The 65,426-nt window shown below is 43.2% G+C and overlaps 1 protein-coding gene across 1 annotated transcript; it reads left to right on the top strand.

Moving 5' to 3' along the window:
• Nucleotides 1–11,520: 11,520 nt before the first annotated feature.
• On the top strand, nucleotides 11,521–60,720 carry bcam (basal cell adhesion molecule (Lutheran blood group)). The gene is made up of 16 exons (XM_070835555.1): nucleotides 11,521–11,772; nucleotides 43,901–44,028; nucleotides 44,251–44,467; nucleotides 46,335–46,408; nucleotides 46,509–46,605; nucleotides 46,723–46,905; nucleotides 47,903–48,024; nucleotides 48,112–48,253; nucleotides 48,799–48,914; nucleotides 50,099–50,240; nucleotides 51,233–51,357; nucleotides 52,115–52,256; nucleotides 52,488–52,511; nucleotides 55,091–55,232; nucleotides 56,342–56,441; nucleotides 58,516–60,720. The coding sequence occupies exons 1-16, from the start codon at nucleotides 11,709–11,711 to the stop codon at nucleotides 58,516–58,518; spliced, it is 1,821 nt and encodes a 606-aa protein (XP_070691656.1). The 5' UTR covers nucleotides 11,521–11,708; the 3' UTR covers nucleotides 58,519–60,720.
• Nucleotides 60,721–65,426: the final 4,706 nt, after the last annotated feature.

Genomic DNA, 65,426 nt, shown 5'->3' with positions numbered 1-65,426 from the left:
TCGCTGACAGAGAGAAATCATCCAATTCAACTTCATTGTCATCAAAGTACAACAGAAAAGCAAAGAAGAGCAACAAAGGTTAGGCTGGTCATGTGTTAGTTATGAGAGCAATCTGGATAGTGTATTTTTATAGTAAGTTAAAGTAACACTGTGATCACTTCACCAATATAGACTCTTAGGACGGATACTTTGAGGTACAAATACCACATGTATGAAAGTACTTCATCAAACCACAAAGATGAAGGACAGTTTTGATGGAGCTCTCTCAGTGATTTAAGCTGTTTTCGTGCTTAAGAAATATTTAAATATGACCTTGTGTGAAGTGAAAATTCGCTTGTGGTTTAGCTTTGATTTAAAACATAAGAATAATATGTTGCAGGGGGAAAAAAGTACCGAGGACATTTTTAACCTCATGTTCTTCTTAATTCAAAGTGCTCAGAGGCTCAAAATCTTCAACATGAGTTCTCTTAAATATTTAATGCTGTACAGAATTACACAATGATGATTCGCTCCCTGAGCAACCAAGTCAAGAAACCAAAGAAAACCAACGGCCAAAGATTAATTTCCGTGCGCTCACTGCTCACGTGCCTTATGACACATTTTAATAAGGGAGCTCTCTTCATCCCAGCCCAAGGTCAAGAGCTTCGTCAGCCTCAGATCCTGACAGTGATGACAAATGACCACGAGGTCATCAGTGAGCATGCGGCTTAACAATCAGGCCCATGTTGATGACATCAGAGTTCTGAGAAGCTGAGTCATATTGGACTGACCATCGGTGAATATGGAGGATTGTTTTGGACTTCGGGCAGTCATATGATCTGTCAGCAGCATCCATTATAAGGATTGCAGATACAAACACACTCACAAATATACAGCTTAATTGATGTTATTGTTGTGGGACGGGGCCCCTAATGCACCCTGCTCAAGTGCTGTGTAGCTGGCCACTCGAGTTTCAGTTGAATCCCATTTATGGCAAAAACCATCTGCTTCCAATTGATTCCAAAAACAGATATCGATTTGAACAGGCAGGCTCAGCAGCAGAAGTAATTTACTCATGAGGAGGCAATGGGGTGTGACAAAAAGTGCTGACCACTTAATATGGCTATTTAATCTTTAATGCCATTGTCACTCTGTACTCCTTGAATCACATGTTTCGGTGTTTTCTCTTAAAATTAAAAAGGCATGCTCCCCGTCTATGCGGGTGAATCTGCTAGTAATTAATGTAATTGAAAGCTCTCCTCCTCCTCCACATTAGGCTGGCTCCTCTTCCTCTGCCACAGCATTGTGATAAATGGCCTTCGCTACCCATCTAGCTGCCATTGGCAGCCCACTACAGAGCTGCATTAAATCTTCTAATGCAAGTGGTCTGCGCAGGCAAGCTAGACAAACTGCGGGGCCGAGCAGAGGGGGTCCCCTGGCCTGCAAAAGCTCACGGTTTTTATTGACAGAAATCTTCTCTCTTCCGTACTCCTTCCCCTCTTCCTCTCCACCTCTCGCCCTGGGTCTGGGTTTGCTGCAGTCTGAAGCACATCAGCCTCTCCCACTCTTTCCCTTCACTCCTTTTGATCCTGGCTGTACTCACATTCTCACTTCTGTCTTTCATTCTCTTTCAAACCCCTAAAACATCTGAGCAGCCCACATCTCCTCTCCTGTTCTTCCTGCTCCTTTTGCACTAATTGACTCTAAGCCAGCCACTGCTGACTTTCCTCCACAAACTCTTTTATTCTTTGCCCCTTCCAAACCCCATTTTCCCTTCTTCTCTTCTCCACTCTCCATGCAAATTCCCCCCCTGTGGAGTCACAGAAGTCCGTATTGATGGCAACACTTGGCCATGGTGCGTGAGCGTGTGTCACGGTTCCTCTGCCCCCACTGCACAGTCATTGTGGCTATAATGCCATAATTACCCCCCATTATGGGCAAGAGAGGGGGTGAGGGAGGTAGTTTAAAAGAGAGAGAGACAAGGAGGAGGAAGGGATGAGGGGGGAAGACCAGTTGGACGGAGAGGTGATTGAGGGAGAAGATGCCGGACTGACAAATAGAGTTTAGAAAATATGATGAGGATTAGTATGCTGGTCAGTAGATCAATCGCACTGGTGTCTTGTTTGTGTGTGTGTGTGTGTGTGAGACAGACGGAAAGAGACAGCCTGGTACTCTGCGTCTCAAGGGGACGGCCTGCTCTTGGCCCCTGTTGTGGGGGGCCACATCAGTAGAGATATAATGGTTCAGGCTCCATTGAACACACGCAGATGGGTCCCTTACTTAGGCCACAGCAGACACACACAGGCAGAGAAACAGATCAGGCAGCACTATGAGGCATGAAGGCAAATATAAATGGTGCTCAGATAGGACAGCAGGTATCCTCTAATACTGAGCATCTCATTTTGGATAGAAGCTCCTCATTCTGCTCTTATAAGGTGCAAACTGCGCAATGTGTGTTTGATTGATTAGTGGTTGCACACACATATGTGTCTATTTGAGAGTGTACACAGCAAAAGGGCTTTTAAATAACAGGATAACATTGCTTTAGGTCACACCAAGAAAACCCACCAGGATAGCGTAAACATGCAAATAAGAATGTGCTCGCACACATAACGACACCGTTTAAGTTTGACAGAGGTGGTAACATTTCATATTCCTATCATAACCGGGGGGCTCACACAGCGAAAAATGCAATTGCCTGCAATTCATTCAGTAGCAAAGGATGATTAATATTCTATAAAATGGTTTATGTATTCATTCAAAGCCTGCGGGTTCTAGTAAAAAGACGACTCCAATGTTGAGTTGGTGTAGGCGCGATAAAGTCCAAGCAGCCCAGCAGGCATGGAGGATTGTGTGTGTGTGTGTGTGTTTTATGTTTGTAAGCAACAGAAACTGCAGTGCAGAGACGTTAGAGACTTTGAAGGCAAAGAGCTGATTCCTAATTAATTTTTCCACTGAAAGCTACATTTACATGTATTACAGAAAAAGATGTCTGAAGAAAAGCCAGCTGCGGCTCAAATGCATAAAAGAGTAACAATATGAAAATACATTAATTCAGAGTTTGCAGGGAAGTCATGTTCGTATGGTCTTGCTCTTGAAATGCATTAAATTCATTAAACTGTTCACCTTGTTCCCTTTTAAAGCCCGCATCTTTTTACTCAAGTAATCTTCCATTTGTAATTCTATAACAGATCGTGACCGGAAAAGTTTACTGAATGATTTAGAGAACACTAATAAATAAGGGATTTAACAATAAGAAGATCAAAGAAGATCAAGTTTAATTTCTACAGCTGACATGGCATTAAATTAAACAATAATAAACTGGGGTTTACGAATGAATTTGAAATAGCCACTAAAGTTAAAAACCATGCATATGATGGTCTGCTTTTACTGATACTCAATTTTCTCTTTTGGATGTCTCCCTTAAATTGAGTTTACAAATCACAGCATGATGCAGCATGGCATCATTCTATTTGTGATGCCACGTGGCAACATAGTTCCTCTGTTGAGTCAGTGTGACACGAGCCGCGACCAACTACAGAACGGAAAATAAGTCAGTTGTAGACATAGAATAAAAAGAATCCATTTTCACTGCCATCACCATGTAATGATGAGTTAACTGTGACCGAAATTTTAAAGTTGATATATTTACTGGTTTGGATTAACTTCCTGAGAAAATATTATCACAAATTGATTTTCATAGTGCTTTAATATAGATAGGAAAATATTTGACACTGAAAAACAAACAAACTAAAAAAAAACCCAATGATTTGTCGGAATGAAACGTGCAGAACAGTGGGTTAGTCTTTGAGGAAAAGCAAGACAAATTTCAGTGGATTATAGCTGTTTTCCACATGGGCCTGAAAGTGCAAATAATATTGAACAAATCTGAATAGAATTATTAAACACATTATTTGCGCTGTGCTGAAAATGATATTCTGCAAGGCTTGGGAACATCTCTGTGACACTGAATTTGTTAGTGAATTGAGGGGATCAGGCTATTTTTGGTTACGATATTAGGCTACATGAGTTTTATTTGAATGCAGGTCATACAGCCGTGAATCAAAAAATGTCCCCATATCCCAGTTTAATGATCTCGGCTTTTTCATCGCGTCTATGGAGCAGCTCTAGGATTTTGCTATAGATTACATCATCATCACAATCCGCCTCTCTTTTCTTTTCAGTTTGAGAAGCGACTAAAGCGACAAATTAAAACAGAACTGTAGAAAATGATATAATACGCTGTTTTTTTTAGCTGGATTCCCCCTTTAAAAGCATGAAATCCGAAGTGGATGAATATCAGTGTTTCCTGAGGATAAGTATGAACTGGGATGAGTAGTTGTTGTAAACTCAGCTGCCAGCAGTTGACCACATGGGTGACCTTTATGATGCAGTGACTCTATAGGCACAGAGGCGGGCTCTGTAACTCCTGTATTGTTCAGCACCATTTCCTGTAGCTTGCCCTGTCTACAGTTAGCACGACATATTTCCCTCCCACAGATTCACTGTCAGAGTGGGTGATATTGTGCCTGGCAACCAGTCAGGCAGAATCTACTATGATAGACACAAACACACATTAAAAGACACAGTCCCTGTGAAACTCTTCGGCAGACATAAACAGCAGCAGCTCATTTGATCTTGTTATAACCAACATTACAAATGCACATGGTTTTGTAGCAGCTGTTGTTGGCCCCACTGAACAAACCAGCCTGTTACATCAAAGGCAGGTAAAACCAATGGGATGGAAGACAGAAAGTGATCTTCTGATGAATCATAGTGATTTGATTTTGGTGACTTCACTGGTGGGGCTATTGATCGTCAGAGCCAGTTGGCAGCAAACGAAAGTTATCTACATAACATACAGTGGTGTTGAATTCCCAGGGAATAGCTGCATCACAGCACAAATCCTGCACTGTGACTCACGCTCTAATAAGTATCAATGCCTGGAAAACAGCTGTGTGATCATCTGTAGCTCGTCCAAGAGGAAAGTGGCCAAGGAAGAGAGGGAGAGACAGAATGGGAGCTGGAGCAGAGTGGGGGGGGTAATAATGATATATGGAGAGATTAAAGTGGATGGAGATGGAGGGCAGCACATAGAAAGAGAGACCAAAAGAGTGAAACAAAGGGGATAGATCAAAGGCTCATGTGAAGGATGGAGCTCCAGCACATCTTTCATTCATTCTTCCCAGCAATGCCAGACACGAGAATTCATGCAAGATTACAGCTACCTTCACTTTCCATTTTTCCCACTCTTTTTTCTCTCTGCCTATACTTTTCTTCTTTTTTTTCCCTAGGGCTATATGTTACCCATCCCCTGACTTTGGAGTTAAAGTGCTCCCCTCCTCCTCCACTTCTAATCTGTTCTCTTCATTATTCTTTCATTACACATCTCTGCTCCCTTTGTAGTGCCTCCGTGTGTCTGTTTCTCTTTATCCCCTTGCTTTAGGCTGACGTGTCAAATATTCTCTCTGTCAGGTAGCCTAATTTTTGACATTGGGTGGGGGTGGTAAATCACATAAAACAAAGGACTATAAAGTGGTCTGTCTGATTTACGTTTTGCAAGGTGTGACAATTCGAACCTTCAATGGGTGTCACACAACTGCATGATTTTATTTCTCTCGAAGTCTAAATGTGCTGACGGGTCTCAGTGCTGGGAGACAGATTTTGCTTGCATGTTATGACTTAAATTTTAACAATCATAGAGTTACCATGAAAGGTATATATAGAAAAAGAGGCTCTAGGGATGGCAATGTTGGTCTGCTGGTCAGTTCACCTGACTGAAATGTTGGAACTAGCGGATGGATGCATGAAATGTGATAATCCCTTGACCTCTAATTTAGCACCACCAGGAGGTTACCATTTTTGGTTTTCAGTGAAATACGCCAACAACTGTTTGATTGATTGATGTGACATACATGTATTCATGGACCAAATGGATAAGCACATGTTGTAGATACATTGTACAGATATTCCCAGACAATGTATTGCAACGACTTTTATGATCACCTGACTGTCCCTCTAGAACCGCTGAGAAATTTTGAGTGAAGTGCCTCGACAGCTGTTACTTGAATTGGCATGAAATTTGGACACACAGTTATGTCTCCCGTGGGATTTACTGTTACAACCTTGGTGATCCCTTAAAGAGGTAGTCCACTGATTGAACATATCAAAGTTTGTTTACAAGTCTTGGGGAATACAACAACATACACGAAGGAAGTAATAAATCCTTTTGAGGGTCAAGAGGAACTTGCTTGAAATCTGATTAGTTGCCTCAAGTGACGTGACTTGTGTATCTTTTAAATTTTCATTTAGTGCCATTATCAGGTCAAACGCAGACTAATTTGTCAAATACAACATATGAACAAACAACTGTTACATTTAAGCTCTCAGAAAACACAGTGCTGATTAAGCCTATCACAAGCTGGTAAATCTCTCTGTATTTCGCAGTAAAGTGGAGTTTTTAAATCTGTTTGTCTGTGGTGACATTCCTGCACTGGCACACCCATAGTGATGTGTTTTACATCAACCAGCAATGATTGGTTTGCCAGAGCTGCGGGGTGAGATCCTCTGTAGCGACAGAGTAGACTATAGCAACTAGGAATATAGCCGAGCCTAAGGCGGAAAAGACATGTCCAAGAAAAGTTTTTGATGCTCCAGATAAAAGAGAAATCCAGCATTCAGAGGAAGGAGCTGTGAAAAAAAGAAAGTGATCAATGGTGAGGACAAGTACAGATAACCATTGGTGTAGCTTTTCCTAATTAGAGAGCGCTGAAAGAAGAGTAGGGACTGAGAGCAGACATAGATATGTTATTGCTCTTGGACAGGCTGGTATTTGTAAAATAATTGGAGTAGGCTATGTAACTATTACATTTACTCCTCAATAAATGATTATTGACTTGGAACATTGGAAGTTTCTGTCTATAATGGCATATGTCATAAGCTCACATCAACAGTGTTTGTGTTGCACTCAGTGCCAGAAGGAAATCAAAGTTCCACACTGCATGTTTGATTTAATACCAAAAACCTGCAAAATTAAGGGCTTTCGCGCCAGCTTCAGCTGTATGTTGTGTCAAATGAATTAGCAAATGTTAGCCTACCAACACATTGAACAAGGATGGTGAACACCTGGCTAAAAACTTTGCAAGCTTTCCTTTGTTTCTATACAATATATATCAGGCTTGATAGTCCTTGACTCTTGAAGCAGTAGACACGTTGGTATTGGGAGGCAGGAAGGACTGTGGCCTCTGTGGTTGTGGAAGCAAAAACATGTCAAGTTTAGGAAGACCAAATTGAAAGAGATTGGTTGTTCACTACTTGCCATCTACCAAATTATCTGTGGACTGGCAAATAGAGACTGCGGTTCCCGTTTTAAAAAATTAGGGACCAGAAGACAAGCATTAATTATAAGGGTATCACACTCTTCTACTCCCCCACGAAAGCGTACTCCAGGGTGCTGGAGCTGATTGTCAGACTTCAGACTGAGGAGGAACAAAAGGGATTCCATCGTGGTTATGGATGAGTGGACCAGCTTTGTATTCTTGCAAGGATACTGAGGGTTCATGGAAGTTCAACCGTGGACTTGGAGAGGGCTTATGACTGTGTCCCCCTGGCTTTCTTGTGGTTGGCAACTGTGGGAATATGGAATGTCTAGGGACGGGGCCGTTGGTACGAGCAATGCAGCGTCCACACTCTGGTCAATCTAGGCACTCTCTACGGTCAGGGATGTGCCTCATCACTAATGCTGTTAATGAAAAGAATCTCTAGGCGAGGAGTGGGGAGTGTCCTGATTTGGCGATCTCAGCATTGCTTCCCTGGTATTTGCTGGTGATGCAGTTCTTACAGTTTATATCGGACAGTGACCTTTGGGATGCAAACAAGTGATTTGCAGTCTTGTGTGAAAGAGTTGTGATAAGCTCCAAAGCCCCTGGTACTCTGCTGGAAAATGGTGGATTGCCCGCAGCAGGTTGGAAGCCAAGCCAGTTTCTGTGAAGGAGTTGAAGTGTCTTAGTGCGATGCAGTGTACTGACAGTAGGATGTGCAGTGGAGTGGGATCATCAGGTAGATCAGCGAGGTGTCTACAGTGATAAAGGCTTTCTGCCAGAATGCTGTGGTAAAGAGAAAGATGAGTCGAATGAAGGCGATGCTTCTGATTTATCAGTCAGTTGACACGCTAACCCTTTTCTAGTTCATGAACTCTGGATAGTGACTGACAGAATGAGCTTAATGATTCAACGGGCTGCCATTAGTTTCCTTTGCATGGCTCGGAGCTTGGACGTCCAGTAGGTGCTTGGAGTAAAGTACAGTTTTAGCGGTGTAAAGATTCACCGGTACGAACTGGAAATCAGCTTTAGCTTCAAAGATATGACTTCATCGACTGGCAGACTTCTGAATCAATCTAAACGTAACATGAACCGGTTGGTTGCTGGTTCTAAAGTGAGAAACCGGTTGACAGGGTCCTTGCTGATGAATATGGCCACAATTTGGCAAGATTTCCACAGTGACGTCATTCCAGAGGTGACAACAACAACATAGTTTACAGTGCAAAAGCAAATCTAAAATCTAAAGTTCGGAAGACATTTGGGTTTTTGAAGAAGGCAGAAAATGGGACAAAGGTCAAAGTGTGTAGAGCGGCGATTAAGCACAACAGTAGCACGACAAATCTGAACACTCACCTGTTGAGACAGCATGGTGACAGCTATGCAGTCGATGAGGAATCTGTGTCTAATAGTGCTAGCATAAGCAAAACCACGCAAGGCAAAGAAAGTAGATTCAGATTACATCAAATCGCTTCGTATTGTATTAAAAGGTATTGTCCTTGAATTGTATCGTAGCCAATGTATCTAGATCCATATCGGATCAGCACATAATGGAGAGATGCCCCCTAGTAGTTGTTCTGTCATGTCAAAAGGAGGTAATTGCAATGGTTCAAGGGAGGATGCCTTCTGGATTTCTCCCTGTGAATGTATTCTGGGCAGACTCAGAATATACTAGAGGGATTATACCAAGTATACCAAGGTCCTTGTGAAAAGCTTCAGGACATGGCTGGTTGGACAGACATACGGACTGCTTGGCTTACTTTGTTTCAATTGCAACCTGGACTCCAATGAGCTGCATAAAATGGAGGCAAACTGCAATAGTCTTATGCTCCTAAAATACAGGGAATTCAGCAATGGCATGTGTATGAAGAAAGTGTGGCTTGTTGGGGTTCTTTGTTTGAGTAATATGCACCTTAGTATAATAACAGTACATTACCATTGTTTACACAAAGCGTAAGAGGCATAATGTTTATGCCAAGTATGGGGCCATGGTTCTGGAATAATAGCATTTGAATACTGCTCTTCATGTGGATTATGTCGAAGAACACAAAACACAGTCTATCTGAAAAGGGATGACAACCCTGTCATTTTGAAATTGCTCTTGTCTGACACCACTTAGACACCATTTTTACAAATCAGGTACAGGGCTACCTCCTCGTGATGCTCAAGCCCACCTTTGCTCAACCTATGGTGACTAAACCATCAGGGCGCTGAGACAATGACAATGAGGAGTTTATGTCCACAAATGACTGGAAGGATTTATCATCACGGCCTCTTTCTCTTTATTCTGCTTCTCTTCCTGCCTCTCATCCGCTACTATATTAATCCCTTTCCTGTCAGTCTCTACACTTATTCCCTTCATTTCTCTTTTCCCATTGCTTTTACTCTCCTCTCCTCTCCTCTCCTGCAGCACCATTAGGTAATGAGCCAATACAGTAAATCACAGCTACTGTATGAGTTAAAGGCCTTACGTAAGAATGCCTCGTACTCGGCTACATCAGCATAAGCCACAGCTATGCGGCATGATATAGGTCTTATGTAAGGCAGTGCGAGTGATACCCCGCGCTGAGTCCTTCACCACAGGACAGAAGACTTGTTAGTGGATCATGGAGAGATGATTATGACTGGGTCGATATCAGGGATGAGTGGCTGTATTGATGTGAGACAGTCAGTGGGAAGACTGTTTCTCTTCCTGTTGGCAATAGACGGATAGAAACAGAGATTCGGAGCATTAAACGGTTTGAGGGTAAACCAGCCGCCTCAGTCCTGTCAAACTCACAGTAGCCTGTACAAACTCCTGCCACTATCTTTGTTACATGTGGAGCAGCTGTGTGTGTGTGTGTGTGTGTGTGTGCAGCTCAACTATCAGATCCTATACATGGGGCGACAGTTCTGTGTGTATGCTGCAGTGGAGTCTCTCAAACGGGGCTCAGAAAATATTAACCAGCTGTACTGGACCAACTATGTTTGGAATGTGTGTCTTTGAATGCAACTGCTCTGCAAGCGACTATTATTACCTGCAGGGTGTGTTGATTATTTAGCCTTGCTCCACAGTCAAGCAGTCGCCAGTCAAAAGAAACTACAGGGAGATAGATGTTTTGTGCACTAACATGGGCAGTGGTGCCATTAAGCCATCTTATAGGGGACTGACATGTGTTTGTGCGTTTCTACTCCTAGCTTATGGGATTTGGCCTAAAGCAAATTTATGGGTCACACAATACCCACTCCAAGTACTCAGACTGGTATTATAGCATTGTGAATAAGCCACTTAGCCCCTCATGATAACTGTATATCTGAACTGTAAATACCCAAATAGCCTGTACCATGCCCAGTAAATACACAAACAGAATCAGAGGGGTTTACATGTCTAGGAATGAATGGTATGTCTGCTGATGACAGACAGCTTAGCCCACTCCCAAGAAACGACCTCCAGGTGCTTCGAAATGAAAATCATTATTCGAGACATATGCAAGTTGGGGACGGTCCATGTTTAACGTCTTACACAGGGCAGGAAATTTGACTGTGGAACAAAGTGGCTAAAAAAAGCGTTTTTTTGCCCCAAGCGATTAGTTTAGATCAAGACCTCTGAAGGATGATTAGCAACCTGCCAGATTCATTTAGTTGCGTTAGTGGATGAAAATAATTTTCTGCGTCTACAATTGCAAAATTACACCTCACTTAATCAGTAGTTAAGTGTTCTACAGCCTATTTAATCAAGCCTAATATGAGTTTTGTTTTTCAATGTCATTCCATTGTTGCCATAATTTCCAAGTAATAATATGAATTAATTTGGAAAAACTATTAAAGCCTAATAAGTGTTATATTCTGGGCTAATAGGGACAAAACACTAAAAGTGCAATATTAAATTCACTGTGAGCTTATACATTTCTGTGCTTCCAGTTTTTCCTATGAATTTTGTATGTCATCCTGATAAAACTTTGATTTTTTGTCTGAGGGGTACGGTTTTGGAGTTGTTGTGAGTCAGAGAGCCTCATGATAAAATCACTTTTAACTCCCTTTAAAGAAATCCTGCGGGCCCCAGATTAGTCAAGCAGGTCTTTTCACTGCAAGCGAGGTGGAGAGAGAGAGAGAGAGAGAGAGAGGGAGAGAGAGAGAGGAGGGGGTTGCATTGGGAGGAGGAGGAGGAGGAGGAGGAGAGGGTCACCTTTTGTGCAAATATATCAACCAAGAAGACTACCACCAGCATCAGATTTCTGTCTGTGTGTGTGAGAGAGAGAGAGGGAGAGAGGCACTCCTTTTGCAGAGAGAGAAGGAGAGAGAGAGAGGGAGAGAAGTCCAGAGAGCTTTGGAGCACTGAAACAAGAAAGAATACTTGCTGCTGCCACATTTCCACACTCCTCAAGCCAAAAACAAAGTGAATACTTTTCCTGTAAAAAGTTAGAAAAGGCGGCCATGGACGGGATAACGTTTGGACGCGCGTCGCTCTTGTGCACCTTGCTCCTCTGGGCATTTCAAGGTAAGTCTCTTTGATAGTTTCCGCTACAATGTTTTAATGAACCCCCCTCTTAGTAACTTTATAATGCTTTGGACACGGCCCCCGGTGAGTTTTTGTGGCTTCAGGCTGTAGATTTCTACTTTCCTCTTTCGCGGACTCCGCCTGAACAGGCTTACAGGACAAACCTGTCTGCGGGCTACATGCTGCAGCCAGACGCGGCGCACGGAGCTGTTATTTAAAAAGAAAAAAACACTTTGTAGTTTCTTTTTTAATGTTTTCTATAAATTGTTGATCCACCAGTTACAAGCTGCGCAGATAAGCCGGAACACGCAGAAGGAAAACCGGATTTATCCTGAGGTCACATATATCGAACAAGTCCTTCAACAGTCACCTAAGTGGTACAAAAAATAAATAAAACCAGAGTTAGCCGCCAGGTTGCGCACCCATGACGCGCGGGTTATCTCCACTGATGGGACGTTTTAAAGGTTAATGCCGTCTCTCTGTAGTTCCCCGGTAACTCTCAGCTCCGCACCTGAGTGCACTTCTTGGCGCACAGGACTGCGGCACGCCGGTATTCCTCTCCGGACACCGCTTCCAATCCAACACAGCCTCATAGCAAACATTACCTCTGCCATGCACCCACAGTGAAACACGTCAAAATAAAACACAGATCGACAAATCACAATATTCGGGTGAAGATAAAGTCTAGATTTGATGATGAAAATGCAAAAGAGGCTCATAGAATATTTTGGACTTTCCAAATATTTCAGTGGGAAATGTTAGGCTAAGCTTTTATTTTGAAGACCATGTTGCCCGTCTCGTTCAGCCTCATTCACGCTGCTGTGTCTGGCTGCTGGGTGCAGTTTCCAACGCTTTGATGTTTGATGTGCGGGATTTGCGTCTCCTTTGCTGGCAGTGTGCCTCGCCCTCAGCACCCCTGGGTGCTGCCAGAGAGACTAAGCCAATTTAAATGCAACTTGACTCTGGCCTTATATGATCTTAGCCAAGGAAAAGTTTTTGAGTACAGCCAAAAACCAAGTATATAATCATTTTAAGGAGTTGGTGTGGTGCTCTAAAAGTTTTTTATTGACCTCATAGGTTTACCACTGCTTTCCCTCTTACGGGCCCACGGGAGATTTACAGCAGCACCAGTGACATTATGGTCCCGCTGTAGCCTACTTTGTGATGTTTTCAAATCTGCTTTAGAATCATCTTTATATTTCTTTTAGCATCCTTGTAAAATGTGTAATTGATCACTTGTTTGATGTTGATATGTCTGTTTTCACGTTTGACTCGAAGATATGTCTTACAGCCTTCAGTGGGTCATAATGGACTGAGTGTGTGTGTGTGTGTGTGTGTGTGTGTGTGTGTGTGTGTGTGTGTGTGTGTGTGTGTGTGTGTCAAGATCAAATTTGCTAGAATGCTTTGTGGGCATTTTGTTAAAGTTATTTCTAATTCCTTGCCCGTGCAGGCGGCTTGGGGTGGTTTGAAGCAGGATGAGCCAAAGGGCGGGGCTGGAGTGCTGGGCTACACCCCACCCTGTTCTCTAGCCCCTCTTTTCTCTCTCACAGCACTCACTGCATCATTGTACATTTCTCGCCGATTTTGCAGCCCCTCAAAGTTTCTTCTCAATTTATACAAACAGGGCTTTCCGTATATATGAGTCAACCGCCTCCAGGTTTGTCAGGTTTAGCTCTTCTCTCCTCTTTGCACCCCCTCTTTTCCCCCAGGTCTGCTTTTACAACTGTCCCCTCCCTCCTCTGTGGCCTCAGGGACAGTTGTTGCGCTTTGCTGTCTGTCTGCCCTTCATGGAGCCTTTTAACAGGTGCCTACGAAAAAGTGCCTTGTAATTGATGGATGCAATGAAGATCACACGTCCCTCTGTACAGCTGTGGTGCATTGATTTAAAGGCTCAGCTCCAGGTGCTGAGCGCACCGTGTTCCCCCACATACTGCTCTGAAGACTGAGGAAAGGAAAGTCAATATTCCACTTTGGTGCTACAAATGTTGAGTTCTTCTTAGAAAAAGTTTGCCAAATCCCTTAGTGAGCTCTCTTTCTCTCTCTCTCTCTCTCTCTCTCTCTCTCTCTCTTGCATAGTTTTGTCTAATAATAGTGTCTCTTGTTGGGTCTCATTGGGGTTCGGTCACACAGACCCACATTCTCACAATTGCTGGTCACACGCTTGCAGCTCCCAACTATGTCCGTTCTGAGTATGGAAATGCGCTAAATACAACCAGGGGACATGTAACACCCAGATGTGTGTCATCTCCTGGAAGTGTGACTACGTATTTTTGGCATGTTTGCCTTTATTTTTGTATCAAGTTGTGACGCTTGGATATGTGGTGCATGACAGCAAGGGGTGCCCCGAGGTGCTCTGCATGCCTGCGCCCAGGACCCTTTGACCTGCTTACCCAGACATGTTGGTAAATGGCTCCTGCTCTACGCTCCTGAGATGCCATGGCCTTTTTCTGTTGCAGCAAAGGCATCAACAGCGGAAACATGCTGACGTATAACTTCATTGTAGGTGTCTAAAGTTTGTGACAGCACAGATAGTCAGTCTAAATAAGAAACACAGATGTAAAAAACAACAAGGCCGTTACAGTGTTGCAAAGTTAGATAAAATACAACATTGTTTGGGAGTATTTTACAGAAGCAATAACCACATACTAACTGTATCATTGCCTTAGTTTCTCCCCTCCTCTGGATTTTTGCAGGATAAAAAGAACAAAGTGACATTAAGGCAAAGAGACAAAAGATGAGTCAAATGGTCAGATGAGTTTGAGCTAAACTGTAGAGACTCCAAAGTGGTCAGTAGCAGGTGGAAAGAATCGTAGTGACAAGCATCAGCTGAGCTCAAGGTGTTAAAGTCTAACACGCAGCGTCAGCCTCTTTGTCTATCGCCGCCTTAATTCCCGCAGTCATTTCCTCACTTTTAATTTCTGTCCCCCCTGCCAGCGCAGCATCAAAAGTGCACCCCCTGCCGCCATGTGTAATTATTATGGTATTAGGCCAGAAAAAGAGCCATTTAGCCATGAGGAGATAAAAGCCAGGGGACCTCTTTTACATCTGTCCCGGGCCATTCGGGTTTTAGTCTTTTGGGAGCACACACACTTGTGTATTCTTCAATATGTGAATGCAAAAATATGAATAGGCATGCATTCCCGATCCAGTAAGGGTGCAGTCACACAACCGCAACTTAACACATAGATGCATGCATAATGTGTACCGTACATGGAGGCCCCTGACTGCAGCGTTCTGGGTGTTACACAACACGAGAACCTCAGCTCGTATAGCAGTGAGTGACAGATTGATGGTGACTGCTTTGGGAGAGCAAGTCCATGTTTGCCTGCTTGTCTTTAGGTCTGCGGGGGGGAAGTGGGCTTTGGTATGGTGGGGCTGTAATTATTGAGGTGAATCATCCCCCCCTGTGTGTTTGTGGATATGTGCGTGTGAGACGGTGAAGAAGTAGAGCGCCGAGATAGAGTGAGTGGCATTCCTCCGGACACGTTGGAGCTCGCTCTGTCATGTGCGAGTTGGTTTGTCATCACTTCAAATTCTATGGTAAAGGGCTCCCTTTCTCGCTTTAAAACCCCCTCTCACCACAAGTCGCGGGCAGTAATCCACCTACAAACAAGCAGCCACAATGCGGCATCCACCTCACCATCGAGAGGCGGTGTTTCAGGTGCAAAGCTGGAGTCTGTTTACAGCCAGGGTGCATTCTTGTGGTTTGACAGGGTTTCACTGAGCCAAATAACCAGTGGGCACCAGTTAAACAATTGGGCTGACTTGTGTTAGAAGTCCATTTAGTAATCACTGAGCTCTGAAAGGTTGATATGAGCTCATCAGCCTTTCACAAACCCACTAGTGTTTATTATTTACAGCAATTGACACATTAAAGTCAATTACGGCAGGTTCATAGAACACTAATGTTGGCTGGTGAGCTGGCAGTCAGCGCCAGCAATCGGGCATCCGCAGATGGTAGGTTGCATGCACGTGGTTAATCCTGGTTTGAAGTCAGTTAGCAAGAATGATGTGGTTCACAGCGGAGACAGAAAAGTTTATCCCCACGCTTTTTCATCTTCGTATCCCCTCAAGAGCTTCAAAAGAGCTGCAGCCAAAACTGTGATTATACACACACACACACACTTCCACAGGTACTCATACATAAACAAAAGGCGTATTTCTCCAGATTAGCTTTGTCTGCGTTCCCATCTCTTTCATTCTTATCTTTTGTCTGTCTGCCCATTGCTCTGTCTCGGTGCATCTGTCTTTCACACAAACATCTCTCTTTTCTGCCTTTTACAATGACACTCTAAAGTTGTCTCTTGTAGTTGTGTTTGTGCGTGCGTTTGCCGTCTTTGATTTACCATGTTGTCTGTGCCCGCGTCAACCGCTGTGCTTTTGTGCGTGGCTCACAGTTAATAACCCTGCATAGCATCAGGAAGACTGCCTGCTGTGTTTTAGTGGGAGAGGGCTCTGTTTGCTTTTACACCCATTCTTACAGCCGTACCTCAGCAGATTTATGGCCACTATTGATGATTTTAAAATAGGAATGACCGTCCTCCCCCACTTGGCATGTTCACTGTTTCTCACTTTCCAAATAACACATTCCAGTATGGTGTCTGTCTCTGCTACCTTCTCCGTTTGAGTCTTGAATTAAACTTGTTGTTATAAATGTGAAAAATTCTACACACATTGTCAGGAAAATTAAGAAGAGAAATGGGAAAGGGAAGCTGGCTAGAAGTTGCTTTGGTTTGGCCTGTTGCTTTGAGGATTTGTCATTAGTGGGAGTTACAGGGAGGAAAGGAAGGAAGCAGAGGGGAAGGAATGGACAGAGATACATCAAAGGATGAGATGAGAGATGATTACAGCTGACTATTGTGTTGCCACTGTGCAGTCTTCTTGCTCTCGTCTCAGGGGAGGAAGATGATGCTGATGGGTAATTTCAAATGCAGCCTTGGAAAGAGGCTCCATTCCTCTGTCGTATGTGCGTCCTTGCTTCTACATCTGTGTATGTGATGGCGGTAGTGGGGGAGGCATTTCAGGGTTGGAGCAAAATTGAAAATTCACAAAGCTCTTTCAAGAGCTTAGGTTAAGTGCTCCCAATCCATTTAGCAGGAGAGTGCTGTAGTAAGATGCGTGTATCAGTGTGTTTGATGCAGGAATACACAAAGCGGCATGATTTTAGCCGCACGCTGTACAAATCTGTGTCATAAAACAGCAAGGGGAAAAATGATGGCCTATATGTTTCGTGCCAGAGAAAATAGCTCGTATAAAACTCATCTTGTGTCCAGTTGTTCTGATCAATCAAACAGCGGGCGACGGGGAGGATAACACGAACAAAAGCGATAAAAGCAGAGATAGCAGCAGTGAGGATCAGACGGTCGAACTACGTCAAGATTTAGGAATACCAATTAGGAATGGGGAATGTCATGGAAAAGCCTGGATCTGTGGCCAAGGAGATCATTTTCCTGGCAGTAGAGACGAAACCCTAACCCCTGCGCCCCACCAACCCTAAACCCTCCATCTGACTGTTGGCTGGCAGGCCGTCCTCTGGGAGCCATGCAAGCTGTTGCTTTTCAGACATCAACAGTTGCCTCAGCAGCAGTTGTTGAATGCACCCCTCCAAAAAAGCCCTACCATGCCCCCCCCCTTCCTTCCTTCACACACACACACACACACACACTTGGGTTCCATTACCACCTTGTATCTTTCCACACCACTGGCCTGGCCTGGTGTGGGGGAAGGAGAGAGTAAAACTGCACGTTGGCAGTGAATGCACCCCTAATGTAACTTGCTCTTCCATTAATTTTGTGAGTATTTATTTGACGTTTCCGGAAATGCGTCGGCAAAATGATTGTAAACACTCCCCGTGCTACTGAGGCACTTCTTTGAGCCGATGGACATATATTTGAAAGCACCTCTGACCCAGTAATTGTTGCCTCCTAAGGAGTGGTTTCAGAAATATGACGGTGGGGCCTCAAGGGATTCTTTTCCTCACTTATCTCTATCGCATAATGATAACTATAAAATGAGGGTGACTTAGAGTTCACTAAGCTACAGAATGCTCTGTGTTTACATACTAAATCTGTACTTGCACCTGCGTAAGCAAATTTACTCAAAGCAGTGCGACAAAGGTAGGACAAAACCACTGTGATTACTCTTCTCTCTTTTCAACCACTTTTCATGTCCAATCTCCCGTTTCCATCTGTCAGAGAACATTCCTGTGCCCCCCTGACTTTAATCTAGTTAATGGTTAAGCAGCGGTGGTTAACCTCTCCGCCGAGACTGGTCACTGTTTGACAGTGAGATCTTATTGCTTTAACTGGGCCGGGGGGACCTGGGAGACGGGATTGGGAGCATTAATCCTCCGTGCTGGGAAGGAAGAGGAGGAGTAGGAGGTGGAGGAGGGGTTGCATAGGTGGTGTTTGTATTACTGCACAATTGTTTGGTTCTGTGTGTTGGATGCTCGCTATGACTTCATGGCTATACGTGTGAGAAAAGGGGGCTGCCCACGTTACCCAAGGGCTAGGCCAGAGTGTCAGCACATAGATCCAGTGTCAGTTTTCAGGGCGTCCGAGTCAGGCAGCTTTCCTAAGGACATAACCCGTCTTTGTTTTTTATGAGGTTTCACTTACCTGAGCCCCTCTGAAACAACGACCACAGCACTAAAGTTCCCTTTGCTCATCTCTGCCTGTGTGAACTTGACTTTGAAAGAGAAGAGTAGAGGAGTAAAGTTACCATGCTCTGACTGTTAATGCTCTCCTCAAGTCACATCCTGTTCTTAACTTTAGTGTGAGTCTCTTTTTCTCTGTTAGTTACATGTCTCCCTGGAATGCGCTTGTCAGTGTCTTAACTACTCCCTAGTTTAGGCCCGGCTACGTGAATCATCACTTTTATCACTGTGTTTTTCTTCTCTACATCTCTCACACTCATCTGTCTCCCTCCTCCTCTATGTCTCACCCTACCATCCATCATCTGTCTCTCATCCCTGCCAGGGACAGACGCAAAATACATGCATCCTCCTGACCATGTGTTGTCTAATCATCACAATAGCCTGAACAGAAGGAGCCTCAAGATGCACGGTCTCTGAAATCCCTGATGATTTTTAGCCATAGGGGAAGGTAATCTCTTTTTATTCCTTGACTGACAGTTTAGCTAATGACAATAATCGACAATAATCGAGCCAGAGGACTTAGAGTCATTTCCAGCTGTTGTAACAATATAAAGTTGCATCAGTGCAGTGTAGCTGCGATGGAAAGCACTGTCTTTTTACAGAGCCACTAAGGTAATGCATTTTTGAGTCTTATTTTTGCTGGCGATTTCGAAGCTGAGTTTCCTGTGTTGTTCATCAGCCGTGTCCATGTTCCAGTAAGACAAGGAGAATCAAGTTTCATAGCTTCATTTTGATTCATTCGAACAGGAAAAAAGTACAAGCTTGCTCCCGATCCATATGAATATTTAATCCAAAATCAATAGCTTTCAATTGGGTTATGACTCCATCAGGCTAAATGATTCCCAATTACATGTCTGTGCAATTTGCCGAACAACAAACATGATGGATAGTTATTGTGGGGATAATGTTAGACTTACAGAGTGCCTAACTGATTTAGCTTCTTGTTATTACAGGCTAAAGTAATTATAACCCCAGTGTTTTGCCTCAAGAGCATCTTGCATTTTGCCCTGGTGGGCATGTTGCAACATCATGGCTAAATTTAGTTAACAATTATTCCAACTGAATGATTATCAAGCAGAAGTCAGTTGAACACACTGTGCACGTGACAGGGGACAACGGTAGATACTCGGCCTTTCCCGTCTGCGTTACGGAGTGTTGAGAGAGGCTGAGAGGTCCAGGACATGCAGCTTGGAGGACTACCTTTGATCCCATTCCCCACTCACATCCCACACACACGCGCGCGCACACACACTTCAAGATTTGACGATGAAAGATGCACCGACTCCCCATGTCAATTAGCAGTTTTGGAGTGTGTGCTACACTGTGTGTGTGAGTGTGTGTGCGTGTGCATTGAAAGCAGTGTGTTAGGGTGGGGTTGGTTAATGGCAGGGGCAGAGAGGACACATGTTCAATAATAAGGCCTGACAAAGGGGGACAGGCAGAGAGAGGGAAGGAGGGAGGATGAGAGGGTGCTGGAGCATTCACTACACTATGTGCACCGTATGCTGCTTTTCATTATGCCTCACTTCTACTTATGGCTGGAAATCAATACTATTACATTAAGAAGAGTACTTCTCCCCATTTAAATGTATCACATTATAGCCAGTCGCATATACACATAAATATATAAGATTATCCATTTTATGTTTAATGTAACAAGTTACACATATAAAGCAAAATGTGAAAAATTAAATTTTTCAAATGTCCAATATGCCCAAAACCTCCAAAATATGAATTCGCCAGCGATACAAAAACCCCAATAGACCACAATTGAGACTTATGAGCCAGGAAATGTTTAGCTTTTATGGTTAAAAATGACTTTAACAATTAATTTTTTTTTTTAAAAATTGTTGCCTATTCATTTTCTGTTGAATTTGATCAACTGATCATTGCGCCTATAATTTGGACCAATTTGTTGAACAACACGATATAATCTATGATTATAATATGTACCCACTGCAAATCAATGAGCTATATAGCTCAGCTGAATATTAATCTGTCCTTTGCATCCTAGACTTTAAGAGTCTGCATGTGTGAAAGTGGTATACTTAACTGAGACACTCTATGCATGTATGAGTATGCGTTTTTACTGAATTGGCCTCAAGTGATAGAGCCAGCATGAGAGCTCTCTCTGTCTGTCTCTCTGTCTCTGCACCTGAACAAGGCTACATTGTTAAGACATTCCTGTGGGCTGTTGGAATGCAGGTATTAATACTGGGCTGATTACACACACAGCAGAGAGAGAGAGAGAGAGAGAGAGAGAGAGAGAGAGAAGGGAAGGAAGGAGAGAGGACTTGAGAGGAGGTGCAGAGTGAAGGGAGTGTGGGAGGGTAGTATGTTGAGGCGCAGTGGAAGGGTGACGAACGTTGATGATTGTCAATGTTTAAACCATGTGTGTGATTGTGCATGCACGGATGAATACATGCATGTATGCGGGTGTTTCAGTATGTCAGTGTGTGTGCATCTAGAAGGGATGTCTGGGTATTTGAATGTGTGTCCAAAGTGTGTGTGACTGGAATGCAAACCCCATTAACTGAACTAACACTGCAGGATGTGTGTGTGCGCATGTGATGAAGCGGAGCGTAAGCCGCGAGTGTGGGACAGGACCCGACTGTGTGTGTGGGCACCCGTCACTTGGAGCAGCCAGGGCTGTTAGGAGCATGTGAACATTACTGCAACCCCAACATGAACTGGAATCCGGACTTAACAGAGGTTATAAATAGGTGTGTGTGCGTGTGTGTCCAATCCCATCGATGGCAGTACCAGCTGGCGATGGGACAGTGGTGGACTTGTGGGAGAGCCCACCACTACACTTACATGGCCTCACATGGCTACCACCATGTTTTTTCCCTCTTTATTCACTTTCCTTTTCCATCTCTCTGCTGTCTTTTTTTCCCCCTCCTTCATCCTTTAGTGGGCCTAAATGTTAAAATGATGTCTACAGGTATATCATATAGATATTTATTTTACCTTAAATGGAGAAGTCAGGCTTTTATTTCCTTAATGTTTCATTTACCCCTCTAATTTTGTCTTTCTCTTCCTCTCTGTCTCTTATGTTGGTCGTGGTTTCTTTCCGTATTTGCATTGTGTCATATTGTGCCGCCATGGTTGTGGCTCTTGGCTTACCAGCTGGTGATATACGATCCAGGCTGTCAGAATTAGAGCTCGCTCCCATTGGCAAGGAAGTTAGCGAGGTAAAGCCAGCCAAAAAATCTACCATCCACTGCCTACACCCTTTGCTATGGCCCCTCACCCACACACACTCCCCACCTCGCCCCATCTGTTTGTGTGCGAGTGTGTGTCGATTTGGCGCTGGTTTAGGGGCAGTTGGTGTAACGGTTCAGGAGAGCATCAAAGCCGGGCCCACCATCGGCATGACGGGGCAAACAAAGTCAAAGCTCAGTATGCAGCAGAAACCCCTAGCTAATGCTAACTTCATTGGCGAATCAGTGAGAGATGCTACATGCTAGGAGCAGTTTTAGTAGATGTGAACCGTATGGCTACATTGCTACCAGCCAAACAATGGCATATTTGTCTTCCTGTGGCTGCCCACCTGTTCTCTCCTCCCTCGCTTCGGCTGTATCCAAGTATCAGAACAGGAGCTCCTGTCCTTATTGGACACTTTCTCCTTCCCCCACCCACACTGTGCCTCTGTTCTTCTTTCTTTTTTCCTTTCATTGCCCTCTCCCATCGGGCAGGGTTAGCATTTTCAGCAGGACAAAGGAAACGGTGGCTGTGACTGAGAAAGGGGAGAGACAGCTGGATGGTCATGGACTTGAGATCGTGTTGCATGTGTTCACTTGTAACACCCCCTGCACTTCTTTCTCTCTGTGTCCTCATTTCTTCCTTTCACTGTCTCCTCACCCTTCCCAGTCTTTCGACACTTTCACCTCATCCCAGTTCCTCTTCTGTTCTTGGTTTCTCCTCTTACTCATGCTATTACGACCACGACTCTCTTCCAATTCTGTCTTTCGCTCATTCGCCCACTGCCTCTGTGTATCTCTCTGCTATTTCTTTTTTCTTCTTTTTGTGTTCGTCTGTTCCCACTCCACTATGTGGTCAGAGCCCCTGCAGTGGATTATCAGTCAGTTGACTCACAGAGGGCAGCCAAAGCCTCCAGTACAAACATGAGACAATATCCAAATGATTGGCTGGTTGGCTGTGGACCGTGGAAACAAGCCTCCATATCAGCTTGAGCCAGGCTCGGTCCACAGGTCTGCCCATAAACCATATTAACCGCTAACGCTGACACATTGCAGTGCTTCTGTTTGTTTGCAGCAGCTGCTTTGGGTGCAGTACAATCCAAAACTGAACGAATTATCAGATAAATACAGACGCTGCGATCGGTTGTTTTTACATAGGGTTATTATGCATGTGGGTGGGAAGAGGAGTTTGCATTGCAGAAATCATGCCAATTAATGCCAAAAGCTGTGTGACACTTAGACCTCATGTTCAGATTCCTCTTCGAGTCTGGTGAGGTCATGTTCAGCCATCAGTGAGTTCAGCAAGTTTTGTTCTTGCACAAGTTTTGAGTCCTTACTTCCCTCCAGCTGCCCTTAAACAGCAAAATAACTACAATTTGGGCGAACAGTGCAGAACTGGAGCTTAGTCAAGGCAATTTTCTGCTGCCACCCAATCCTTTGCACATAAGATGGTTGCATTTTTATATATAAAATCTTGCTTAGTACACATTTTGTGGCGTTTGTCCCACATTTGGTCACCTCTTTGAAAAAATGTTATGATAGAAGAAAACATTTGGTATGAACAGAGGGTAGTGTCTATCTGGATTGTACTATGCTAAATGTATATAATGCCTCTTTAATCTGGGAAACACATTGTCCCAAATCTACTGGGTCTTTCCGTCCCATCTGCCTTCACTTGTGCACGGCTGTAACTTAAGCCGGAGTGTTACCTCCAAGTGTTACCTCCATGTGTCTCCCTGCCTCACAGCTCATTATGGAGATAGAGGGATGGCTTCTCTGCCCTCCAGCAATGTCTCTGCTCGGAGTTGGAGAGTTGAAGTCATGGAAAATTCTGGAGCTCTGCTGATGACAGACAGCTTCCACATCTCCTGTCCATCAACCGAGTTTTCCACATTCCTCAGCTCACAGCTCTTTCGTTCTTCTCACCTTGTTTGGATTTGACAGAACCCCTTTCTGTCCTTTCCCATCTTTCCTCAGTCTACCCCTTCCTGCCATATACCTGTACGGACAGGCTTTTGCCTGCCTCTGCAAACCCTCCCGAAACACCCTCGCACCCTCCCCACCATAAATATTAGAATTCGCCCAGGGGCCCCCAACCCAACTGCAGAATGTGTAATTCTAACCGAGGCATTACAAAAGCACACTGCTCTCAAATGACATTTAGTGACATACAGACTCAGATGACAATGTCTGAGAAAAACTCACATTTGCAACTGACATCACAACATCAAAGGAAAATCTGAAAAATGTAAATTGAATAGCTTACTCATGCTGTAAGTCATCTGTGCCTTTGATGGGGGAAAAAAAACATCATTTATGAACACATTGTTATGAATAATGAATGAATGATGCTGATGGGAGGTCCAGCTACGCAGCCGTCACCGTCTTTGAGTTCGTCTGATTGAAACAAGTTCAGTATGTCATGTCTGCTTTTATCTCCATCTTGTTTCCTTTGTATCTCCATCCCCCACTCTAAAGAAAAGCACAGGCTGACAGCTGTGAATATAGTCATTCGATCACAGATGTCCCCGTATATATTGGATGCATATTATTTCACCCCTCTCTTTTCATTTTTTCCTGTTTCATTTTCTTTTTTTCTCCCAAGCAGGTTCTGTTTAATTGCAGGGAAACACTTCACAAATGATTTCCCTTCCTCCTATCACTTCCAAAAATGGCTGAAAATGCAAAGAACGCTAGTAGGCACTTTAATCTACTCCATCTTTATCTTGCTCAGAATGGTCTCCTCCAGTCCACTACCCTCTATCTAACCCCACCCTTCTCTCCTCACCTCTAACTTGCATTCTCCCCCAACTCTCCCTCCCTCTGCCTTCATATGCTCAAACATGTCTACATTATTACCAGATGCTTGACGATGGAGGAGGTGGATGGGATTGTGTCAGAATAGCAGAGGTGTTGAAGCTTCAGCACCGCTATGAACTTCCAGAAGCCTCCTCCTTACACACATGCAATCATCCTGCTTGGCTTCCTACCATATGATGTTCAATTTTCTCCATTATTCAAAAAAAAGGGCCAGCTCTTGCTACGCCTACCTGGACCATCTGCTCTTGTCAACACATACAACAAGACTCATCTACTTGGTCAGAAACTGGGTTTTCTTGCAGGTTAAAGCTTGATGAACAACGCTCAGCTCTATTTGACTTTTTTTATGGAAGCCACTAATCTTATTTTTACGGCTGGTGTGCATAGACATGTACAAAAAAAGTCTAGCACAGTCCAGTGTGCAGGATAGAGCTTGAGCTTGGAGCTTAACTAATATTTCAAAGATTGACGTTACTGATTCTCTATTTTAGGAAGGTTCTGGTTCTCCATGATACACTGTTAATTAAAACGGGAACAAATCAGTCTCCATGCTGTCTGCCTCTGTGGTATGCTGTCCATCCATGATTAAAGTGATACAAGGACACCCCGGCACACTCCTTTGTTAAGCTTCATTTTTCCTTTGATCTTTGTATGCGGGTGATGAGCGCTGTGTCTCTGTGCCAGTTTTGCCACGTTTTCTTTTTACCTCTCTTCCTATCAGTGTCTGTCATCCTTGTAATCTCTGCATGTCAGACTCCATCTTCCTGTCATCGCTTGTTTTCTTTTCTGAGATATACTGACATCATAAATCTATTGTTTTTCTTGATATGGTATCTTGAGCGGACATGTGGTGCGCGTGTTTGCATAAGAATGAATGCACTGAGGAGCAGATCTCATCAATGAGATGGTGCTTGGCTGTAAAATCCAAAAATGTTCGATTATGGAAACCAATAAAAGCCGCAGATTCTCACATTTGAAAAGATGGGACAAGATAATGTTTGAAATTTTGCTTGAAGGATTAATCGATTATCAGAGTAGTCAACTGACTAAACAATCAGTTTAGCACTACACTGAATAAACACTTTAGTTTTTTTCTAAACTGGTGTCTTTGCATATGCAAGGATGTGTTCTTAATACCACTTTCCTTTGTTAAGCAGGTGAGCCCTTGGTTTGCAGTGGCCAGTAAAAGAAGTAGGCGTCACTAACCCCTTATGGAAGGGCCACAATATTGATGAAATGCCAATGGGAGACATTAACAGAGTGTAAATTTGCTGTATTTGAATCAGGGTGAATATTATGTATGTGTGAGTGTGTGGGCGCAATAGGAAGCATAACCCACAGGGTCACAGGCCCATCTGGTGGAAGATCTCATGGGACACCAACACATCAGCATATGACCTTGGGCATGTACACTTGTATATATAGCTTGCTGTCGGGTGGTTGATTGGTCAGTCGGTCCAGGAAATTTTCTCCCCCCCCTTGGCAGCCACAGTTTTCGCCGTCAGTGGCTGAAATTCACCATCGCGGTTGTGTGTGTTTGTGTTCATGTCAAGTGGCATAAAGGAGTCGGGGCGGTGGGAGTGACCTATGAGAAAAAGACAGAGTCACGCAACATGACCAAACTTTGTAGAAAGACGCACACACACGTACACACATTGGTGGTGGTTCGCCACACCTTCCACTTTTTCTGTAGACCCGTGTGAGAGGCATAATTGCACTTAGCAGAGAGCAGTTTTTCTTTTTTCACTTTCTTTGGCCTAATATGCAGGGTAGAAAGAATTTCCCATTCAAACAAGTATACAGCATATTGCATCACTCTTTAATTTACGCAAAAAGAATCAACTTTTAACATTTGAGCAAAGGGAACAGTATTGTTATACACAATAAAAGAACATGGTTGCAGCTATGGCAAATTTTACGCCTCTTTCCCGAAAAGAAGGACATGAACACTGTGTGAGCACAGGAAGTTTTGGCACTGAATGGATCCAACCTGCTGTTGGTTAGAGAGAGACAGACTGCAAATGTTTCGGGGTTCAAAAGTTTGACGGGAGCAGAATGTGGCTGAGACTTTATACAGTCATATCACTATATCTAATCTTCTCACCCTCTCTCCCTCCAACCTCTTCCTCACTCTCCCCTCACCACTCGTCTTTGTCTCCTTATCCATCCATGACAGCTTCCCACTGTTTTTGTCTGTTTATTTTTGACTTTGCTGTCTCTCCCTGCAAACCCTCCAGCTCTTACCTACACCCCCCCCCACCCCCCTCCTCCACTCATCTCCCTCACCTCCGTAGTGTCTCCTGGAGTTGCAGGTCTGTGCAGGTTGAGACGTGTGTTGTTTTGTCTCTCTCAGGTTTCTCACATTCCAGATATTATCACCTGGCTCCAGTTTGCTTAGCTGATAGCCATCTAGACGGTGGCGGTCAATCACTTGGCAGACAGTGACGGATGGTGCCCTCTGCGTCAGGCCTGATGCCCACAGATGAAAGGCCCGCACCAGGCGTGGCCCTAACAGGATAATACCTATATCACGGTCAACAGTCACATGGTTATCTAGTCGGACAATTGTGCTCCACTGTCAGTTAGATTTCCTCTTTTGCTTTGCAGAGTCACCAGATGAGCGTCACAATAATCAGTCAAAATGAGAAGGAGCGTTGAATATTTAAATCTGAGCTTAATTTCCCTAATTCTTTTGTCTCCCATTTCATTTCTAATCACATCACCATCCAAGCTATGAATAATAATTTAATGAAGCATTAATGAATGGGAAAAATGTACCGGGTAACAGATTGAAATTTTATGAGGAGTGGAAAAATGCGCTGCCAGAAAGTCTCTGGTGAGCCTTGATGTGTAAATGAGTCAGACATTTTTGGTGTCTTGGTCAGAAAAATGTCCAATTTATGAGAAGTGGCTTTTGTAACAAAATTATTCATGGCTGACATTTTCTCCAGTTTCATTTTGTCATTTTCAAGCTCTCCCTTTACAGCCAGCATTTTATCAGGTAACTTGCAGACAATGTTCTCAATGTCTGTTTATTTCTGTGTCTGTTTCTGTGCGTGTCTATGTGTATCTATTCACCTCTAATCCAGCCTTGGGCAACTTCTGTCCCCTGCAGGCTCAATGTCAGCAGCCTTACTTTGATGTCAAGCCACAATTTATTCGTCTGTCTCTGCGGACTCCCCCGCTGTCCACATAATGTCAGGCAATCAATAATAATGTGACCTACCTATCTACCCTGCCTGCCCACTGCTTTAGTTATTCACCCCCTGGCCTGCACTGTTCCAATCTCTGACCTACCCCTGCCCCTAAACAACACCCCTCTCCTTCCCAATTTTACCAATAATGCCTGTCTAGCTATGACAATAACCTCTATGTCTGTTACCGTGGAAACATACAGCCCCCCTAAAGCATAGACAAACCACTGCTCCATTTGTTTTTTTAAAAAAAGAAAAAAAGACTGTTCCCTCTGGAAACAGATCACGAGAGGGAGGGTTGAAGATTGATAGAGGGATGCATAAAGAAAGAGAGAATTAAAGGAGAGGGTGGATCAGCTGTTTGTTCATGAATATGTTTAGTGCACACCCCCATCTCCGATCCCCTTCAAACCACCACTGTATTTCTGTGGAGGTAATAGAGAATGGGAGAAGACAGGTGTGCCATTATGGTGCAGATTAGCAAGGAATGCTGGAAGGTTGACACAGACAGGAGTCGGCTAACTCCAGTGCGTATTTGTGTTCACTTGCGAGCTCATATTCCCGGGGGTTTAGGTCAAAATATGTGTACATAATATGTGATCTGCATGCCACTTATGACATGTGTGCTTGCTCTGTCCGTATGCTGAATGATATTTGAAATATGCACACTGGGTGTGTAAACATGTGTGTGTGCGCATACACAGCTTTCTTCCGTCTCCTTGCCCTACCCATGTATGGGCAAGAGTTAGCCCCTCACTATCTCCTCGTCTCCAGCTTATCTGCAGGCCTGTCTTGAAGTGTTGGTGCAGAAAATAGAAACTACTTTGTGGGAATGCATTCTCTTTTTCTTTCCCCTGTGTAGAATATGCTCTTCACACGCAGCATACCATGAAACAAAAGAGAATGCAGTGCGGCATAGGAAATGATGTAGCGTGCTTTTAACTGTATGCCAATAGGGCGTTTTTATCTTTTCATAATGAGTTGTCTGGATGAGCACACTGTTGGCATCAGTTTGAGACAGAGAGATATTTGAGGAAGCTGTCTGCATACAAATGAGCTGCTGTATTTATATCTATAAATATATTGCAGTTACCAATGTGTGCACACTGGTGTGTGTATTTTTCTGTGAATTCTCCTTACAGCTAGCATCTTGCAGTGTGGTTATTAGTGGGTCTCTCCAGTACCCAGCCTCTCAGCCAGTCTTACACCAGCCAGTCAGCCAGCCATGTGGTCCCTCTCCACTCTAATTAAACTCACCGTGGTTCCAAACTGCAACCAGAAAGATGCAACCTCAATGCCAGACTCAGTGTCAGCTGCTGCCAAGACCTGTACGTTGGTGTGTGTGTCAGAGGGAGGAAAATTGAGAGGGAGAGGGGGCTCATAACCATATTTACCTCTCATTTTACTCTGTCAAGACATAGTGTGGAAGAGTCTGCCAAGGCACAAGGGGAGCAGCAGGGAATAAACAAATAAAAATGTGGAAGAGGGATCTACAGTAGACAGAATATTCAAATGCTTGCCTGGTTGGGGGGAAAGAGGGAGTTTAGTGGATTTAGAAATGAAGACGAAGAAAGAGGAATGCAGGAGAATGGTAATTAACTCTGAATTATTCTATCTCAGAGGGATCAGGGGGATTAATAGGGGCTTTGGTTTGGATTTTGCACCTTTCACTCTGGTTCTGCATGGGAGTCTGGTTCCTGTATGTAAATGTATATTCGTGTGTGTGCATGTATGTGTATGTGCGGGTGTCTGCATGTGTCTCGCTGTACTCCAGAAGGCTCCATGTGTCTGTGCCAGTGGGCTTGTGACCATATCTGCCAGCCAGCCAGCCAGCATTTGTGTGTGTATTGATGTGTGACTTTGTACCCCCCACTTACTGAAGTTCATCCAAGCATTATAAGTTAATCCGCCATAATAGGCAAAAAGACAGAAAATGGGGGAGAGTGGTAGGTAGGGGGAGAAGGAACACGGGTGGGAGGTGGGGCATCAAAAGGTAGTGAGAGTGTGTTCCTGTGTGTGTAACAGTCTGCTGTGTGTGAGGTATGCCAGGCAGGAGACCACAGATTTAGGGCTAGACAGACCGTTCTAAATCTCCGGCTTATACGCTGTTTTGGGACAGCGAGTGTTGATAGCCCGGGCGGGCAGACAGCTCATGTCATTCTGATGAAATCATGGCTTTGGTTGCAGCACTGTCACAGCTATAAATCTACCCAAATATGATAAGAAAACACTGATTTAAGTGGGAGACAGGGTGGAAATGTTTTTCTCAACCAATGGATCATTGGTGGCGTATGAAGAAGTGAGAAAGATAAGTTGAAAAAACGGTTTAGCTGATGTATGGAGGTCAGTGGTGGCAATGAATTAGCACAGGTCATGGAAAGGGCAAAACGCACTTGGTGAGGCTTTTCTTAAAGGTAGTTCGCCAGGCTTCCTAGCATAGGATGAATGAGTTCACTCTCTAGCCTGGGTATCTCTCAACCTCCCACTGAGTGTTGCCACTGTCAACACTGTGTAAGGCTGTTTGTCCAAGACAGGAGGGGTTAGGGGGAGGAAAAGAAGGAGGGGGGGAGGGCTGGAGGGCAGGTGCAGGGGTAATTTTGTGATGGTGGAGGAGTGGAGGTAGGCTTTATCCAGCCTGTCTGGAGGCAGTGACCCATACTGTGTACACCCCGTCTCTCTATCTCTTGATTACTCCCCGTCCTCTGTCTCTCAAGTGCGCCATTGTTTTTTTCACTGTTGAATTTGAGATTTCCAAGGTCTTGTTAGCACGCACATGTTTTCAGGAACACGCACACACACACACAAAGAGACACACAAAGAGACAAGTTCCTTTTCAAGCTTTCATTTCCACACTTACGCCTTTTTTTTCTCCTTTGCCCTATCTCTCAGCCAGTGTGCTTACCCATTCGTCTCTATCCCTCTATCTGTCCCTCACACACGGGCTTTACCAGCCTGCTGAGCATGATGGCCTGTTTTTTAAAAAATGGAGCAATGGATGGATAAGAAAACAGCAAAGGGATAAGGGATGTAGAGAAAGGAGGAACAAATCAAAGCGTACTCCAGTGGCCTGTTATCTCATTACAGCGGTACCGGCTTGTCACACCCGACTGACTGGCCCCCTAAGGAGCGCCCTCACCCCCTTATAAGACCCCCTTTATTCAGCAAGCACTCTCGTATTTCAGCCTGGGCACAAAGAAGGGCAATTCTCTCTGGTTTCTAAGCTGTCCACACCAGATTTGTGTATCCTAGTTCGGCCAAGGCGCACATTTGAGCATAAAACAGGGGCATGGGCACATACACAGAGGCCTTGTTAGTCGCTAGTTATGAAATGATGCTTGCGGATAATGGAGGCTAATAGGGAGAGTGGATATCCATTTGTTCCACCATTTTCTCCCTATTCCATCCCTCTTGTATAGTCCCATGTGGGTAGTGGAAGAGCGCTTCTAGAGGGAACTGCTGTCAGCTGAAGTAGTGGAAACGGTGTTCCTCTATCTGGCTTTTCTCCCTCTTCTGCCAAAATGAAGGCTCATTAGAAGTGAAGGGAGGGCTGTTTCTAAACGAGATGGGCAGAGTGCTGCTCAGCACTCGTACAGAGAGACAATGAGAGACCAGAGAGAATGGGAGAAAGTCAGGAAAAGTGGAAACACACGAAAGACAGAATGCCGACATTGATTTTGCTTAAGTGGAGAGAAAAGAGGCACATCAAAATATACACAAGATAAAGGCAACGGGGGAAAAGTCAGGCGATGCCCACACTACGCTATGTGAAAAGATTTACTAGTCTTTTGAAAACTCCTCACTACCCTCTTCATCCCTTTCAGTTAGCAAACAGCAAAACTGTCATCACACCAACTTAACCTGTGTTAATGTTTATTAGCTGCATTTACTTAAAACGAGTGATTGTCCACTGTTGCAGTGGAGAGAAAAAGATGTGTTTCCAGGTTCAGCATGTTACAAGTAGGGTTGAGATCTAAATCTAGATCTCCTACAGTAATTTAATTCACAAAAGGAGTAAGATCAGGGTGTGAGCTACAGTAGCATCTTGGTGTTATTTACCCATAGGGTCTCTGTTCCCTTTCTCTGTTTACCCCAGCTTGTGCAGTGTGTGTGTACAACCCTTCTATCCAGGAACAGGCTCTTTGTCAGGCCAACAAAACACCTGGGTGCTACAATTCAGAGTGAGATGACTGTTTGGAGAAAAAAAAAAAAGAGGGGGCAGGGGATGACTGTGCGTTTGAGGAATTGAGTTGTTGAGATATGAGGGGAGGGCAGGTGTGATTGTGCGTTTGTTTCCCTCTGTTTGTCAGTGTAACAGTAATCGTACTATAAATTAGGCTACTGTAAATAGAACTTGAGACATTCAAGACTCATCAGTATTAAAATACACATGTTGGCAGGACAGCCTGTTTCACCCTTTACTGTGTGTGTGTGTGTGTGTGTGTGTGTGTGGGTGTGTGGGTGTGTGGGTGTGTGTGTGAGTACAAATTTTGACATCCGCAGAGGGACACATTGGCCTGGTTTCACCTTTTCCTCACCTTACAACTTATCTCAGATCTCATTTCCCCTCTGGACCAAAAGTGTCTGGGTCTGTTCCTTTATCTTAATCAAACACACAGTTGAGCCATTGTATTCTTAGGGACACACACATATACAGATACAGTAATGGACACACTCCACTGGGTTGCTTGTTACAGTAAATGGGCATAAGAGCTACCTTACTCTGAGTATTTGTCTGTACAGTACAGCTAGGAAATTACCTGCAGAATGAATTGATTCAAGGATAGAGGGAGAGGGGAAGCGAGAGAGACGGCAGCGGCGGCAGCACTTTGTCCTAACCCTTTTAGCGAGATTAGTTGTAGTCTTAATGTCTCTCCCCTTATTTATACTCTGAGTCAGCCGTTCTCCTCGCCCCCTCTCACTCCTCTCGCCAACGGTTTGTCCTGACTGTGAAAGACAGAGGTGTCACTAAGTTCTCATTTTGAAAGTATAAAACCGTTCCAGTAACACACAGCAGTAAAATGAGAATAGTGCAGACTGCCCTGCAACCTTGCAAGTCTCAGAATAGCAATTTGAGCTTTGTCAAGCTACAAGTACTCCTTATTTCTTCAAATCAAATGCTATAAAAATGCTAAGATATAAAACGGAAGTCCTTGACCGTAGTAACCTCTGTGAAATGATATCCATCGACGCAACAGTACCGACCCTCTCCTGCGCTGCTGTGTTGCCTCTAAACATCCCGGGGCCACGTGAGTTTTATAAAAACAGAAGGGAAGGACAGTGAATCCTGAGGACATCCTCTTTTGAAAAACAAGCGTATTTCTTCTTTCTTTCTATCGTTGTACAAATGGCATCCCTTTACACGCAGAAAAGTGGACAACAAGATTTCTAAAATGCTTGAAGTGCCACTGCTGGTCAGATTACTGAAGAACATACCCTGATATGCACAGCCCTTGCAAAATTTGGAATATCCTCATCGGAGCTAGTTAAGCATCCACATGACTCCAGCCACTGATTTTAAATACACTTGATAAATATCTTGAACTTCTTTTCCAGTGGCATTTCTTCACTGAAGTAAATCGTAAGGCTATTTTATAACATTACAATTCATTAACATCCAGTGAATGTATGACTAAACTATGTAAATATGGGATCCAGTCGACGTACCTCCGACTCAGTTGCTTCAATCAAATTTCGGCCACTTTTTTACTAATCTCTTGAGCGTGATCCAATTTTATTAAATCCCTGCGAGTCCCTTTAAAGAATATTGGATTGCAGGAGTAATGTGGTCCACCAGTTTGGCAATTTCAAGTCAGTCGTGTCGAACCACACACAATGGCGATTAGAATACTACAGTTTGCTCTACATCACTTGTCAATCCCTTGTCATCGATCTCTCCATCCATCATCTTCTCATGGCTCCCCCTGCCCATATAGGGTCCTGAGAGGAATTCATAAACTCTGTTGCCGCTCTCATCACTGAATGCATCTCATTAGAGAACCCTATTATAGATGGCAGTGACATTAGCGGCAACATATGCAAGCAGATTGCCTCTGCCAAAAATTGCATATCATTGTGGCCCATTAAAGAAAGTCATTTACCTTGATAAATAGGTAGAGGCAGAGGGGAATTGAAAAGACCCGCAGGGGACCCTCTCCTTCCCTCACTTCATATTTCTCCCGCTTCTTTGCTCTAATTTTAACTCCTGCATCTGCGGGAGCTTCTGCGCACAACCGCCTCTCTCTGGTTAGATGCTCACGCCTGCGTTTGCATGACTGTCCTCCTGCATCTGCTTGCTCTCTTCTTTGACACCCTCTAGCCTTCTCAACTTCTTCTTTCAACAAACTTTGCGTTGCACTGCCTAACACTATTCCAGTCAAACTCTCCGTTTCATTACTTTTTGCCTCCTCTCTCCCCTCCTGTTTCTAAATTTCATTTTTCGCCAGGGGCTCTGTTTCAAGGAAGGAGGGAATAGCAAGAAAGAGGAGTGGGAGGAAGGGGGAGGAAAGGACAGGGTGTGTTAATTGGAGTGCCTGCGGCGAGAGGGATGGAAGGAAGAAGGAGAAGAGGGAAAGGAGGCCCAGATTCAGGGGCCCCGAAACATTAAATATTAACACCTTTTCTCATCTCTGCCCCTTAAGTGACACCCACAGATTGGGTTCACTAGTCGATCAGGACACACACACACACACAAGCACACACTCGCTCCTTTTTCTCTTTTACCAAATTGAGTTCCCCCTGTAAATGAAAGGCAGCCAGTAGGAGACATAGCGGGGTAATTGGCGGACCCTCTGTTTTGTGCCCTTTGATTGGAAAAGTAATGAAATTCCTCTTGATATTTTTATCTGATCGTGCACGTCTCTCACCGCTGTGGCCTTGCTTTTTTCCCCTTTGTTACCTCCACTGTATTAGGACCCAAATGGGAGCTCTAATAGGAGCACGACACTGGCTATTGTCGTGTGAACTCCCTGTTAATGGAGTCACATATTATGGCACCAGATTGTGTCAGCTTAAAGATATTAGCTTTATAAATAGCCCAGATATTCCATTTGAGAGATGATTTCAATTTTACTCTGCTACCTCTAATGGAGAAGGACACTCGGAGAATTCTTTGGTTTATCAGTGAGACGATGTATCAAAGCTACTTTTGCAGAAGCACTTACACAGCACTAAAACGCACAAGACTCATGCATTCATAGCTCTATTTATAATCTCTTTACAAGACATCTCGGCTTTGTTTTATGTCTGCAGAATGGGACACGGGACTGCAATGTCAGCTTCACAAATTTATATTCTGCTCATGTGCTCTGTCTCAGTTTTTCCTTTTTGTTTTTCTTCTCCTTGTTTCTACCATCTATCCTTGTCCCCTTGTTCTTCTCCTGACTCACTGGCTCATGTTTGAAGAGGACAAACACACCCCCCATCCCATCGCAGCACATACACACACAGAGACGCACTCACTGTCCACGCAGCTCTAAACTCTCCTGTTTGAATGGGTTTGACTTCTCACCCCGTTGCCAGGACGACAAGACCAGCAAGGGGGAATCTCCCAGCAGACAAAGGAGTGTGTGAGGGGCTGACCTTGTAGCCCACTTCACACTGTTTGTCTTGAGCCCCTAAACTGCCGTGAGATGACACAACACACACACCAGTAAAGCTGTGATTTATCCGTTGCTACTGCACACACTGTGATGTTACCTCTCTGCCCTCTACTCTAACACAGCGGACGCTCTCACACACAAAGAAATCCAGACACCCGCTGCTTGGCTGGCAGACCTCATTTGCCGAGTCATTGAGCTTTGCGATGACTTTGGGCTCTGCATTTTATTGCATTGAGTAGGATGCACAGATGCTAATATTGTTGGGCTCGTGGCATTGAAGCAGACTGATGAGCACCCAGGCTAATTGCTAATAGCCTTATGTTTGACACAGCTGCATTACGTCAACGTCAAGTCCCCGGGAACATCAGACCCGCTCTTAAGTGTCCCTGTTCTCCCTCCTTCTGACGCCGTCCTCTGTCTCTCCTCACTCATTTTAAATTAGTTCAACTTGTGAATTTAAATGAGGTCGAACGCGTTATAAGTGCTAATCACATCCACTTCATACAAAGTGTGCTTTACACATCAAAAACGAAAGAGGAAATAGATTTCACGCAAGAGGATTGATATAAGAGCCATGAAACAACAGCCTGACAGAGGAGACAAATGGAGCTAATACAAAAACTTTAGGAGACCGAGAACAGGACGATGAAAGGTTGCAGGACTCTTTTCTAACAAATAATAAAATCTATTTTCCCCTCGCAGCCCCTCCGTCTCCTCTCTTCCATCTAGAACAGACACGTGTCAGGTAGTTTTGCAGCCAATGAATAAACAAAGTGATAAAACGCAGTCGCCTCCGCTAGACTCAGATGACCTCCGCAACCCAAATGTGTGTGTGAGTGTGAGTGTGTGTGTTGCCGCAGGGTCCCAGGTGTGAATTGTACTTCTACTCAGGTGGCACATCAGCACAAGCCCAGACAGGAAGGCAGACAGCCCCATCCATATCCTGTAATTGCGGTGCAAGGGCTTTAGCATGTGGCATCTGAACATCCGGGATCGGCCTATCTCACCTTTAATCACCCCCCCCCCCCCCCCCCCCCCCCTTTCCCAACGCGTACAGATATCACACGCATCCCTGATAAAACATGCAGTCAATCCATAAAAAACAAAGAAGCTCAGTTTCACCAAGCAATGAAATTTGAGCACCAAAGACTTTTATTTGATGCCCAGATATCTTCTTTGAAGCACAGCAGACCTCCGCTATCGACTTGAGGAGTTATGACTACAGAAGCTTTTGAGTGTCTTGTGAACGGTCAGATGAGATTTACAAGACTGAGGCTGATTCTCTGATTGCTGTAATTGGTACTTGAGAGTGCTGCCATCCATGTGTCATAGTGCAAAAAAAAAAAGAAGAGAAAATCCTTTAAAAACTTTTTTTTTCCAGGAGATTCTTGTGAAGTACTTTACAGTCAAGTCCTGACTGTGTTTGGTCATTAAGAGTTGTTGGAAACTCTTAAGGGTTTCTTTAAACTTCAGAATCTTTTCTTTGGTGAAGATGCAATGACAGACCAATGCCCCCTGAATCAGCATTACAGTCACATTATTAGGCAAATTAAACGAATGGCATTTGTCTTGAGAACAGTTCATCAGGGACTCTTATGACTCCATGAAGGCACTTTAAGTACTTAATCAGTCCCACTCAGGGAAATTTCCTTCTCATGAAGCTTCATAAGCAGGTCAAGACTCAGCTGCCACATAAAAGGAGCATACAAAGAGCACAACCTCCCACGTCTGTAGAAAGGCCAACCAGAAAGCCATTATGATCCATGATTTCTGTGTTGAATCAGTGCATGGCTGTTGGTGTTATTTGCATTGTTTGAGACATTTGAGCAGATACATGTACACAGGCACCACAGGTTACCCTCTTCCTGTCTTGTCTTCTTCTTATTTTTAGTTCCTTCTCTCTTCCTGGCCAGTTCTCTCAGCTGTGCTACCATGTGAATTCAGTAAACAACAGTGGGATTCTGAGTAGCATTAGATACGAATCAGTGCTTCCTTCTCAAAGGTCAACACTTAGCAGGACACCAACAGGCATTTCATCGCTCATTCTGCTCTGCGAGGCCACTCTGTAGATACACTTGCCACGAGTGGTATCCAAGGAGACAGACAGCGAGTGTGCGCTGTATCTATTTCTGTCTGGTTTTCACTGTATGTGTCACTGTTGTTTATACTATTTTGTCTCCTTGGTTGCTAAAAGTTTTACTTCTACAAACTGATTGGGTCTGTTGGGAAACTTCCTCTGTCTCCTTGTCTATCATCTCTGTGCATCTGTGTATCTCACTGTGTCTTTCTCACTCTCTCCCTTGCCCTCTGCATGTGGCATTCATTGTTGGTGTGTGTGTGTGTTTTGCAGCAGCTGCTGTTCATGCACTGCACCTGTTCTTGTCTCATCAGTCAGGCGTTGACGGACTCCATGCCTTACATGGACCCACCCTGACACTGGCAGTCTGACCCAGCCTGCCCCATTACCACACACACACACACACACACACAAACACTCAAACATATATATGTATGTGTGTGTGTGTGTGTGTGTGTGTGTGTATATATATATATATATATATATAAATTTTGAATTTTGAATTTTTAGTCATGTATTTATTTCCAATTCATAGAATAGAAACACTGAGATGAATAGAGCATGAGTATGTACACATACATATACAGCATGTATATAAAATTAAATCTTCCTCTTGCTTCAACAGAATGGCACAAACTTAACTTGCACGTTTTTGGTCTTTGCAGTGTTCAGTCACAACTGCATAATTTGCAGCAGTTTTAACCACAGCATGATTTAGCACCCACTAAAGAGCCTCTTTTTGTTTATTTGTCCACCTTACAGCTGCCCCTCTTGGGTACATTTTGGAGATGGATCAAGTTTGTCCACTAAAATGAAACTCTCTGAACAAACTGAATTTCCTGCGGAATGCAAACTGTTCCCATCTAGCAGGGCAGGCAGACTAATGTGAGCACTGAGTGAATGTGAAAGGCCAGTAAACTGGAGATTTGAGTCAGATCCAGTCAGCAACATTAATGGGCCATTATCAGTCAGTGTGAGAGAGCTTAGGGCGACCTGCCACACCACAACTGTACCCACATACACAGAGCCTCTGGCTCATGATGATGACTCCTGTGAGTCAGCCACAATGTGTCTGTGGTGATAGTAGCCACAACAGCCTGTGGTGGGAGCACAGCGGCTCTGCTGTAGATGTCTCCGGGGTTGATTTATAGCTCAGCAATTGATTTCACTCATTGATACCACCACAGCAACACTAAGCAAATGTTTTGTACATTATCAGGCTGTGCAATGCTTTTACAAAGTAACTGTGCTTACATTCATTCACTTTGAAAGAGAGAGTGCGAATACTGGTGAGCTTTGCAGTGGGAATAGCTTTTTGAGATCACTTAATATGTCTACTGTTTCTGACAATGGGAAGGTTACTGAGCTGTTCTGCAAATATTGCTTACGTCCAGTTTTTTAATTGTAAGAATTTACTGTGTTTCTTCATCTTAAATGACAGTATCTCAAGGATACTTTATGTACTTGACAATCAATTGATTGACTGAGAAAATATTCTGAAGATGAAGTGGTAGCAGCCCACAAACAGCCTAAGCGGACCTGTCACAGCTGCCATCTGTTTCTACACTACCCTGATGTGTACTGACATTTGCTGAGGAGGAGCTTGTTCTGGTCAAGCTGCAGAGCTGCTGTATGTAGCCTCTGTAGCTGTACACCTTAAACCCTTTACAATAAAGTACAAATTCAGATATGCTGATTGGTAGAAAGAGATGAATAAAAACATGGAAGTTGCTGTGACGTGCTGTTGTTCAGTGATCTCATGCTGTAGGTGACTCAGTCCTCGTGACTTTGAGGCTGTGTCTTCTGCAGCAGGACGCTGTTTGCTTTGCCAACAGTCAAGCACACTAATCCTGTTAGAGCCCAACGATGTTTTGGACCACACACACTCGCACACAAACTTGTGCACTCAGGTACACACACACACACCGTCTGACATGCCTTGTCTGTCAGGTACCGCATTGCACTCCCCTTGTCCATTTCAGCTTTATACTCTCCACATAGATCAAGTCTTCCGGACACTCCTCGTCCTTGTTGGCACTGGTGCAGATCTTCATGCTCTATCTCATGTCGACTGCAATCTTAACACACTTCTCTTGCACCCCTAGCACCATCATCCAGGTGTAAACAGTAGACTTACATAAAGCTTGATTATCCAGGACAGCCATTGCTCTTCAGTGTTTGGGTTAGCTGGGAGGCAAAAAGGTATCAGTGGAAAAAAAAATCATGATGGCTTCATAAAGACGTTCTAGTTGGGTGACACTCATGTAGGTACGAGTGGATTTACAGACACACACACACACACACACACTGTCTCAAGCTCCTTTTCATTTTAAAACTCTCCCTTTCTGTCCGCTTTCTTATTTTCTTTAAGTCTTTCTTTTGCTGCTTTGCATTCTGTTTTTCTTGCCCCTTTCTCTTTCTGTCTTTCAAACACACATGCGCAGACTAGACACGCATGCGAGTTTGTGCACCGGGTATTGAAAAATGCTCTTTGAGAATGAGGGATTAAAAGAGGAGAGTCACAGAGAGAGGGGGGCTCCTGGTTTGATGTCCAGAATACAACAGTAGGTGAGGGGAGAACAAGAGAGGAAAAGAGGACAGGAGAGAGAGGATCCAGCTGGTTCCTTTCATAATGAGGGGCACCCGCTTGTGTGTGTCTGAGTATGAAAGAGAGAGAGGGTGAAAGAGAAAGAGATGCAGGCAGAGACAGACACGGAGAGAGTATTAAAGATGGTTTCACATTAACTTTTCAGTAGATATGGGACTAACATCACTCTCTGGTTCTCCTCCACTCTGACACTACACACTTGAATCTTCTTTTTTCTACACACACACTGTACTTAACCTCAGCTTTTTGGGGTGGTTCAGTTTCTCATAAATATCAGATGCATTATAGATATACTGTAAGGCTGTGTGTGTGTGCGTGCGTGTGTGTGTGTGTGTGTGTGTGTGTGTGTGTGTGTGTGTGTGTGTGTGTGTGTGTGTACAGGTCACAGTCTGACCGTCTCGTTCCCATCTGTCTTTCTAGCCGGTCACACACCCCATCACACACCACCTCACACACACTTTCCCTCTCTTTGGCTAAATCGGATTATCTGGCCTGCGTCAGCTAACGAGACCCCCATGAAGCTACCCCCCCCTCTGCAAGAGCCCCATCTACTTTCTTTCTCTCTCTCTCTCTCCATTCAATTCAATATATTTTTTTCATTTCACTCGGCTTTATTGGCACGACCGTTTTAGAGACAATGTTGCCAAAGCATCTGAAAAACCAAAAAATAAAAAAGCAAAACACAATGTCTCTTTCTGTCTCCCTCCCACACACATACACACACACACTGACAGCCAACAGCCTGTGTCTCTAAACACACACACACACACACACACACACACACACACACACACACACACACACGCTGCTCCAGGCTCAGATTGGACAGAGGTCTCCCTAATTATGCTTTAATTATCCGTCTGTGTCTGTCCAGCTGCTTCTTGTGTAAAACATAGAGCTGCGGCCTGACTGATCACTCTGGACCAAAACATATTGTCAATGACACCAAAGGATGGTTAAGAAAGAGAGAAAAGGGTGAGACAGACAATAAAATCAAATGGGACATAGAGAGGGGGAGAGGAAAAGGAAGAGGCCGGCAAAAAGAGAAGGATATGGCACAGATGGACTCTGCATTAGCTGCCTCTCACAATGTAGTAGTAGCATGTAGTAACCCAGCTACAAGAAAAGAACAAGTGTATGTCAGATGATAAAGACACAAAAGCCATCCAAACATCCTCAGTAGATTGTTTGTTCTGTGCTTCATGTTAACACTTTCACACAGACTGTCTTGACTGACTTTATTGTCCCATAAATAGAAAATGATGGGTTGTAGCTGCTCTGAAAGTGAGAATTCAGACATTTTGATTATATTCTATTATGTCTGGCAAATTTGTGTCAGCAAACAGTACTGAAATGGTACTATGGTCCCACAGGAAGGTAATGGATTCCATATTGTGTGACTTAGACAGCCAACAGCTGCATGATAGCTCATCCTAAACATCAAGGCTTCATCAGCCACACTGAGCTAATACTATTTCAGTTGTTTTTCTTTTATCTTCAAAATAGAAGTTAAGGGATCTATAAAGTTGGAACTTGGAATAAAAACCAATCTTTAGTATCCAAGGATTTGTCTTTTTAATTTTCATAATCTTTATCACCTAATTGTGCTTAGTGAAGGGAAGGAAGGATTTTACAAATTCAAGAATTTTGAGTGATTTATGTCAAAGAAGCATTGAAAAGGAGCAGGCAATAACTACGTCTTCGAAAAAACATCCAGTATTCATATTCTGCCTATCACTTACACAACTTCACCCTTTCTGACTCGTGTTAAGATGGCTGTAGTTACCAGTAAATATTGGAGTAACATTTTAGCTTTCCCACGACCATTTTGAAATCATACTCTAAAGTTTACAGGTGTTTTTTGACATCAACTTACTTGAGTAAGTGAGTTAAGATTTAGGTTCTCTACACATGTGCCAGTAAGTCACTTGATTTAATGCTGTATGTGTGTGAGTGTGTATTTTTCCCATGCACCACTTAACGGGACTCTTAAATCCTGCCTAAAAGCAGAGCGCTCCGTTTACTCGCGCATACTTGTCCGTGTGCTCGCCTGGCCTCCTGTTTGTGTTGGCGCAGAAAACTGGAGTTTTTCTTTTGGGCTACATCCCTCTTACAAATTCGGAACATGGGACTCCGTTTGTAAAACTAATGTTACACTTGAGAGCTACTGAGCTAAGAGAACAAAATATTTAGAGACAGGGGGATGCTGGGTAGGGTTGAAGATAGCAAAAAAAAAAAAAAAAGGAGCATAAGGAAATCTGGATAAAAATAGCAGCGAGGGAAGTGAAAAAGTAAATGAAGAGGAAGTGAAAGAATAAAACAGAGGAGACATTTCATTAAATGTCAACGCTTGACTGACCCTTGACCTCCGTGTAGTTTGTGGGTCATGGCGAATCACAGCATCTGACCCTGGTGGAATGTGTCTCACCAGCACACATACACAACCCTGACCAAGAACAGAGTGTATGTTTGACAGCGCTTGTCTGCTATCTCCTCAATATCTACTCTCTGCCTTCGTTTTTTTCCTTCCATCCTTTGCTCTCTTTCTCCGTCACAGCGGAGTGGTAAAAAGGCGGTCATCCCTCGGCTCCTCTCATCTCTCTTTAGACATTCTGAGCAAACATCTTCCTTTCATCTCCATCCCTGTCTGCATTTCTCTGCCCTGTTATTAAAACTAGCCTGTCAAACAACTATGATTCCCAGAAGTCCATCCTCCACTGCTCCTGGCAGTTTCTCACAACAAATAAATTATTTAGTTGTAGATTTTGTAGTCCAGAAATTGATGACATGATTAATTGATGTTATCATACAGAGTAGGGGGCTGGGTTGTTCATTAGCAACATATACATACGTCCACAATATGAATATTAATTTTTTTTTTTGCCTTTTTTTTTGTATCTTTTGCTTTTTTTGGCCTCACATTAACTAAATGTTTGGAGTGTTTGCAGCATAGAAAGCTCTTTGGGAATGTTGTTGAGTGTTTGTTTACTGCTGTTTCATGGATGCCTCCATTATTTACGCTATAAAAACATTTAAGCCTCGCAAGCCTGCCAAAGTGTACTTATGAAATATGCTGTTCATATGTTGGCAACATACTTAGTTGATTTGATGGTTGCAGATTAGTTTTGGCAGTTTAACTCCAGTCACTTTAACAGCAGTGCCCTTTCTTTGCAGTGTGTTACAATGACCTCCACTGCCTTTGTGTGTCACTTTTCCATAGGATTTATTACACTGTACGTGCTACAGTGACTTCATTAGCAGAAATGGTGTGTTTCCCTTCCTCCAGCTTTCCACCTTCCCCCCTCCCCCATTTCCCGCCTCTCCTCTCTGCAATGTCATCTCCTTGTCCTGTTGTTTTCCCCACAGCTAGGTATGCAGAGGGTTAGAGAGCGACAGTGCTCCCTATCTAGTCTATCCATCCCACATGAATCACTTTGGGTCCATGCTGCACCCTAGCTGCTGCTCTCACACTGAAATCTGGGACACTACATGCATCCCAATGTCTCTGTTGAATGAAGAGCGAGCGATTTGGGCCTTCTAGCTTCCCTTCAGGGTTCCTTAATAGTTTTTACTGCAGGTCATACACCGTTAAGGGAACACTGACACTTGTACTTTGCTACCTGCTGCCTCAGCCTGTGTGGATTTACAGCACTTGCAATAGTTTCCAGTGGAGACCCAAAGTCATGGCAAAAAAACATGGTGAAATATCTATAAAAACGTCTCAAACCACTCCTGCAGTGCAGTCCACTTCTTTGCCATTGATCCATATGTTTAGTATGTACCATCACTGTCATATCTTCTGTATCTTGGGACATAGCCAATCACTAAAATGTCCCAAGCAACTTTCATCATGATGCAGAATGGTATTGATTAAAACCCGCATTGTTAACACATTACTGCCAGTCATTCTGTCTTCCTATGCTTGATTCTTTAATCATATTCTTTCTTTGCGTCTTTGTGTGTTTCTCTGCAGTGTGTAGCGCGTCCGTGACCGTGGATGTGTCTCCTAAAGTAGAAGTGTTAAAAGGAGAGACTGCTAAACTGCCATGCACATACAAGGTCTCACAGTCATCAAGCAACACTGTTGTGGAATGGTACATTGTAAGTAATTTCCAGATATTGGTATTATTTATTCAGGTATTTAATTTTTTTGCTCAAATGTTTTTAAATAGGTTTGTCACAATACAAGTTATTAAGAATGCACTGTTAAAATGTTTATAGTTTTAGGTCTCAGGTTACCAATTCTTTTTCTCCTTGTTCGATTATTCCTCATATTTCTCCCACCCTCTTTCTGTATCTCCTTCTGTCTGTCCGTCCACTCAGGAGGACCAGGGAACCAGGAAGCGCGTGGCTTTCCGCTCCCAGGCAGGTGAGGGAAAAAGCGACGACAACACCCCTCTGACTGGGCGTGTCGGCATCGGAGAGGACTTCACCCTGACCATCTCCTCGGTTCAACCCTCTGATGAGCTCGTCTTCTACTGCCAAGTCACTGCTGGCCCCGCTGGGGTTGGAGATGCCGCCACTATGCTCAAAGTCTTCTGTGAGTCGGCCGGTGCTCTTTGCCCCTTTATATGACTTTAACATGACCTTTTCTAAGACACTCTTCCTTGGCTTTTCATCAGTTAGTGATGTGTGGTCTTTTTTTGTTACTGTCACTGCCACTTAAGGGTTATGGCTTTAATCAGATCAGTGTCTGTGTTCATGCATACTTTGATTTAGAAGTGGCCTAATGGTACCTAATCCATGTAATGCATTTTGCTGATTGCATTTCACACGCACTCAAAGTAACTCCATGCAAAACCTCTTCATAGAAATACAGTATCATAAATGTATAATTTGTCGCATATGTCTACATCTGTCAAAGAGAAGACCTCAGATAATGTTTTTTCATCATATGTTGGACTTGGGATTCTTTTCCCATGTCTGGGGTTACCAGTTTCCTTTGATAAGTTCCCCAGAGGTCAATTAACCACAATCTAATCACTCTTGACACAATTGATGAATAGTTCAATCACACCTGTCATGTCTCATATATCTCACCTTAATAACAGTCCAGATTTATCACCAAGGCGCTGAGGGCTGACCCCGGATGCTGCCTGCGGTGTCCTTGTCCCTCCCACAGCAGCCCCTGAGCAGACATCAATCATACTTTTAGCATTTAGCCTAACCAAAATGAATATACTTCATTTGCATTTTGGATTTGACTGATCAATCACTTTAAAGAGGGGAAATTTGCGCTGGGGGAAAAACAACCCTTTTCTTTTGTCAAGCTCTCAACTGAAAAGAGCTTACGAGTTATCCATTAACATTTACGCACTCAGAGATACTGAAGTTTAAAGCTATCTCTTAAAACAAGCTATTAATTGCGAATGGGCCAGTCAGTGGAAGACAAAACCACAATGCACTGCTATTTGACAAAGGCCTTTTTAGATGCACTTCATGCCTGCAGTCATAAGAAAACAGCCTGTCTCGCAAACCAGCAATCATTCTTTGTCCACATTTGACCACTTGACTCATTGGGGGATAAATTATAGCGTGCCTGTCCTGCCTTAACTTAATAAGACTGAGTTATGAGGTCTGCCGAGGGTTGAGCTGCAGCAGTGATAGCCTGATTTTTCTCTCTCTGGAGGCCTACAGTAGATGGCAAACACTATATCTGCTAAGCCAAAAACACACTATAACAGAATAAAAATAATGCTGCAGTTCTAACTCTGTGGCCTGTGCTGTCTCGACTTTGAATTACTTATTTTAGGCGAAAAAACTTTATTTGGCTAAATGCAAGGGGATGTAAAAGAGAGCTTTAGTCATGTTGTTTGTTTAAGTTGTGTTAAGTTAAAGAAACCAACTTTTTTAATATCAAGTCTTCATTTTGCATCTAAATAATTGTGTGCAGACATGGCTGCATGCATTGCAGAGTGTGTGGAAAGGAACTGGCTGCAAAAATACTTCTGCAGTTTTGGGAGCAGTGCAGCAAAAAGGATTAAAAACAAACAACTGAGCAAGTGAGACAGAGGGAGGAATACTCATCTACTGTTTATTTTCATAAGCAGTCCACAGCTGCAGGCAGTGATAAGATGACCTTGCATGTGAACAAGTGAGCTGAGGAATAAAACAGAGAGGCAAGAGGGAACACTCACACCTGTGGTTGACTGCATGCTTGTGAGAGCCAGAGAGAAAGGGGAGTGTTTTTTTTTCTCTTTCGTTATTTGACCCTTATCAGCTCATGTGAACCAGGTCACGGTGGAATAATGTGAAGCAGGATATTTACAGCTCAACATAATTAACAAGGTCAGCAGGCATGCGGGTTGGACTGCACGGACGGGGAGAGTGTGTGCTTGTGTGTGCTTGCGTTAAGGTTCTCCTCCCGGTGAAGCATAATGATCTCCCCTCTCTTTTTCCTGTCTCAGTTGCTCCTGAAACACCAGAACTCACAAAACCGTCAAGTCAGGCCATTTCTGCAGGACAAACAACCAGCTCTGAGGTGTGTGTGCAATTTCTGTAACTGTGTGCGCACCCTGCATGTGAGCGCATATTTTATGAGTGCACTTTTGTCTCACCTACAATTTTTCGTTGTGTATAAGATCGGTTCCTGTGTGACGATGAATGGACATCCCCAGCCAAGAATTATCTGGTTCAAAGATGACCAGCCCCTTCCTGAGGTCAAAGACAAGAAAGAGAGTGCGTGTCCTCTGGCTCTTAATTAAAAGTTCATTAACAAAGTATAGTCTAATATTGTATGCAAAGCAGAAGATAATCTGTGTCCCTTGATCCTTCCTTCTTCCATCCCTACATCAGAGACCTACATGATTCCCTCGGTGGTGAAGGAGGCTTCGGGTCTCTACACTATCAAGAGCACCCTGTATATGCAACCCACCAAGGCAGACAAGGACTCTGTGTTCCAGTGCACCGTGGAGTACAGTATGCAAGGAGAACAGATCAAACAGAAGAAATCCAACGTGATCACCATCAACCTCAACTGTGAGTGGAGGGGAGGGACAAGAGTTGTAATTATTGAACTTTACAGGTGCTGGTAGGTAGATTTTGTTACCTTCAGACAGAGCCAGGCTAGTAGTTTCCCCCTGTTTGTAGGCTTTATGCTAAGCTAAGCTGCTGTTGGCTGTAGCCTTATATGTGCTGGACAGACATGAGAGTGGAATCGATCTTACTTTACTTTACAGCTCCATGAGCTATGATTGTGCTGCTATGTAAACATGTTACAACTGATCCTGAATTGGACATGAATGTTTGTGCAAATTTGCACCGCAACCCCTCCAATAGCTGTCAAGGTATTTCACTAAAATCCAAAAACATCATCCTGTGGGTGGCATTAGAGGAAACCTCAGACGATCACCGATGTCATTAGGATTTATCCTCTGGGCTCCATTAACCTATGTATAAAATGTCATGGCATTCCATTCACCACTTATTGAAACATTTTAGTCTGGACCAAAGTGGTGAAGAGTCATATTCACATTTATAGAGTGGCTAGACTGGTTAAAACAGCTGAAGACCTCTGATCTTTAAATATGAATCTATTTATTCATTCATTATTTGTGAATCACTCTCTGTTTTATCCTAAAAAACATATGACCTTTAAATTGAACATTGTCAACAAACATTGCAAATGTTGTGTTTTCTTCTTTCTGTCTTTGTTGTGTTTATATTGACTGTGGGTGGTATTTTGACTTGTTCACTTTGTAGCTGTATTTTGAAAAGTGCTATAATGATAATAATGATAATAATGATATCTTCACTTCTTGGACCCATTTTATTAGTTAAATGTCTTTCCTCCTGCACACTGTAGTTTAGCGCAGCCACACTAGAATTTCACATTTAGATAAAGAAGAATGATGAGGTGAGGAAAGTAAACCATCCCTACTGGAATGCATTGCTCATCTCTGATTGATGATATACAGTGTAAATGTATCCAGAGGAGGAATTTTCACCTGTTCCGTATCTGTCCTTGTCTGTCCAGACCCGTCAGAGAAAGCAACCTTTTCTCTACTCAACGCTGATCCGGTCAAAGAGGGCGATGCTGTTACCATGCAGTGTGAGACTGATGGAAACCCTCAGCCCGAGTTTGACTTCACTAAAAATGTACGTTTATGTACGCTCCATGCATCCCAACTTTGTATAAAATTCATTCTTACTCACACACTGCGTTTTTCCGCCTTCCACCATCAGAACGTGGGCATCAGCGGTCAGGGTGGTCTCCTGACGCTGAAATCTGTGAAACGCACAGACAGCGGTAAGTACAAGTGCACAGCCATGGATTTCGAAAACTTGGATGCTGACCTGAGTGGAACCATCGACTTAACTGTCAACTGTGAGTGAACTGAAGACGCACACACACACACACAGACAGGCAGACACACACAACTGCAGAATAAAGTAAACGCACATAAAGAACAATTTACCTCCTGTTTATGCAGTTTCACCTCTGCAGCAAGCCATTCTTTTCATCTGTAAATCTTACAATTAAAAGGGTTAGAATGGAATGAGCTTTAATGTAATCCTATCAGGAGGCCGATATCCAATTCAATTTTTCACAGTTCATCTGTTACTTTAATGTTATTCACACTACACTACCTAATTTGATCTTATCACACACATTAAGCAGAGATAGCCTAGAAATAGCATTGAATGGGCTTAACTTGGTCCTCGAAATGGGCTTAACTGGAGAGTAAGTGTATTAGCTTTGTACTCACAAAAAAATCAAATATTCTGCTTAATACGCTCGTTTTAAAAGTCTTATTACATGGTTATTTAAGCAATGCCAAGCTTTTTGAGTGGTACTCCTTAAACTCCTTTGGATGTATCGACGGTCTCAGGTTCCTATCTCTCAATTGCGTTCCATTTTTTCTCCGTCAGACATCGACCCAGTGAGCGTGATCCCGGCCGAACCGCAAGTCGTCATGCTTGGAGACAATGTGGAGTGGCAGTGTAAGACCAAGGCCTCTGCTTCGCATACTGTACACTGGAAAAAGGTGGGCTTCGTCAACCTTCCTTTCCCTTTCCCTTTCATGGAAAAGTGGTGTATTTCTAATAATACAGAGCTATGCTTCATTTATCATCTGTCTACAGAATTCTTTCCGAGCATTCCTAGATAAAAGTTTTTTTAAAATGCAAATTTGTCATTCTCACATATGAACAGCACTGGGTGGATGTTGAAAGAAGAATTCCTGGGCTCCATGCTTGGACATTTTTTGATTCTGATTCAGTTTCGATGCACATTTTTGCAGCTTTATTTAATGGAAAAGACAAAAGACAAAAATGTGACACATACAGTAACTCCCCTATTGTGCAGCTGTCATACAACAGTAGATCCTCTTGATTGGAGGCAATGGCCCGTCTAGAGACAGTTGTGGTCCAGCTTCACAAGCTACATTGTGTTGTGTGTAATTGCAGCAACTGGAGAGCAGACACTGGTGTTTGTTCCATTTTGTGAATGAAGCTTAGAATAAATTGGTTATGTATGATTTCACTTTTATGATTTAACATGTAGATATGCTAGAATGATGATTAGGGCAATAGATAGAACAATTTTGAGTTTGCATACTCTCTGTGTAGCAGGCTAAAGGTTATAATTGATAGAAATGAAAGCACTCCTTCTTGTGTCTCTTTTCTGTGGAAAACATTGCGTTTTCTAAATGTATTTTCAACAGTAAACATTCCACAGAAAAGATGTGTTGACTCTTACAGTTCATTTGAAGAGGATCAGTGCATTCTGACACTGGTGTTGTTGCAGTGGTGTTTTTTGGTATTCGTCTCATCTCCTCCACTTGTTATGTGCAGAGTGTCCCTCCAGTGTCAGGTCTGCTGTTGTAGCCTGCGTGTCTATTGTTGCGTCTCCTGGGTGTGATAGAAACTCACTGACTGCTGGTTTTCTGGGCAGAGAACGTGTTTGTTCTTAGTGAGATGGATTCCTATGCGAAGAAGTTGAGAGGCATTCCAAGAGAAAGGTTCATCATGGAGGACTGACTTTGATCTGTTATCACTGCGCTTTGGAACAGTCCGTGTGAAGGCTCTTCGTCTGCTTTCCCAGCATAGCAGCGCGCCTTCAATCTAGATATTCACAATGCCATTCTACTCTCATATTCACACACAGAGAATAAAAAGAAAGAATTGGTTTTATTTCTGTATGTGTGTTTCTGTGTGTGTGTTCCCCCAGGGCTCTGACGTGCTCTCTCAGGACGGCACACTGTCAATAGAGGCCACTTCCTATGATATAGCAGGACAGTACATGTGTGTTGGAGCCGTGCCATCTGTGCCAGGACTGACTGCCCAGGCCAGTGTCAACCTCACCGTCAAAGGTAACACACTCCCTTAGACATAAACACACACTTTCACAGGCCTACATGTATAGTCTGCCTCAGGAAATCCAATAAAATAATATTTGGATCAGACCTAAGTGAAGATTTCAATCACATCAGCATTTGTATTGTTATTCTTTCATGCACCCACATACACACACACAGGATAATAAACAATGGTCAGTGTTAGGGTGTGGGGGGGTATTGTTTTAGTCAAAGGAAGGAGGTTGTACAGTTTGTGGATGCAGCTGAAAGAGGGTGTGGTTTCCTAATCTGTTGATGAGTATATTCTAAGACAATAAGACGACATTCAGGGGTTTAGTGGAATCATTGAATGTATTTCAAGTTAATTCAAATTAAAATAGTCAGACCATTTCAGAAGTCTTTTGACTTTGAAATGATGAGCTGAATAAATGTACTGCTGTCTATAAAGTCTATAAAGTAACATCATCAGCATATTAGCAGACCTCCCTGCATGTATTGTTTGATAGTTAAACACTCCAGAGTCCATTTATGAAGTAAAAGGACCTGATGAAAACGTGCTGTGTCTTTTATACATATCAAATATACATTATACTGTATATTATATATACTATACTTGATAGATAGATAGATAGATAGATAGATAGATAGATAGATAGATAGATAGATAGATAGATAGATAGATAGATAGATAGATAGATAGATAGATAGATAGATAGAAATACTTAATTGATCCCGAGGGGAAATTCTGGTATTCTTTATATCTATTAAGTCACAGTTGTTTCTTTTTATAATAATGAAAACAATGTAAACCATGATAAAGATTAGTATTAACTCACATTAATACTCAGAAGGCAGCAGAGGAACTTTCTTTAATATGTTGGACCAGCCAAAATGATATATAGTCCTTTGTGTGTGTGTGTGTGTGTGTGTGTGTGTGTGTGTGTTTAAGCTGTGTTGTTTACTCCTGAATTTCCCCATGTTCACTGGCTTTCTCACTCCCTTTCCAGGAAAGCCGATAATTGAGTCTCCCATTGCTGGAGAGGTTGGGAAGGAAGGAGACATGGTGACTCTGAAGTGCTCAGCCTACGGCCTCCCCGCCCCTCAGTTCACCTGGAAGCCCTCAGGAAAAGAGGTACGGATGTAAAGACAAGCACAGATAAGAATACAACATAGTATTACCGGATCTATTTTACCTAGCATGCAATTTACAAGAATCACTTAGTAAACAGGTGTAATTGCTACTTTCCTAGAAGGGACTGCACAAGTATAGAAACAGTATTCCAAACAAACAAAGCTATCATTAAAAGTTTTTTCTTTCGGGTCAATTTGTGAAGTTTGAGGCATGATATTTCTTAACATCTTAAAATCTTCTTGGTAGGCTGGTATGTTAAACTTTAAATGTAGTAAAAAAAAAAAAAAAAAACAGGGAGAGCAACAGCTCGAGGGGTAGTGGAAAGTAATATCTTATTCTAATATTTCATATTGATGCGATATAGTTGAAAAGAAAACTCCATATGAAGCAGCTTTAAAGAAACATACAGAGGGAATACAGCCATATAATTGAAATATTACATCAAATGAAGTGATAGAATGGGATAAAACATTCATGATCCCTCTGAAAAAATGAATCATTTCAGAAGCAAACAGTGATGTATGTAAGATTAAAGACGAGACGCATTCAAACTTGCACCACAGACTATTTTTAAGAGCAGATCTGGATGTGTAAAAGAGAGTCACATGTGGGATAAAGCATCACTTGAGTGTGCAAAATGATGGGAACCAGACTTAATAAGACAAAATATGCCACAAATTTAAAAATATTGGCGGAAAATATGTAGAAAAAAAATCATGCTATTATCTCTGTGTCCTCCATCCATTCCTCCTGCCAGTCAGTATCAGTGGAAGGTAACAAGGTGGTGAGCACCGTGACCCTTCAAGCCACAGCCGAGGTCATGAAGGACGGGGTGACCTGCGAGGTCTCCAACGAGCATGGAACAGATAGCAAGGCCTTCCTGGTATCTCTGAAAAGAGGTCAGTGTCAGGAGATGACAGCAGCGATTATGCTACTTTATCTCCTTCGCTCCCTCCTCTCACTTCACGCTTTCTTCACTGCCAGCTTTGGATGTTTAGAGATGTGTTTTGATGATGAGCCTAAAAATTCGATTGGGTGAAAGAAATTGTGTTGGAAACATGGTGAAACTGGTCTTTTTTTAAAAAAAAAACAACTAAATCCTTTCTTCTCTCTGCTCTCCTCTCTTGCAGCAATTGACAACTCGGCCGACAGAGGTAGAGCCTTCTCCCTTCTCCTCCTCCTCTCCTCCCTCCTTCTCTCAGGACTCTTTCTTGTACAGACCCTGTAATTTAGAACCCCCCACCCCTCCCTCCACACGCACCCACCCATCTTTTCTTGCCCCGGCCCCTTCATCACATACACACACACACACTCATACACGTTCACACACACAACTCCCTCCGCTGTACTGTAATCTTGTATATTTGCCCTCTTGCTACCGAGCACTGTGGATATTGTATATTGTTATTCTTCTTCTTCTCTTGTCACCTTTGTATGATGTCTGTCCTATATTTTGTGGATGCTACTACAACTTTTTGTGGCCCCTTGGGGACAATAAAGGATTCTATTCTATTCTATTCCTTCCTTTCCTCTCTTCGTTTCTTCACTGTGGGTCCTTTTTTGTCACCTCTTCTTTCCAACTGCCTTCTAGTTTCTTGCTTTTTCCTCTTGCCGTTTCCACTCGCCGGGGTGCTGTGTGTAGGATCTTGTAACCCTAGCTTTTGTTTGTGTATGCTCTTAGATGTGTATGTGTGTTGTGTTGTGGTTTTTGCTTTGCTATGCTATGGGACTGAGAAACTCTCTTTCTCTCAAAGTGCTGCTCTCTGGAAACCCTGTGCTTAAGTCAGGTCTGTATCGCTAACCCTATTGACATGTGTATGCCGTTCGTCTAGAACTGTAAGTCACTGTGTGTGTATTGATGTCTGTGTGCACACACAGGTAAATGTATTTGTGTTTACAAGAGCTAATGTGTTTGTGTATCCATACTTGTATTTACTGTAGTTGAGAGGACAGATTTAAAATTTAAACAAGGAATTTGGGGTCAAAAGGAAGTTACATTTTATGTTGGTTTTAGGGACTTTGTCGTCCATTATAACTTGAAGTGTAACAATTGTTTTCCTTTTCAATTAGTCAGCTGATTATATACTCATTTAAATGATTAATCATTTGGTCTCTAAAATGTCAGAAAACAGCGAAAAATGCGTGTTACAATCTAATTGTTGTTGTTTTTAAAAAACAGTTAGATGTTGATCCCTAATCACCGCCACATAAAAACAGATCTCCAGATTTTGTTTGATTTAATCTTTAATTCAAGGCAAGGACGTGGCCCTTTTATGTCCTGTGGATCACCCTGCCCTGATGATTCACTAAAACTAAAATTATGAGATTGTTTTGTCAACGAGAAGTTCAATAATCCCACAATGGCTGAATTCTGCTTTTAAGAAATAAGAAACATTTTGGTGAAAATGCTTCAAGTGTGGTATTAGAAAACAATGGACAGCATGGAGGCAAAGGACATTTCCTCCACCTGGTCTTTAAAGCATTAAGTCATGATGGCATGCTTATACCACAGACACTTATCCATCCATCCATCCATCCATCCATTATCTTCCGCTTATCCTTAACCTGTTGCCACCGCGACAGACACTTATCATAGTCAAAGAAAAAAGAAGAGTTATCTTCAAATTTGCATTAATTCTTTAAGTTTGTTTGCAGGTCATGTAACTCATGTTGAGGTCAGCGTAGCCACTGAAAGAAGTACAACTGTTACCTTGGTTACTGTGAATGCTTCTCTGTTTACCTGAACAATGACTGAGTCACACATTTAAGGGAATAGTTTGATATTTCCTGTAGTCTTGTTGTCATTGAGAGGTTGTCAGGCAACCGCTGGAGACTCCAGGAAGTTACTGCTTCCAAGGAGGCCAAGAAATAGTCCATCACATAATCCCATGTAAATCCATTAAATCAATTAGATATAACCTGTTAATTAGTGAGCTTTAGGGGTGCTGGTCAGCTGATTTTTGCTAGAAACAGACTAGACAGGCTCCAGCTTTATATTTAACGCACAGATATGAGAGCGCTATCGATATCCTCATCTAGCTCTTGGCACAAAAGCAAACAGCGTATTTGATTGGCGCACCAGCGAGCCAATCAGAAACAACATTGGCATCAATACTGGCTAACACATGCTAAATACATAATAATGTTGTAGTCCATGTAGAACGTTAACGTAGTGTCATGTCCTCACAAGTATAGTAATACAAGTGTAGGTGGATGGGTGAGTATGTTCAGTGTTGTTTTCTGCCTCTGGTCAGCTGTCTACTATTATTATCTGTGAGTATACAGGCCCCATTTTTGGGTCCCATCACTTTTCAATCATTGCATTCAAAAGTTAAACTAACCCCACATCCAACTCCCCACCCCTCCGCTCCTTTTCCTCTCCACCCACCCATCCATCCATCCATCCATCCATCTATCTATTGTCTTCATCTGGACCCCACCTGTCCCTCTCCTCTCCCTCACTCTCTCCATGCTCCCCTCCCCTCCTTTGGAACCCCAAATAAAATTATTTTCCTGACTCCCTCTCTTCTAACTCACGAATCAAACACCCCCATCCCCACCTGCACCCCTTATAATGCCCCTCTGCCTACAACTGCCCCCCTCAAATCAAACACTCGCAACCCCCCCCCCCCACCAAACACCTACCTCCCACCTCTGTCTTCCCTCCACCATCCCACCAACCCTCCACCCCACCATCCGCCCCTCCATGTGTCACTCTATTGCGGTGCTGTAGCTGACAAGCAGCAGGGAGGCTCCAGCGGGGTGGTGATAGCCGTGGTGGTGTGTGTTCTGCTGCTTCTGCTGCTGGTGGCCCTCATCTACTTCCTGAACAAGAAGAGCAAGCTGCCATGCAGCAAGAAGGACAAGAAGGAAGTGTGAGTAGATGGGAAGGAGGAGGGGATTAACTCTTCAGAGTCTTGGACCGCCCGCCGGCGTCAAAGACACAAACACAAAGAAAGCAAGCTAAACAGTTTTAATGGGAAAGACAAAGGTAAAATGAAAAGTTGTAAAAAAACGGCCATTTTACCCCAAGACTCTGGAGGGTTAATGTTGGCATCGATTACTTCATGTGACTCAATAAACACTTAAGTTAAACTAAACTGTGGTGCTTTTTGTACGGATTTTCTTTGTTAAAAAGAAAACACAAACACAAACAGAAAAACTCATGAAAATAAATTTTAAAAAATGAAAAATAAATCAGTGAATAAATTAGATAAATAGATGGAGAAGTACATTCAATAGGAATACAAGTCCTGGGAAATTAAGACTTAACTGGGAATAGAAATGCCCATATTTCCACAAGTGTCATTATAACAGAGCAGCTTCCTTTAACATTCTGCCAATAGTCTTGATTGCTTCTCTCCTTTGCGTTATGTCAAACGCTATTAGTAATGCTTAATTGGTTGCTAAATAGCTGATCATGAAAAATAAGCCATTTTGTTATTCAGTTTGTGCAGTATGAAAAAGAAACATCCTCAGGCTCCTGAGGAAAATTTGTGTGAAGTTGATCCATTTATGACACTAAACTCAAAATCTGATTTTGTCAGTTCCCATTTTATCGTCTTTTGTGCGTGGTTTGAAGGTTTTCACATCAGTATGCAGAATACAGTCACTTTGGTAGTCTCTATCAGACAGTTACCCTCAAAAAGACATTGCTTTGATTTTTGCTGTCTTTTTAGTCATCTTAACTAATCATCAAAGCAGTTTTATCTTAGATTTGTAAATCTTAAATAGTGACGTTGCAGTATACCCCATTCACTACAGAAGAACTGGGAGAATTGGTAACAAAGTGGTAGAAGTCACTGGCCTCTAAGGCAGTCCAGGGTTCTTCTGTATGTCAGAAACATTGCGTAGAAGTGCCTACAGCAATTGACATGCTTGAGTCTGGATCCATTAGCTGTACAAGATGAATACTCATGGCAGGGCAGATCATTCAGTTTTCTTACATCTTTTTCTTTTCTTTTCTCTCCTACGCTCTCTGCAGGGCCAGCGGCGAGGTGAACAACGACATCGTGGTGGAGATGAAGACGGACAAGTTGAACGAAGAGGCTGGTCTCCTCAACAAGAGACCGCCCACAGAACAGGTCAGGCTAATGGGCACCAGGCATCAAAGCGTTAAAGGGTCACAGCTCTGGGCTTTGGTCAATTGTGAGCTCAAACTGATAATCATCACAGAGCAAAACAACAATTTATTTATATTGTTTTGTCTTTGTTTGACTTACTCAATGGTTACTTGCTTCTGCATTCATGAATGTGGTTCATGATGCTACAGTCTGATGGTATGCAGGGACGAGTCAAGGACAGTGGAGTGGATCAAAACAAAGCCATTCCTGATCTGAAAAGGCTTCTCCCATAAAAATAGTTTCCACTTAGTCATTTTTTCCCCATTTAGTCACTGTTTGTGGCCTGGGGCTGTATTACATAAACTTCCTAACTTGCAGATCCTACCCTGTCTTATCTGTAACCATGGTAATAAGGGTCAGGACCTGATTAAGGGGAAAAAAAGCAATTACAGATGAACATAATTCTTAAATAAATGTTCCTCTCCTAACTTAAGATAGGAAAAGTGTACTACACAAGCATCCTGACTTCCCAAAATCTTAACTAAACTATCCTAATTTTAGGATTTTACTGCAAAGCTGTCCTAATTTTCACTTATCCAACAGGCAGTGTTAGCTAACTTGTTTAATGCGTACAGCATTAAACAAATGCAATTAGATCCTGCAGTTAGCTGTGCAACTACGACGAGCTTTGGAGAGGCCAACCCTGCGATATCAGGCTCCGTTGGGTGTGGTGCACTGACGTGAAGGTTGTTTTGCAAAAGGATATTTTCAAAGTAAAGTGACTGAAATTGCGATGGCATTGTGATGCTCCGTTTTTTGTATGTTTCATGTATCTTTTAGTGCGGTTCAATGAGACTGGCTAAGGGTACCGTACTGTGGTTGCTATTCGGGACTTCCTAACCTGCGAAAAGATAGAAGAAATAAGATAAAATGAGATTCCTAAAGTCAGTTAGGATTTGCTTCTGCAATACCAAATTGGGAAAAATCCTATCTTAGACTCTTCCTATCTTAAGACTTAAGATAAGTAGTTTCTGTAATACAGCCCCAGGCCTGTGAAATGCAGACTCTCATCACAGAAGACAAAAAGAAAAAAGGGATTTTCTAAAGACTTTAGTCATGTTCAGATTTCATGCAGCAGGGGAATCACTTCAACTCGGCTTTAAAACTTTGCTAAACAAAGTACATTTTGCTCATTTGGAGATGGAGAAGCAAGACATAGTAACTTAAAGCCAGTATAGTCAACAGTCCTCTTTGGATTGATTGCAGCACCACGAGACTTACAATGATCATGTAGACATAAACTAGCCAACAAAGATCCTTTATAGCAGATGCAATCAGTCTGGCATAAAATCAAGCTTTACAGTCAGCAGAAATATTTTCAGAAACCCTTGTCATGCTGATTTCATGCTACAGTCAGTTTTAGTTCAAAGAGAGCAGCTTTGAGGAAGCTGTCCCGGCAGCCCAAATGACAGAGTGTGACAGCTGTACGGAGTCATCTGAAAATGTCATCACAAATTTGAAACATTTCATTATGAAATTTATGGTAGTGGCATATTTGACATGAACGCAAAAGCCAGTTGAAGCGAGCCTTATTTTATGTGGTTTTTGAAACTACAGACAGCAAACCGTGTGACATTTCAGCATTGCAGAGAGATTGCCGACACACTTTGCTTTGCTTTTGAAATGGATATGACAAGAAGATGTAAAAGTCGGTCTCTCCATATGCAATTAAGTGATGCTTCATTCCTGAGATGTCATTAAAGAAATATTACCCTGTAAGCTATCTTCTGAAGGGCTGCAGCCCAGCCGTGGACAGAGTTAATTTTATTCTGAAATATAAATCTTGGCCTGTTCATTTTAAAACAGATTTATTTAGGAGTACATCTTGAAATACCAAGTGCACAAATAAACTGTTGTGGTAGCTCTATATTTTCTACATATACCCTTGTTGTCAGCGCCTAAATAAGGCACATATTTATTTTTTCTAAGTTGTTATTGGAAATTTTGGAAAGTCATAAATCATTATAAGCATATATGCATCTATAATGATCAGCCATATTTATATTGTGTGTTTTTCTCTCCTTCTTTTTGACAGTGATGAAACAAGACAATGAAAGTGTTCAACAGAGGGATGAAGGGAAGGAGGAGAACAGTTATGAAGACAACAGGGCTAATTTTTATTTTCTACACTAGACTGAGGGGGACAAGAGGTGGAACATGGATACTGGTTTGTTTCGGGGACCTCGGGAGGCACACCATGTGCAGCATTGGTTATGTTTTATAACCTGGAGTAGAACTTTTGGATGGAGCTTTTGTTTTTTTTTTTGTTTTTTTTTTGCCCTTAAAGAACTCCATCCATCTATGCTGCCGCAGGTTTAAAACCACACACGTGCTAAATTATAATGTGACATCACTGGATGACATTATTATCACGGCTTCTTTTGATTCTAACTCCTTATTCGCCAATCACGACTTTGGTCGACTCCTCTGCAGAATAGAGCTGCACGGTGAGGCGTGGCCGACACAATCCAAACACTCTGGCAGAATCTTTCTTATCTTCCCCAAATTAAACACAAAATGCCATTTAAGCCACTCTGTGTTTCTGGAGTGTGTGTCTGCATGCAAGTGTAACACAGAACATCTATTCTGTCTTGGAGTCTGCACTTAAATTCTGTGCTCGCTGCTGGGTATATTGGGAAGAAATTATCACAGGCTGTCATTCCGTTTAATTCACCTCAATAACAAGTGATGATTTACGCTCACAACATTTAATCCCTAAGCACACTGTTTGGCACGCATTGCTGTAACATTTCCGCTCAAAGAAGGTTGTGTTTGCTTTCGTGCTGTTTGTTTAATTGCGTTTTTGCCACCTGTGAACTTTTATGTACCCCCCCCCCCCCCCCCCCCCCAAAATCTCCCTAATTAGCTTTCCATAGAAACATCCAGCATTTAATAAAGCCAATCCTTTCTCTAAAATTGCTTGCTTTTTAAAATCCAGCTAAAAAGCCACCAAGCAAGCAAGCTATTAGGTTGTACAAATTTATTCTTGCCATTTCCAGCATACGTGTATATTATGTTAGTACATGAGTTGCTCACTTGTTTTTCTTTGCTGTTGTGTTTTCTCTGTAAATTCAAATACGCTGTCTATCAAGCAGGAGGTGTACTGTGTGCGTGTGATGTGGAGCTCTGTGGTTACTAAGCTGCTGGCCTGTGACTGTAATTGCTACCATTTCTTACTGAGTCCTTTACAGCCTTTCGGTTCTCTACTCTGGGACAAAAAATGTTCTCACAAGCATAGCGCGCAGCAGTTCCGCTCAGAGAGCCCAATTATCATCACCTTTCACTGTAAAATTGGTGGAATTTGGTGAAATGGTTGACAATCTCAAACTGTGGCTGCGCTGCGTTGTCATTTTTCTATGACAACACAGTGGGACTTTCAGGCACTGCGGCGCAGTAGTCACAGATTCACCTGTCAGGAGAAATCACTGGCACCGGTTCACTCCAGTTTGAGACAAGCGGGGAAGGGAAAGGGAGGTGTGGGAGGGACTGGGGTTGTTGCAGAAGTATGTTATGTACCTTTTGATTTTACCAAATGAAAGTTCTGAGTGTCACAGCAGGAATGTTTCTGTGTTTAGGTACGCAATACTGGTATTTCTGTTTGTCCCCTACACTGTCGGCAGGCCAGAGAGGTTTGATAGCGGGTTGACGTGCCCTTTTACTTTGTTGTACACTGGAACCAATGGCCTTGATTTATTTTCTTTAGAAAGGTCACCTCAAACCACTATGTCCGCCCACAAGGCTCATTTTATTTTTCAATGTCTGTCTACTGATCTTGCCATATTGACTGTTAGCCAACCTGTGGTGGCAGGGGAAGATAGACAAGTAAACTTACAGCATCGTTTTTTTTATTTTAATGTTTTATATAAAAATATTGTGGTATAAAAATTGTTTTCTAGACAGGGGATTCTTAATTTTGGAACTACTGAGTTTTCATTTTACCCATGCTTTTCCACTTGCTCTGAGAGAAAAAAGAGAAATGTTTTTGTTCTTTTTGTTTTTTTAATTTAGGGTTCTTTTTTTATTCAATATTCTCAGTGCTTTACTTCTCTTTCTCTCTGTACTGTATACTGTATATTTTGTGCTACACTGTTGTGACCTCTGTGGTGTGTTGATGTATCTTTTTATTTTGTTCCAGCTGTGTAGAATTTATAATGAAACAAAAAAAAACTCAAGAAAACCAATCACAACTCTACATTCATTGTGTTTTCATTCCCATCTCTGCAACAGGCAATTTACAAAAGATCTTTAGCAATTTCTTAGCAAGAACACTGTTATTTCTTATCATTATCACAAATGGGACTAAATTTGTTGTGAAACTCACCGTGTGGGCCTTTTTTTTAGACACACAAAGCTGTGAAGAAAGTGTGTCTGGTCGTGTGAAACCCTTGCACACCACGGAAAATCATCTCAGATTTTCACACTCCAAACCAAAAATGAAGGCCTATCAGAAATCAAATTGCTTTTGATGTAATTCATTCGTGTGTGTTTTTTTCTTACATCTCCAAGAAGATGACATCTAAATTGATTCCTAGCTTGCACCAAAGTTTAATCTCTTTGATATAACCAGCGTTATGTAAATTCCCCCTCACATTGATTGATCCCATGATTTGTTTTGACAGAACAGAAAAATTGAGGAAACTCATGTTTTGCATTGATAACTGCTAGAGGGATGGGCTCACCGCCAACTTCATGCAGTGTTTTCTCTCCTCGCTTTCATTTTTCCAAATGAACTGAAATGAATCCATCAATCACCAGCAAACTGCCGTGCGGCTTTCTGCATAGATCAGTATCAGTAAGTTGGACTTTAATCAATAGCAGCCATAATCTTAATTGGCTATTTGAAAAATCCATCAATGAAAACCAAACGCTGATCAAGAGATGGGGTGAAAGAATTCCTATTTCATTCTCAGTAAAAATCTTCAGTAAAAATCTCCCCTTCCTAACCTTAAGCTTACATAACAGGGTGTTCTAACCTTGTACCACTTCATGACCATTTAGCTCACCACCATGCATACACTTAGGCTGTCTGGTTACAGGCCTATCAGCATCATTGTCCTGACACACACCCCTCTCTGCTCTGCTGGCTCTCCATTAGGAAATGAAAAGTCTCCCATCAATGTGACCTGGAGAAATCGACCTGTGCTCTGAATGCAAAGCAGCAAAGACAGAGGCGAGCTGTATGGGCGGATACAGGGAATTTATGGGAAATGTAAATAACAGTGCCAGTGTCATACCATGCTGACCTGATGATGGTGACGATACAGGTCAGCATTTTCAGTGTTTCAGACTCAAAAACCTGCAATCAAACCTTCAGACATTTGCTGTTTCATATAAAAAAGCTGAATCGCAACTCAAAATATCACACGCACACGAAAAGGAAAAATAATCAATAGTGGGCAAGTCCAACAAGCCTAGAAAAGCTGCAATATCAAATGTTGCATATTTAAAGAGAGACTATATATACTTACTTTAGAGATTGCTCAACATCATAAGTAAGTAGTTACATTAGTTTTTACTGTCATTGCTCACATGAAGTGTAGAATTAGAGAACAAGACATTGTTGTTTTACCATGGATGTATAATAAGAACTAGACCGCTCAGCTTTGCATTGAATTATTCCCATTGGCCGCCTACGGTATCGCAACAAAAACTGTTGGCAGGACACCTCCAGCTATAAACATGGTCAGTTATTAATCAAGACATAGAGGTTTAGTCTTTGTAAAATGTTTGCCATTTCTTCTCGTCACTGACATTTTTCTTTTTTTTTTTGAGACTAGCTGCCCCCGCGCCCAGCTAATGGTCCACTGAAGTCACAGAGACCAAACTGATATCAAGCCTCCATTAAACTCCCAGCAGGACTGCCAAACTAGCCGACCCTGCGAAATGTTGAAGTTATGGGGCTTGACAGGGATTAGTGACTGTGTTGTAATGACTAACTTTCAAGATGTTATTCCTCATACTGGGGTAGCATGGCGGTGCAGTGGTTTGCACTGTTGCCTCGCAGCCAGAATGTTCTCACTGTGCTTGCGTGGGCTCTTTCCAGGTACCCCAGCTTCCTTCCACTGTCCAAACACATGCAGACAAGCAGATAAATGTGGTAAGATGGCCAGAAAACAAGTGGCAGCCAAAACAGTGGAGGAGGGGGGATTGGCCAAAAACGCTGACCCCGGGGTCAAGGAAATGGCCGTTTTGGGAGCGGACGCAAAGTTGCCTCCTTTTTTCCAAATCCACCTCCAGACCTGTTGGAAACCAGTTACTAATCACTTTTAATGTGGTAAGTCGGCCACAAAACAAGTGGCAGCCAAAACAGTGGAGGAGGGGGGATATGCCAAAAACGCTGACCCAGGGGTCAAGGAAATGGCCGTTTAGGGAGCAGACGTAAAACTGCCTCTTTTTTGCCTGATCCACCTCCAGACCTGTTGGGAAACAGTTACTGATCACTTTTAATGTGGTAAGTCGGCCAGAAAACAAGTGGCAGCCAAAACAGTGGAGGAGGGGGGATTGGCCAAAAACGCTGACCCCGGGGTCAAGGAAATGGCCGTTTTGGGAGCGGACGCAAAACTGCCTCTTTTTTGCCTGATCCACCTCCAGACCTGTTGGGAAACAGTTACTGATCACTTTTAATGTGGTAAGTCGGCCAGAAAACAAGTGGCAGCCAAAACAGTGGAGGAGGGGGGATTGGCCAAAAACGCTGACCCCGGGGTCAAGGAAATTCACGTTTTGGGAGCCGACACAAAACTGCCTCTTTTTTGCCTGATCCACCTCCAAACCTGTTGGAAACCAGTTACTGATCACTTTTAATGTGGTAAATCGGCCAGAAAACAACTGGCAGCCAAAACAGTGGGATTGGACAAAAACGATGACCGCGGGGTCAAGGAAATTCCCGTTTTGGGAGCCGACACAAAACTGCCTCTTTTTTGCCTGATCCACCTCCAAACCTGTTGGAAACCAGTTACTGATCATTTTTAATGTGGTAAATCGGCCAGAAAACAACTGGCAGCCAAAACAGTGGGATTGGACAAAAACGATGACCGCGGGGTCAAGGAAATTCCCGTTTTGGGAGCCGACACAAAACTGCCTCTTTTTTGCCTGATCCACCTCCAAACCTGTTGGAAACCAGTTACTGATCACTTTTAATGTGGTAAATCGGCCAGAAAACAACTGGCAGCCAAAACAGGGGGATTGGACAAAAACGATGACCGCTGGGTCAAGGAAATTCCCGTTTTGGGAGCCGACACAAAACTGCCTCTTTTTTGCCTGATCCACCTCCAAACCTGTTGGAAACCAGTTACTGATCACTTTTAATGTGGTAAATCGGCCAGAAAACAACTGGCAGCCAAAACAGTGGAGGAGGGGGAATTGGACAAAAACGATGACCGCGGGGTCAAGGAAATTCCCGTTTTGGGAGCCGACACAAAACTGCCTCTTTTTTGCCTGATCCACCTCCAGACCTGTTGGGAAACAGTTACTGATCACTTTTAATGTGGTAAGTCGGCCAGAAAACAAGTGGCAGCCAAAACAGTGGAGGAGGGGGGATTGGCCAAAAACGCTGACCCCGGGGTCAAGGAAATTCCCGTTTTGGGAGCCGACACAAAACTGCCTCTTTTTTGCCTGATCCACCTCCAAACCTGTTGGAAACCAGTTACTGATCACTTTTAATGTGGTAAGTCGGCCAGAAAACAAGTGGCAGCCAAAACAGTGGAGGAGGGGGGATTGGCCAAAAACGCTGACCCCGGGGTCAAGAAAATGGCCGTTTTGGGAGCGGACGCAAAACTGCCTCTTTTTTGCCTGATCCACCTCCAGACCTGTTGGAAACCAGTTACTGATCACTTTTAATGTGGTAAGTCAGCCAGAAAACAAGTGGCAGCCAAAACAGTGGGATTGGACAAAAACGATGACCGCGGGGTCAAGGAAATTCCCGTTTTGGGAGCCGACACAAAACTGCCTCTTTTTTGCCTGATCCACCTCCAGACCTGTTGGGAAACAGTTACTGATCACTTTTAATGTGGTAAGTCGGCCAGAAAACAAGTGGCAGCCAAAACAGTGGAGGAGGGGGGATTGGCCAAAAACGCTGACCCCGGGGTCAAGGAAATTCCCGTTTTGGGAGCCGACACAAAACTGCCTCTTTTTTGCCTGATCCACCTCCAAACCTGTTGGAAACCAGTTACTGATCACTTTTAATGTGGTAAGTCGGCCAGAAAACAAGTGGCAGCCAAAACAGTGGAGGAGGGGGGATTGGCCAAAAACGCTGACCCCGGGGTCAAGAAAATGGCCGTTTTGGGAGCGGACGCAAAACTGCCTCTTTTTTGCCTGATCCACCTCCAGACCTGTTGGGAAACAGTTACTGATCACTTTTAATGTGGTAAGTCGGCCAGAAAACAAGTGGCAGCCAAAACAGTGGAGGAGGGGGGATTGGCCAAAAACGCTGACCCCGGGGTCAAGGAAATTCCCGTTTTGGGAGCCGACACAAAACTGCCTCTTTTTTGCCTGATCCACCTCCAAACCTGTTGGAAACCAGTTACTGATCACTTTTAATGTGGTAAATCGGCCAGAAAACAACTGGCAGCCAAAACAGTGGGATTGGACAAAAACGATGACCGCGGGGTCAAGGAAATTCCCGTTTTGGGAGCCGACACAAAACTGCCTCTTTTTTGCCTGATCCACCTCCAAACCTGTTGGAAACCAGTTACTGATCACTTTTAATGTGGTAAATCGGCCAGAAAACAACTGGCAGCCAAAACAGTGGAGGAGGGGGAATTGGACAAAAACGATGACCGCGGGGTCAAGGAAATTCCCGTTTTGGGAGCCGACACAAAACTGCCTCTTTTTTGCCTGATCCACCTCCAGACCTGTTGGGAAACAGTTACTGATCACTTTTAATGTGGTAAGTCGGCCAGAAAACAAGTGGCAGCCAAAACAGTGGAGGAGGGGGGATTGGCCAAAAAC

The sequence above is a fragment of the Pempheris klunzingeri genome, chromosome 8 (assembly GCF_042242105.1).
Source record: "Pempheris klunzingeri isolate RE-2024b chromosome 8, fPemKlu1.hap1, whole genome shotgun sequence".
NCBI lineage: Eukaryota > Metazoa > Chordata > Actinopteri > Acropomatiformes > Pempheridae > Pempheris > Pempheris klunzingeri.
This window is presented reverse-complemented; position numbering and strand designations above follow the sequence as displayed.

Excerpts from the sequence above, each read along its gene's own strand:
- bcam (XM_070835555.1), top strand. The coding sequence starts at position 11,709 with ATGGACGGGATAACGTTTGGACGCGCGTCGCTCTTGTGCACCTTGCTC. Across the intron at positions 44,029-44,250 it reads CTGTTGTGGAATGGTACATT|GAGGACCAGGGAACCAGGAA; the intron begins GTAAGTAATTTC and ends CCGTCCACTCAG. Across the intron at positions 44,468-46,334 it reads CACTATGCTCAAAGTCTTCT|TTGCTCCTGAAACACCAGAA; the intron begins GTGAGTCGGCCG and ends TTCCTGTCTCAG.